General features: G+C 42.3%; 1 protein-coding gene across 16 annotated transcripts; it reads left to right on the top strand.

Moving 5' to 3' along the window:
• On the top strand, positions 11,761 to 63,578 carry BTC (betacellulin). 16 transcript variants are annotated; one of them, XM_021101440.1, is made up of 8 exons: positions 11,761 to 11,787; positions 18,235 to 18,286; positions 37,870 to 37,968; positions 41,818 to 41,850; positions 47,745 to 47,862; positions 52,996 to 53,142; positions 55,631 to 55,741; positions 58,054 to 59,987. In XM_021101440.1, exons 1-7 carry the CDS (start codon positions 11,776 to 11,778, stop codon positions 55,737 to 55,739), a joined length of 570 nt encoding a protein of 189 aa, XP_020957099.1. In that variant the 5' UTR covers positions 11,761 to 11,775; the 3' UTR covers positions 55,740 to 55,741; positions 58,054 to 59,987. The 16 variants fall into 16 exon arrangements, with proteins under 16 accessions (XP_020957099.1, XP_020957097.1, XP_020957102.1 ...); XM_021101441.1 differs by lacking the exon at positions 11,761 to 11,787 and adding an exon at positions 12,124 to 12,244; XM_021101433.1 differs by lacking the exons at positions 11,761 to 11,787; positions 58,054 to 59,987 and adding exons at positions 14,628 to 15,492; positions 63,302 to 63,578.

The raw sequence follows: 72,089 nt of genomic DNA, 5'->3' as shown, positions 1-72,089 counted from the left end.
TCTAAGGGATTGGCTCACGTGATTATGGAGGCTCAGAGTTTCCACCGTTTGATGTCTGTAGGCTGGAAGCTCCTGCTGGAGACCAAATGTGTGTAGTTCTAAGCCACATGCAGAAGACGGATGTCCCAGCCTGCAAACAGGAACACAGGGAGAGAAACCCCATTCTCCCTTGCCTCCCTTTGCTCTATTTAGGCCTCCAAAGGATTGGACGAGGCCACCCACACTGGGGAGGCCAATCCTCCTTATTTCTTTATAATTATTATTATTATTTTGTTTTAACCGTGCCTGCACCTGTGGCATATGGAAGTTTCAGGCTAGAGTTGAATCAGAGCTGCAGCTGCCAGCCTACACCGCAGCCACAGCAACACCAGATCCAGAACTGAGCTGTATCTGCAACCTACACCGTAGCTTGCAGCAATGCTGGATCCTTAACCCACTGAGCGAGGCATCTGCTGAGCGAGGCCAGGGATCAAACCCGCATCCTCACGTCGGGTTCTTAACCTGATGAGGCACAAAAAGAACTCCAGAAAACATGTGGTCATACCTGTGGCACATGGAAGTTCCTGGGCCAGGGATTGAACCAGAGCCATCGCAGAGACAACACCAAGTAGTTGTGTTCTGAGCCCCAGGGGAAGTCTCAGTCCTTTTTATTCAGTCTATGGATACAAACGTTATTCTCATCCAGAAACACTCTCACTGACACATCCAGAGAGAATGTTTAACCAAATATCTGAGCACCCTGTGACCCAGTCAAGTTGATACATGAAATTAATAATCACAAAAATTAAGGAAGAGATTTATGGAAGAAGGTGGGATGGTTTTGATGGAAAAAGAGAGTCTTGCCTAAAGAAAAGGGATGCAGTATTACTTTTGTCCTGAATGCCTTTTCAGAAATCTTTTTGGCTTCTTGTTGTGCAAATGCTGCCTGGGCAAATTCTTCGCCAGCACTTACCATGGATGCCATGCCCACTCCCTGCCCTCTGCTTCTTCTGTAGCCTTATTTATACCTTTTCTTTATAGCGCCAAGCGTACCATTTTATTAGTATATCTTTACCTGGCTCTCTACTCCTTTAAAACCTGGAGGGTTTGGGGACAGACATTTTGCATGTACAGCATAGCATATGATTCATAGCAAATACTCAGTATACATCATCGAAGAGATGGCCAACAAGTCAGGAACAGAGGTTACAGAGGTGTGTGTGTGTGTGTGTGTGTGTGTGTGTGTGTGTGTGTGTGGTAGAGAGTTAAGGAGTGGATCTTGGGTCACTTGGTCTGTTTTAAATGCTTCAGGGTATGTATCTGGGGTCAAATCAGAGTTGGACCCTTAATCAACCAGTTGGACAAAGGACTTAATCTCTCTGTGCTTCATTTTTGTCTCACCTGTAAAAGAGATAATGCTATTATCTGCCTTCAGAGTGCTGTTTAATTTAATATATGAATGAGTTAAATACATGATTAATACATGAACAGTAACGTGTGGCTGGGACACAGCACACATTCAACAACTTTCAGCACTTGTCAAGATTCTTGTTACTGTTACTATTATTCTACTTATCGTACTTTACAAGAAATGTTGATTTTTTTATCGATGCAGCTTAGAATAGATCTACAAGGAGATCCTGCTGAGTAGCATTGAGAACTATGTCTAGATACTCATATTGCAACAGAACAAAGGGTGGGGGGGGATGTATATATGTAAGGATAACTTGATCCCCATGCTGTACAGCAGGGGAAAAAAAAAAAAAGAAATGTTGATTTAATTTTCTGTTCTCTAATTGCATGGCACGTTCTGAGAGCAGAGACAAGTCTTATTTAGTCTGATGTGCGTGGGGGCTCACAATGCACCTGACCCACAGTGGATGCTTTTCTACTGAGTGACTTAATTGGCTGGATGTGAGAGTGAAGGAGGTGCCTTGGGAAGAGAGGGCAAGAGACTCTGGCCCCTTCAGGCTGCAGACATATTTTGCTGGACAGGCTGAAGTGGAGGAGACAGAGCTGAGTCTGGTATGTTCCGGAGAGAACTTTCAACAGTAACACCATAGGTTTTTTTTTTTTTTTTTTTTAATTCCTTGTCTCTTGGCCTAGAATTTGAAGTTTAACTGACCTTCATGCACAAAACCCTAGTAATGAATTCAACTCATTTTTGAACAGAAGGTGATAAAAGTCATACTGCGCATCAGGAAAGTGGAGGCATTAATGAAGTAATTAACCTCGGTCAGCATGTTATGTGACCCTGGCCCAAGGAACAGAGAACAAAACAAGGAAAAATGCCTGGACCGAGAAGAGGGTTTATGATCAGTGGGAAAAGGGGAGGCTACTTGAAAGCCATGCTTAAGGGGCAGTGATAGAAAAAAACTTTATGAGACTAGTGCTCAGGGACTGTCCCCATAGAGAGGATGTAGGTTGAAATTTGGGCTAATGACAAGCAGGGCTTTGCAAGGGTGATTCTGATTTTTCTTTTTTTTTTTTTTTTTTCAGCTGCACATGGCATATGGAAGTTCCTGAGCCGGGGATTGAATCTGAGCCACAGCTGCTGGCCTATGCCACAGCTGCAGCAGCGCTGGATCCTCTCACCCACTAAGCAGGGCCAGGGACCCAATTGGTGCCTCCATAGAGACAAGCCAGGTTATTAATCCACTGCGCCACAGCAGGAGCTCCTGCAAGGGCAATTTTGATGGAGAAAAAGGTAGCAGTTACTACCTTCCTCCCTCCTCCTTCTCTTTCTTCTCTCATCTTCCTTCCTTCTTCTTTTTCTTTTTTCTTTCTTTCTCTCTTTCTTCCTTCCTTTCTTCTTTCTTTCTTTTCTTTCTTTCTTTCTTTCTTTCTTTCTTTCTTTCTTTCTTTCTTTCTTTCTTTCTTTCTTTCTTTCTTTCTTTTTCTTTCTTTCTTTCTTTCTTTCTTTCTTTCTTTCTTTCTTTCTTTCTTTCTTCTTTCTTTCTTTCTTTTTCTTTCTTTTCTTTCTTTCTTTCTTTTTCCTCTTTGCCTCTTCCTCCTCCCTTCCTCCTCCTCCTCTTTCTTTTCCATTTCTTCATTTCTTTCTTCTTCTCTCTCTTTCTCCTCTATTTGTTCCTGCCTTGATATTTTATCCAGCCTCCATTAACTGGAATTTCCTTGGAGTAACCCTCCTTCCTACAGAGGAAGGAGGAAGGAGGAGGAGGAGGAGGGAGGAGGAGGAAGGATGAGGAGGGAGGAGGAGGAAGGATGAGGAGGGAGGAGGAGGAAGGATGAGGAGGGAGGAGGAGGAGGAGGAGGGGGGAGGAGGAAGGAGGAGGAGGGAGGAGGGAGGAGGAGGAGGGAGGAGGGAGGAGAGGGAGGGAGGAGGAGGAGGAACATTTTCTATGTATCCATTCCTTGATTTCCCACAACAATGCAGTGAAAGAGGGATCATTAGTATTCTCTCCTTTACATGGGAAGGAACTGAAGCAGAGAAATAATACTGGGGTTGGGAAAATCAGAAGCTTATTCCAGGCACGAGATGGTCAAGGTCTGAGTTAATGCAGTAGCACTGGAAATGAGGCAGGAAGTCAGGCTGTGAGGGGGGCAGAGAAGAGGATGCTATTTTCCATCTTTAGTTATTTCATGTCCTTCTTGTTGACCAGGGCATTGCATAAGTGACCACGGAGATGGTGCAGGTGGCTCAAATCTCTCTTCTGGGAAGACGTGCTTTTGGAAACATTTTCTCTGTAAAGCTATGTACTGTTTGTAGAGCTGTCATTTTGATTCACAGGGCAGAGTATTTTAGATGATAATAAAGGAGATAGTTGAAAATAACTGCCATGTGACTATATCCTTAAACTGAGAGAGATGGTGGAAATATAAAAATTGAGAGGGTCGAGGGAAGGTTTTTATAATAAATGCTCTAATTTCTTTACCACACCATCTTCTGCTCAGTAAGTTTCTAAAGCATAATTTCGATCTTATCTGGGGGATGACAGGCAATGACAATTTGCAAGTCTGGAAGGACTTGCAATGGGTTTTATTAATGAAGTTGTCAGCACTAGGGTGACAGAAGGATATAGTGTGCTAGACTATGCACTGGATTCAGTTGTAAAAGACTTTGATTTTGGAGTTCCCGTAGTGGCTCATCAGTAATGAACCCAACTAGTATCCATGAGTACTTGGGTTCCATCCGTGGCCTCGCTCAGTGGGCTGGGCATCTGGCATTGCCATGAACTGTGGTGTAGGTGGCAGATGCGCCTTGGATCCTGAGTTGCTGTGTCTATGCCATAGGCCGGCAGCTGCAGCTCTGATTCAACCCCTAGCCTGGGAACTTCCGTATGCTGCAGGTGTGGCCCCAAAAATACCAAAACAAAAAAACCAAAAAAACAAAACAAAAAACCCTTAATTCTAGTTCTATTGTCAAGACTTGCATTATGAAACGTCTTCTTTTTTTTAAAAAAAAATTTATTATAAATGATTTACAATGTTCTAGCAATTTCTGATATACAGCAAAGTGACCTAGTTATGCATTTATATGCATTCTTTTTTTCACATTATCCTCCATCATGTTCCATCACAAGTGATTAGATATAGTTCCCTGCACTATAAAAGACAGCCTGAGGAGTGGAGGCTTCCAAGGCTTTTTAAAAATGGAGAAGCTTCAAATGAAAGGTACACCATGAAAAACTATAATCGAAAATGATGAACATTTGACGGGAGAGAGTTAAGGTTATTTACTCTCTAGGGGATTTTTTTTTTTCTTCTGTTGAATTTACCATTTTGACAGTTTGCCCAAAGAAAGGGATAGAGCAGTTAGAAGTTATTAAGATTTACAAACGTCATTTGTCATCACAGCTGGAAGTCTCAATAGCAGCTTTTCAGTCTAGACTACATTGCAAGTCTCAGCCTTCTTCTTCTTGGAGCATCAACTGTAGTTAAAATTTTTTTTCCTTTAGATTTCTTTGTTCATGGGAATATTTACTCTGTTTAAATGCAGTTTTATGTTCATACGCCCACATTAAACCTCCAGGAATACATTAAAAAGTATAATCTAGATCGCTTAAAGACAGGGATTTGAACTGTGTCAAAATCTAAACTTCCGCAGCTCACAGTTAAATGATTTCATAATTGACCCAATCTTGTATTTCTTGATAGGCTAAGAACGGAGAAATTGTTAAATTTTGTCATTTGTGGGACCAATCAACCATGATTTGTAATAAGTACATTTTACTACTTACTTTTTATTTCTGTGGAAGCCGGTGGGCACATAAACATTATGGACCATATACCAAAAGTACTAGTTTTAAATTAAATTTTAAATTAAGTTGCAATTTGAAGATAGTCTAGGATATGGAGAATTCTTAGCCATTTGTACGTTAATTAGCTTTCAAAATTATTTTTTAAAAGTCTAGTTTCATGGCAGATTTAAGCAGAAATGGTTTCTTAGTGACCAGATGGTCACTGTAAAAGCATTTTACAGTGTATTAGCATTTTATGGCTGCAAAAGGCTGCTGAAAGTCAGCTAGCCTTGGAGTCTCAGAATCTCCACGTTAGGAATGAGATGAAATTATGTGCATTTCCAGTGCCAAGAACTTATTATTTCCTGAGTGAATCTATTTTCTCGTTAGAATTTTAGACATAGCTTCTTTGCATTGAATCCGAATTCATCTGCCACTAACCCTTAGGTCCTTGTAGCGACCCCTGGGACCGAACAGTATGCATATAATTCATTTTCCATGTGACAAGTCTTCAAATAGTTGAAGAAATGTATCACTCAAGCTGCCTTCTTTGCCTCCGTCCTCTCTGCTTAGGGCTAAACCAGCCGGAAAGAGGTGTCATTTGTGAAACAGAGGCCAGAACCCTCACAGGTCTGGTGACGTTTAGCAACCTATCCCTCAGGAGATTCACCATCTTCCCTTGGGGGAACACTAAAAATAGATTTCCTTAGCTGCAGTCTTGGGAACTGATTTCACATAGATTACTAATAGCTCCTCCCCCTCCCTGGTGTCTTGGAATATAACTCGTATCAATCAAAAAGCTTGAGTTCATCAAAGGATTTGGGAATGCTCTTAAAATGTCTACACTCAGCTTGGATTTTTTATTTTTTATTTCTGTGCTATTGTGGCAAGAACACGAGAGCTAGCTACTCTCCCGACAAAATTGTGAGTGTCCATGACATTCCTGTGGACTCTTTAGCGCCTTTTTATCTTGCTTCAATGAAGCCTGATGCTGGTTGATTAGTAACTCCTCTTTTCTCCCTCTGCCCAGCCCCTAAAAACCACCCTTCCACTCTTTGCTTCTACCAACTGGACCATTTTAGAGACCTCATGTAGATAGAATCATGCAATATTGTTCTTTCTGGGACTGGCTTATTTCATTTAGTATGGTGTCCTCAAGAGTCATCCATATTGTTGCATATTTCGGAGCTCACCCTTCAAATGGCTATGAGTGAAAAAAAACAAAAATATTGTTAGTGAGGATGAGGAGAAATTGGAACTCTTGCACACTGGTGATGGGAAGGTCAAATAGTGCAGCTACTATGGGAAATAGTCCAAAGTTTTCTCAGGAAAAAAAAAAAAGAACTAGATGAACAAGCAATCCCACTTCTGGTTATTTACCCAATGGAATTGAAATCAGAATCTTGAAGAGATATTAACACTCCTATGTTCAGTGCCTAACTATTCACAATAGCCAAGCTGTGGAAACAACCTAAATATCCATAGACAAGTGAATGGATAAAGACAATGCGGTATGTACATACAATAAAATACTGTTTAGCTTTAAAAAAAAGAAGGAAAATCTGCAGTCATCTTGGGCTTTGATACCTCTGATGCTCTTTTTTATTTTCTCTCTGGTTCTGCTTGGCAGAAAAAAAATTAAATCACAATAAAATTGAAAAGAAAGTGTGTGCGTGCGTGTGTGATTCATGTTTGTTGCACCATTGGCACAGAGCAACTGGCCATGCCCCCCTTTGATATTTTCATTAAGACTATAATTAGAGGAGTTCCCGTCATGGCTCAGTGGTTAACGAATCCGACTAGGAACCGTGAGGTTGCAGGTCCGATCCCTGGCCTTGCTTAGTGGGTTAAGGATCTGGCGTTGCCGTGAGTTGTGGTGTAGGTTGCAAACTCAGCTCGGATCCTGTGTTGCTGTGGCTTTGGCATTGGCCGGTGGCTGCAGCTCCAATTGGACCCCTAGCCTGGGAACCTCCATATGCCGAGGAAGCAGCCCAAGAAATGGCAAAAAGAGTTTTGTGGTCCCAAGTCATTTGCACACATTTCAGCCCTTTTAGAGGCTATTTTCAGAAGTTTGTAGCAGTCACTCTAGGAGTTTCCATCGTGGCTCAGAGGAAACAAATCTGACTAGGAACCATGAGGTTGCAGGTTCAATCCCTGGCCTCGCCTAGTGGGTTAAGGATCTGGCGTTGCCACGAGCTGTGGTGTAGGTTTGCAGACGCAGCTCAGATCCCACGTTGCTGTGGCTGTGGTGTAGGTGGACCTACAGCTCTGATTGGACCCCTAGCCTGGAACCTCCATATACCACGGGTGTGGCCATAAAAGACAAAAGACAAAACAAAAAAACAAAACAAAACAAAACCAATTGTATATAGTATTCCACTCTGTTATCCAACCCAGAATCGTGTCTACACTGATGGAAAACTATGACCATGTAGGAAGGGGTGAAGCCACTATGGCAGGTGTGTTAGGGAGGTATGACTAGGGCCTGGCCACGTTACAGCATTAAAATTATGCAACTTAGATGCTTGCCTCCTTAGTCTACAACTAAGCCTTGCACAAAAGCCCAGATTTTCTTTAAGAAATAAAAAATATCTTTCTGAAGCATGTATGAATATGGTCAAAAGAAAAGGCCATAATGGAGTTCCCATCATGGCTCAGTTGTTAATGAACCTGACTAGGATCCATGAGGTTTTGGGTTCAATCCCTGGCCTCGATCAGTGGGTTCAGGATCTCGCGCTGCCGCTGCCGTGAGCTGTGGTGTAGGTCGCAGACACAGATTGGATCCTGTGTTGCAGTGGCTGTGGCATAGGCCGGTAGCTGCTGCTCTGATTCAACCTCTAGCCTGGGAACCTCCATCTGCCACAGGAAGTAGCCCTAGAAAAAGGCAAAAAGACAAAAAAAAAAAAAAAAAAGAAAAGAAAAGAAAAGAAAAGAAAAAGTCATAATGGTGAGCTGAAACTGATAGATGTGATATCTCAGATTACGTCTGAGATTTATTAAACTTTTAATAAGCTACCTTTTAAAAAGATAGCAAGTCAAACAGATTGAGGCATACATATAAAAAATGGATCCCCGAAGTACTGAAGAGGAAAGGATGATAAAATAGGTATGAACCCCTTGCCCCAGCTAATAACCCCTTTCCTACAGAAAACTAGATTGCAAAGCAAAATCACCTAATACAGCTTTTGAGCAGTGATTTTTTTCCCACTGGTTTTCCTTGGAGACTAACTCAATAGTTTCAAGAATATTTGAAAACCCTGTACATGTTTTACACTAATAAATGTTGTTGTTGTTGTTGTTGTTGCTTTTTAGGGCCACACCCACAGCATACGGAGGTTCCCAGGCTAGGGGTCTAATAAGAGCTGTAGCCACCGGCCTACAACAGAGCCATAGCAACACGGGATCTAAGCCGTGTCTGCACAGCTCATGGCAATGCTGAATCCTTAACCCACTGAGCGAGGCCAGGGATTGAACCGGAAACCTCATGGTGCCTAGTCAGATTTGTTTCTGCTGTGCCAAGACGGGAAGTCCAATATACTATGATTTTTTAACCATCTACAAAACACAGTATTTATCATTACCATAAAGACATTATCTTCCCCATGCCTATTTCTTCTTATTCACCCGCTCTTAAGGAGTTAGATAATGCTAATGACCATTAGGAAATCTGCCTATACTACTGAATGCCTTAAAGTCATCATTTGGACAATCTATGCTGAGCTTGAAAGGATGCATTCTGGAATTTTCCTTTTGACCCCCTCATGTATGTCTGTTTAGGTGCTGTGCCTCACAAATAACCACAAGCTTATTTTGTCCCACCCAGAGGAGTGGGAGGAGTGTCCCTGTGGGAGGCTGTGCTGTGTGGGAGGAGAAAGGATTGATGTTTAAAGGCCTCCAAAAGAACCCATTTAAGTCTCCTATCAGATTTGGGAGGGCTGGTTCTACCAGCCAAAAGCTGGCACAGGAGAGACACCATGCAAGCAATTCCTGGCTTGAGGATTCTCGAGATACAAGTTCTACCTTGGGACTCTGATATAGATCTGACCCGTTCTTCCTTTAGCAACAGCTCAGTTTATAATCTAAATCATGGAGACCCACCTCAGTTACATGAATGAGGCCCTTGGGAAGGTCATAGTTATTGGTTGCAGAGTTCCCGTCGTGGTGCAGTGGAAATGAATCTGACTGGGAACCAAGAGGTTTCGGGTTTAATCCCAGGCCTCGCTCAGTGGGTTAAGGATCTGGCATGAACGTGAACTGTGGTGTAGGTCGCAGATTCGGCTCGGATATGGTGTTGCTGTGGCTGTGGTGTAGGCCGACAGCTGCAGCTCCGATTAGACCCCTAGCTTGGGAACCTCCATATGCTGTGGGTGCGGCCCGAAAAAGACAAAAACAAACAAAACAAAGTTAGTGGTTGGAACGCGAATTTACCTTCATGGATGAGTGAATGAATTGAGCAAGAGAAGAAAAAGAAGAAGGAGGAGGAAGAGGTAGAAGAAAAGGAGTAAGAGAAGCAAGGAAGGCAGGAAGGAGGAAATAATGGAACAAAAAAGTTGCGTGACCTTGAAGAGACTGAATATTTGGTCCCAAGAAATGTGGAAGGCACATTCTCTGGAGTACCTATTTTTTTCTAGCAGTAAATAAAGCCCTAGGGAAGGTTATTAATGTATCTGGCTTATCGCATGTGTTAAAGTACATAATTTCATACTCTAGTGGCCTGAAAATGTTAATTTACCATTTGAATGGCATGAATGCTGAACACTTATACCAAGGCCTGGCATTTTATTTGGTAAACATTTGGTGTCTTTTCCTTAGGTTTGCTCTATTTTTTATTAATGTCTATGGCGAAAGAAAATAAAATAGTAACATTCTATGGAGGATAGCAAGTCAGTTGTTAGTTAGGGGACCACTCAAAGTGAAAAGAGACCTCAACACAGGGCCCTGATCCAGAGGGAGGGAAAGAGCAGCAGCAAGAAAAGGGAAGGATGGAGATTGAACAATGGCAGGTCCCGATGGTTTCCTGTGCTCTCGCCCTTTTCATCTGGGCTGCAGGAACATCCAGCCCATAAACCTGGATTTCTTTAAACGCTGGAGTCCTGATTTTTTTTTTCCTCGAGATATACTGGTTGCCTGGCCCACTAAAATAAGTTGACTTTTTTCTTTTTTTCCTTTTTAGGGCCACACCTCCTGGGCATATGGAAGTTCCCAGGATAGGGGTTCAATTGGAGCTACAGCTGCCAGTCTACACCACAGCCACAGCAACGTGGGCTCTGAGCCTCTTCCTGGGATCCTTAATCCAGTGAGTGAGACCCGGGATGGAACCCATGTCCTCATGGATCCTAGTCAGGTTCCTCACCCCTGAGCCACCATGGGAAATCCATGGCTTAGTTTTGAAATGACATGTCCCTTGTGGAAGAAAAGTTCATTCATAATTTGTCTAATTTAAACAGTGGAAGAGGTAGGGGCAGCCATCTGCCGGAACTGCATTTCTTATGTACATGAACGCTTATTGGACTTTCGAATTCTATAGAAACACACCTTCTGTACTAAGGAGCATGATTGCACATGTTGATCTACCAAGAGCAACACGATCAGTCTGAACACTGCTGTACCCTTTAGTTCTTCTGGAGGCCAATATATTAATCATGTAAGGTAAAACTGGATGCTGCTTTCCATTGTTGGAAATTACAATAACTCTGGCTCGGGTAGTCAGTGTTGGAAAGTGAGACACGTGGACAAGGAGAAATCTCGACAAGGCTCTTTACTTCTGCAGAAGGGCACGGGCACCCCAAAAAGTGTGCGCGCGCAGAACAAAGGACCCTCCCCTATTTATCCCTAACGCAAGTGTTGTACCTGTCCCCTTCATTGGTCTGGTCAGGGTGCACATTCTTCCCGGTTGGCTAATTTGAAACAAATTGTTACTGGGAAAAGAGGTAAGGAGGAAGGAGGTCGCAGGGTTGATTCAGCGGAAGCTGGAGCCAGAGCAAAATGGAGTAACCAAGATTTCCTTTGATAGAAAAGATGTTATGTTACTTTCCACACTGTCTTTGAAAGCTGTGAGGATGCCTTTGTGTTCCAGAAAAGGCTTGGTGCAGGGCCATCAGATTCCACCTCTGGGTAAAGAGGAGGTGTGATGACATAGAGATGGTACTTGGCAAGTTCCCCGCCCCGGCCCCGCAAAAAACGTTCTCCTTATCCCCATAGATCCCAAAGAGACGGTGAATTAAATAAATAAATGAAAATACAATGGATAAACGAGTAAATGGAGAAAAAAAAAAATCCAAAGACCTTCCTAAAGTAGCTCCGGAAGAGCCCAAACTCCCAGATAGCAAATTGCATCTGGAAAAGAAAGGCTTGTATGTAAATTGTCAAACGCCTGCGGTTAACCGCAGTGAAGGTTGGCTCTGGTTCCTCCAAGACAGGAGCAATCGGCTGAACTCAGGGAAGCTGGAATTCCGAAGCACGCACAGGTCTCTGATTCTCGCCCAGTGGGTTCCAGGAGTTTAGAGCTGGCTTCCCCCAGCGCTGTTGGCACCTCGACCCCTCCACGTGCGCTCTCTCGGTTCCCTCCCCACCTCCGCGACTCCCCAGGGGCACGAAAATGAACCGTCAGGTGCGACCCAGCAGGGGGAGCGGGTGAGCTGGCCCGAGGGCAGCCCGAAAGTGTCCCGGAGTGTGGGTGTGGGTGTGGGGTAACTTGGGTGGGATCAGCGTGGAGGCCACCACGATCAAGTGCTGCGCCTCGTTGGGGGGGTGTGTGCAGAAAGAGCGCGGATAAATAGGAGGGTCCCTCCTCCCGGACATATTCGCGGAGCCTGACGGCCGCCTGCCCCGGGTGTTTGCCCGCCGCCCGGTAGCCTGGGTGCCAGCCTGGGGAGTAGTTTCATTTCCTGCTGGCTCCAGGACTCGTTTCCAGGCACCCCGTCGGGCGCCCGAGGCCCGGGAAGGGGGCGCGGGAGAAGGCGGGAGACTCGTCTGGGGGCTGCCCGGCCCCGCAGCGGCGTTGATGGCCGGGGCCAACCCCGGCAGCGGCGCCAGCTCCCTGCCACTGCTCCTGGCCCTCGCCCTGGGTAAGTGGCAGCGCTGGTTACCGGAGACCCAGGAGGAAAGTCTAGGGTGGAGTCGCAGGGAGGGCGAAACGCTGGCATCTGGACCCGAGGGCGCCTTGAGGCTGGCAGGGACGGGTCTGAGAACTTGGACGAGGCAGCTCAAGGTGAAGGATCTCGCAGTTGGGCACCTGGGGCTGCACCTGTTGCCGCGGCCCTGGTCGCGGGGGTGGGGGGCGGCCCTGGGGTGGAAGGGATCCTGTGGGCAGGCGCAAAGCCCAGGGCCTGGCGCAGGGCACAGGTGCCCTCGGGCCCTGGGTCGCGGTACCCGTGAGCGAGGGGTGGTGGCAGGGAAATCCACCAAAGCGGGAGCCTGGGACAAGAGAGAAGACATCCCATGGGAGGAAGAGGAAAGGGAACTCCTTGGCTTGGGATGCAGCGCAAGGTGGAAAGAGATTTGCCTGGTAGGTGCGCGGCGCGGCGCGTGGGCATGTCAGGCTTGTGCTAGAGATGGGAGGGGACGACCTCAGAGACAGACATGACCACAACCTGGGAAGGAATTGGTACACCATTTCTTGCTGGTGAAGTTGGGAGGAGCGGGAGGAGAAAAAAAAAAAAAAAAAAAAAAGACTCGGCTTGTGAGCCCTGCATCTTCTGTTGTTGCTGGGGAAGCCCAGGAGAGGGAGGTGCCATTATACCCAGGGCATGATTGATGAAACACAGAGATGCTTTACTTGGAATATATTATTTCCTACTTGAAGGAGACATTGCAGAGAGAACCCTTTTCTTCACTTTGACGGTGAAAGTTGGGTTGTTAGGTTAAGGACTATAGGGTGTGGTCACCTGGTTTGAAGGAAGAGTGGCCAGAGGGAGAAGTGGCAGGAGGCCTGGGACCCAGAGGCTCTCCTCACCTCCTTGGGGGTCTACTGGCAGAGAACTTCCCATGCCCATGCTTGGGAAAGTTGATGCAGCTGGAAGCAAGGCTGCCTCCACCCTCCAGCATGGGAAGGGAGCAGGAAGATTATTTAGGTGGGAAAATCCTGCTACTTCAAGGCATGCCCTCTGCATCAGGGCCTTTGGGGGGGGGGGGCAGAGGAAGGGAAACTGTATTTTGTTGTCCTAGCTGGGGTGAGAGGTAGGGAGGCCTGGGCCTGGGACATGACTATAAGAGGAGGAGCATTTCCAAGGCTCAAGGGTCTTAGTGATAAAGATACTACTTTCTGGGCCTGGGAAGGACCAGGCTTTCTCTTATGGAAGAGAAGAGGTGGGATCTAAATGGAAACTTCCATTTGGCTGTGTCCTTGGAATAAGAGAGGTGCCTAGGAGTTCCCGTCGAGACTCGGTGGTTAATGAGTCCAACTAGGAACCGTGAGGTTGCGGGTTCGATCCCTGGCCTTGCTCAGTGGATTAAGGATCCGGCGTTGCCATGAGCTGTGGTGTGGGTTGCAGATGTGGGGGCTCGGATCCCGCATTGCCGTGGCTGTGGCGTAGGCTGGCAGCAGTAGCTCTGATTAGATCCTTAGCCTGGGGACCTCCATATGCTGTGGCAGTAGCCCAAGAAATGGCAAAAAGACAAAAAATAAAAAAAAAAAAAATAGAGAGGTGCCTAAAAAGATGACCTTGGTGGAAATGGATCAGACTTAACCATAGTTAGAGAGAGAATGGACTGACTGGCAAACCCTGCGGAGGAAGAGGTCAGAAACAATTTCATGATGGAGTGACACAAAGCCTGAGCAGGGTAAGAGGCCTGAGAGTTAGGCCTAGACACAGTCCTAATGCTTTTGCCAGCATCACTTGAATGATGCTGGCCTTCTCTTCTTCCATCTCATCTGGACTGTCCAGAAGTCAGTGTGTTCATTGAGAATCTGCTCCAGTCAGCAGGATGCTAGAGCGTATGGGAATGGGAGTGAGAAGAGGCTCGAGAGAGTCCTAAGGCATGATTCCTGCCATAAACTATGTCATGTTGAACTTGGGAATGCAGGGCTAACTGATATGAAACAATAGGAGATCCTGAAACCAGAGAAAGGAGAGCTCAGTGGGGAGGGAGCGGGCAGTGAGGAAGCTGCCTGGAGGACCTGAGCAGGTACAACTGAAGCTTGGTAGGATTTGAAATAGTAGGGAAGAGACAGTGGTGGGAGGGGGAGGGAAAGCCTTTAATGAAGTTGGTGGTAGAAAGAAGATTGCTGGAGTTCCCATCGTGGTGCAGTGGTTAATGAATCTGACTAGGAACCATGAGGTTGTGGGTTCGATCCCTTAAGGATCCAGCATTGCCATGAGCTGTGGTGTGGGTTGCAGATGCGGCTGGGACCCTGTGTTGCTGTGGCTGTGGTATAGGCCGGCAGCTACAGCTCTGACCCCTAACCTGGAAACCTCCATATGCATAGGTGTGGCCCTAAAAAGAAAAAAAAAAATTTGGACACGAGGAGTTCCCTGGTGGCCCAGTGGTTAAAGATCCAGCATTGTCACTGCTGTGACATGGGTTCGATCTCTGGCCCAGGAACTTCCGCATGCCTCAGCCAAGTTGAACCAGTAAACAGTTACACACCATTATGGGTCTGGAACACAGGAGTGATATAGTGAGAATAATGATTTAAGGAGACAAACCTGGCAGTGGAATGCAGTGGGGGTGGGGGGACCAGAAGACAGGATTGTCTCATAGGTATAATCTGGGAATGAGCCAATTCAGGGCTAGATTAGTCTGAGGTGCCTGCAGAAAGGTTATGTTGAAATGACTGTTCCAGGGTGGTGGGCATTTGTCCCTATATTCTATCACACAGTGCTTCATTTTTTTCTCAAAAATGTGTCCAAAGGAAGAAATGAAACAAACAAACAAACAAAACAGAAGGCTAATCCAGTGCTATTATAACTCAGGGCAACCTGAGTGAGCAATGGCCTAGTCAAATGTCTGGCTTTGGGAAATGAACTCAGTCTCTAGACCTCCTAAGAGCTCCACTCCTTGAAAAACACCAAAGGGTGTAATTTGTTGACCTCAGTGTTTCCATGATGTGCTCCTGTTTCTCTCATATGCACTTAACTTTTGAGTCTCCTTCCTAATTGAAGTCACATGTTATTTTATTTACTTCTCCAAAAGAATGTGAGCAACGGCTATGTGATGTACTTGTGTGCGCGTCTCTGTGTGTGTGTGTGTGTGTGTGTGTGTGTGTGTGTGTGTGTGCGCGAGAGCATGCAGCAGTGAAAATGCCTGGAGAGCTGGCCCTGAGTAGATGCAAGATCTGGTTGCAGCTCTGCCAGTCCGTGACCCTGAGATGTGTGTAAGTTACTACTTTCGGGGCATTGTTTTTCTCACTTGCAAAATGAAGGAGCTGCTTCAGATGAGACTAAGGTCCTTCCCAGCTGACCTTCTACCTGATCTTTAACCAATATTTCTACTGGGAATGTAAGATAAAATCTTTTCACAATAATATTTAACTTCCATTTACTTTCTCATGGATTGGTGTTTTCTATAAACTTTATCATAACAGAGAGAACCATGGATGGTTCTTTCTTTGATAAATACAGTGGCAATAACGTTGCTTTTTTTTTAACCTTGAAGAAATTGGATTCTCTTTTAGTTCTGTTTTTAAATTTCTCCCTCTCATCCAATTACTATAAACAAGTTAAAGCTAAAATCATAACCAGTGAAAAAGGGGAATTTTTTTTTCTTTTTTTTTTAAAAAAATGAGTGAGTTTTAAGGTCAAACATGTGTTCACCTTGTTAAAATCTAAACCATTAAGATATGTAAGTTGGTATTAAGTTCTTCTTGAGACTATGAATGCACTCCTGATGGAATATCTAGCTTTCAAGTTGCAAAGCAAGTAGGTGGTGGCAGAGTAAATTCTCAATGTACGAAGGAAATAACCAAAGTCCTGCACAGGGAAGATTTGAGGATTTGACTCTTCAGTTGTGCTTTTTGGCTTAGAAGAGAGTTGGGAGAGTTTTCCTCTTCAAAAATCCCAGGTTTCACAGGCCACACTTGCCTATTAACAACTGTTACAAATCAAATTTTGCTATTGCTCCATTCTCAGTTGTTCTGTGGAAATTCCCAAATAATTCTGGAAGAAAGGCCCCCATCGTGTAGGCAAGCTTTGTTGTGCCCATGGAAGGTGGCCCTGCTGATGCTTGGCTTGCCAAGATCTGTGCTGAAGTCAAAGGTGCCCAGGACAGAGGGTACTCGTGTCTGTCCACACCCCTGGCACTCCCCCCCCCACACACTGAGACTGCTCATTCCCGTACCCTGTGCTTCTTACATCCACAGAGATCCCAGCGGGAAACAGGCTCTTATTTTTCACACCCTCTAATAGTGTTCAGCTCATGTCAGGACACAGGCATCATAGGGGACAGACAGAGAAACAGGTGCCCGAGTCACCCCTCTGATCCATAAACCATGCTTGTCAGCTTCTCCATTAAGGAATTATGTCTTCCCAGATGGGGCCAAATAAGCCAGAATCTGGGTTGCATGCAGTTTAGGCCAAAGCCATCATCCTGATACACTTCCAAAATTGCTGATAAGCCCCTGGATCCACCAAGAATCCGTATTCCAGGTGGTCAAGTGTCTCTGAAAATAAAATGTAAGAGAAAAGCAATCTGGTTCAAATGGTTATGCTTTGTACTGCTGATGACTGCTGGTTTGCCTAGGAATATTTGTATCTTAAAAAAGAAATCTTGGAGGGAGTTCCTGTCGAGGCTCAGTGGAAATGAATCCGACTAGGACCATGAGGTTGTGGGTTCGATCCCTGGCCTCGCTCAGTGGATTAAGGATCCAGTGTTGCTGTGAGCTGTGGAGTAGGTCACAGATGCAGCTCCGATCTGGCGTTGCTGTGGCTGTGGTGTAGGCCGGCAGCAACAGCTCTGATTAGACCCCTAGCCTGGAAACCTCCATATGCCGTGGGTGCAGCCCTAAAAGCAAAGGACAAAAGACAAAAAACAAAACAAAACAAAACAAAAAATAAATAAAAAAGAAATCTTGGAGTTCTCGTTGTGGTTCAGCAGGTTAAAAACCTGATAGTGTCCATGAGGATGCGAGTTTGATCCCTGGCCTTGCTCAGTGGGTTAAGGATCCAGCATTGCTGTGGCTGTGGTGTTGGCCTCAGCCTCACTTGCAGTTCCAATTCGACCCCTGGCCTGGGAACTTCCATATGTCTGCAGGTGTGGCCAGAAAAAAAAAAAAAAAAGAAAAAAGAAAAGAAATCTTGATAGCTCAAATGAATCTGTAATTGCTAGATTTTAAATAAATCATTTTTAAAAAATGGTTGGAGAGATATGAGATATTTAATCTTGATTCGCATCAGTTAGGTAATAACCTGCTTCGATTATCAAGAAGATCAAGTTAAACAGCCAAGAAATACTATTATTCATTTTTTACATTTTTTGAGGCTATGTGATACATTATTTACTTGATCTGTAGACCAGAATCAGTGCTTCCAAAACAGTGCCAAAAACTGTAATACTGTTTGTGTTCAACTTTCTTATTTCAAAATGCCTCTGTTGGTTGTATAGCAAGATGAGTTATTAATATAGCATTTCCCTCTTTGCTAAATAGTGAATTTATTCATTCATTTACCCTTATCTTTGGGGTGTATAAAGAGTGCCTGGCACACTGTGGGAGTTGAAAACATATTAGTTAATTGAATGAATGAATGCATGCAAGTGGCAGATGCAATAAAGAAAGCAGTTCTGGGAGTTCCTGTCATGGCACAGAGGAAAGGAATCGGATGAGGAACCATGAGGTTGCGAGTTTGATCCCTGGCCTCACTCAGTGTGTTAAGGATCTGATGTTGCCATGAGCTGTGGTGTAGGTCACAGATACAGCTTGGATCTGGCGTTGCTGTGGCTGTGGCCAGCGGCAACAGCTCCGATTAGGCCCCTAGCCTGGGAACCTCCATATGTCTTGGGTGGGGCCCTAAAAAGAAAAAAAAAAAAAAAGAAAGAAAGCAGTTCTCTTTTTTGTTGGCCAAACATGCCCACAACTCCGAGATGATGTAGAAGACATGTTTCTTCATCTCTTCTTACTTAGGACATGCTTCCCGAAGTGCTAAGAGATCCTTTCACAGAAAGACTTTTGTTTGGTAAGTGGTAAGTTTACTTCTGTTTTTTAGCATTGGTACTGCTACCTGTCACATGTTTGGTTCAAGGGCAGATCTCATCAGTCAAAATAGAGGCTTTTAAAATAAGTGTTTAGGAGTTCCCGTTGTGGCACAGTGGTTAACAAATCCAACTAGGAACCATGAGGTTGCCGGTTCGATCCCTGCCCTTGCTCAGTGGGTTAACGATCCGGCGTTGCCGTGAACTGTGGTGTAGGTTGCAGACTCGGCTCGGATCCCGAGTTGCTGTGGCTCTGGCGTAGGCTGGTGGCTACAGCTCTGATTAGACCCCTAGCCTGGGAACCTCCATATGCCGTGGCAGCGGCCCAAGAAATGGCAACAAAGACAAAAAAAAAAGTGTTTAAGGAGGGGCGGAAAAGCATGAGACTCAAGGTGGTTTCTAGACGTTCATTTAAAAAAACACCCTTTGAATTCTGTGAGGTGTAAGGGGATTTGCTCTCGTTTGATTAGAACTGTTTCTAACACACATGTGTTTTACTAGTTGGGAGTCACCATCAGCTGGGAGTTGTTATACTCATGGCTTTCTCTTCAGTATTAAATATATTAGGAGTTCCCCTCGTGGTGAGGTAGTTAATGAAGCTGAGTATGAATCATGAGGTTGCGGGTTCGATCCCTAGCCTTGCTCAGTGGGTTAAGGATCCGGTGTTGCCGTGAGCTGTAGTGTAGGTCGCAGACATGGCTTGGATCCTGAGCTGCTGTGGCTCTGGCGTAGACCAGCAGCAACTGCTCCAATTAGACCCTAGCCTGGGAACCTCCATATGCCTCGGAAAGCGGCCCTAGAAACAAGGCAAAAAGACAAATAAATAAAGACATTAAAACGCTTTGGTGGCCCCTGTAGAAGTTGAGATCGATTTGCTGGGGAGGCTAAATGCAGTCTGACTTGTTGGTGTTGGGGAATTCTCTAACTAATCTAACGTTATGCCTAAATATTTCATAGCCATCAATTGTCTGGATTCTTTGATATTTGGTTTTAAGCATTGTAAGCCATGCTACTTTGGATGGGCCAGGCAGGTCCAAATTAGGAGAAGGTTTACCTCTGCCTCTAGTGCGGAAAGCCCAGTAATAAGAACAGAAAATTGTCATTGGAGCTGAATGAGGCCATTTCAGGAGACCCAGATATGACTTGCTCACGACCACCTTCCTGTTGAGTTTCTGATGCTTGAGGGGTCCAGTCTCGCAGGGTGACTGACAGGAGATGTTGCTAGGTACTCACATAGCTGCTTAACCTTTGGGATGGGATCCCAATGTGGTAACTCTTTATATTTTGGAGACCTTTGCCATTGAAAAACCGTTTTCATACTAGTACCTCATTTGACCTTCACACCAAATATAACATCAGACAGTTATGTGCTGGGCACCCTTCTAAGAGTGTAATAACCTGTTTCATCCACATAACACTATCCACTACACACACAAGCTAGACCTAATGATTGTTCCCCTAGATAGAGAAGGATATGACGCACAAGGCATTAAGTAACTTGTCTAGGGTTCTGGGTTTATGGGCCTGGACAATGAAGATGAAGTGACAGTGCCTGGATCTTCGTAAATATTTGCTGCTGAGTGAGGTGGATAGTAGGGCAGGATACTAAAGTACAGTGCAAAAACACATCCCTGTATTTAAGAGGAACCCAGTTCTGCTGGCTTATTTAAAAGCATGTAAATTCATTCTAGCATGTAAATTCATTCTCCTACCATCTTTGATTTCCCTGCTTCCTCCCCATGCATCTGTGGCATCCTTGGCTCAGCCTGTGCCTCAGATTCTTGGACTCTTGTTTCTTTAGTCCAGCCAGGAAACCTGCCTACTCATACCCCAGGCCCAGGCCATCCCAGCTGGTAGGGAACAGTTGGCATCAGGCAGACCAGGTGTTTTACTTTGGTCGTGCCAAGAATCACTTTGGCCATCCTCATCTGACCCTATCCTTAAGTAAACTCGAACCTGCGAGGTGACTCTTGTACTTTCCTGCACTGCTTGCAGCACTGTGACACTTAGGGAACATTCCTCAGGGCAGATGAAAAGGGTAACCTTGCTTTAGACTCCCCCTGACTGGAGCCATAGGCTTATTACTGAGAATGGGTAAAAAGAGCATATTGTGAGTCAGTGAGATGTTGTGGTCAAGAGTGTAGACTCTGAGCCAGACCATCCAGGCAGGGCTGTCCTGGTGCTGTGATTTTACCCCAGCTCCTTCCTCTTGCACAAATCTCTGAAATCCTCTTGGCCTTCATTTCTTCATCTGTGAAAGTAATAAAGCCAACTATGATGTGGACTAAATGAGTTGCTGCATAAAGCACTTAAACTGTGCCTGGAACATAGTAAATTCTGGATTAACCTGAGCGATTATAATCAATAATTGGAAAGCACAGAAAAATTCATTTATTTTAAAAAAATGGGGATATTTTAATTCTGGGTACTTCCTGAATGTAGTCAGTATCCACCAACTGATGGAGAAACTTTCTCTTGCCCTTATTTCTCAAATTCCTGCTTCCACTAGTTATGAAATAGGCAAGAGATAAAAATTCTCAAAAGAGTTCTATTTTGGTTGCTTTTGATAGAAAGGAGCAAATAGAAGACATGACACTGCCAAAGCAAAATGCTTATCTGCTTTCTAAAAAAAAAGTCTCTATAGATTCTTCTTTAACTGCTAATTTTGATCCTAGTTTTATGCAATGAAAAGCCTTATAGCACTTCCTGTCATTGGCACCAAACCCCAGCATCTTAACATGAATCAGATTAAAAGTTGGCCTTCACTAGCAGAGAAAAATATTTGCAAGATAGTTTGAATACCTTTAGCCTCATCAAAATGGGGTGGTCTTATATATTGGGATTGTATAAATAATCACCTTAACCAAAAAAATATTGTCATTTTTGGAAGAATGAAGGATTTGCAATGTCAAAATTCATTTATAAATGTTAGAAAAATAAACAAGTTATTTTTAGAAAAGTTTTCCTACAAAATATTTTTTTCAGATTTTAAAGAGCAGACAGCCATGCATAAATATGAATTTGTTCCATATTAGCTGTCTTGTAGCATTGAGAAAGTTACTTACTCTCTGTGCTGCATTTGTTCATCTATAGAATGAAAATAATGATAACAGTGCCTGTCATCTAGGGATACAGTTTTTTTTTTTTTTTTTTTGGTCATTTTGCCTTTTCTTGAACCGCTCTCATGGCATATGGAGGTTCCCAGGCTAGGGGTCTAATCGGAGCTGTAGCCGCCGGCCTACACCACAGCCACAGCAATGCTGGGTCAGAGCCACTGTCTGCAACCTACACCACAGCTCATGGCAACGCCGGATCCTTAACCTACTGAGCGAGGCCAGGGATCAAACCCGCAGCCTCATGGTTCCTAGTCGGACTCGCCAACCACTGCACCATGGCGAGAACTCCAAGGATTGTTTTGAGGGTAAAATGAGACAATGCGGGAAAAGATTTTAACAGAGTAAGTGGCCAGAAAATGTTCAATATGTCATTAATACCCTCAACTTTTTGAATATGTAAATAATTTTTCAGTTATTTCATAGATATTGTCTAAAAAGGAGAAATAGAATCATTGTGGTCATTAAGTCAATTGACGTGTGTTTGTACTTAGATCAAAGGAAACTCCTGTAAGATTCATCACTGGAGGTCAACAAGGGAAAACACGGCACGGATTTTTGTCTGATTTGTTCATGGCTATATTCCCAGTGCCTCGAACATTGCTGTACATAGTAGATGATCAATATATATTTGTTTAGCGAATAAATCTGAGTGCACACAGCGCAGGAGTCCTCCTAGACCAGTTGCGTCTCATAGCCCATCACAACGATCTTGATGTCAGCTTTGCAGGTTCAGCATATGTGCATACACACACTTTCCTAGCTGTCATCATTAGAAATGGCTTAATTGTTCCTGTTTCCTAACCACTCTGTATTCCATCTCTAATGTCTTTGGATTTAGTAACAAGGATTTATTTTAGACGGTTTCTCACTGAGATGCGGCTGTACCTTATATTCCTGAGTAGGTTACCGGATAGAACGAGACTTGCTGCTGAAATTTGGGTACTAGCTACCATCAGCAAAACATGATCTTATCCAAAAGCAAGAAAAGAATTTATCCAAAACCACCATGGCATAGCGTTGGGTGGTTTGTTGAAAAGTACAGTCTTTATTTCTAAAACATGAAATAATGAGGAAGACATAGCTAAAACTTTTTACTGTGTAAGTGTGTCTAATGCTATTATAAAGTTTGTCTTGTACTGTGTTTAGCATTAAGGAGAATTGTCAAAGACACTGTCTCTGCAAAAAGAGGGTACTATATTGAGTATAAATGCTCATCAGAAATGAAACATTGTATAGTAGTTCAATACATCACAAAGTTTAAATTACATAGTATAGATTAAACATCTCAGAGAAGGAGAATTTATTATTGACTGGAGTGACTGGGAAAAAATATCACCAAGGAAATAGGGAATTGAGTCAGTTTTTCTATGACGGCGGTGGAGCAAAAGTGGGAGAAAAATTAGTAATAATTTTTTTTGGTGCTGCTGAGAATGAGCAGACACAAATGCCTAGAACAAAGAGTTAACTTCGTGTGGTAATGACTGGATCAGGACTTGTTTTTCAGAATAAGGACATTAGCCAGGATCCTGAATTACTTAATTGATTAATTAATCACCAAGGAATGTCCTGGTTGTCATGCCTTCTAGACCTTGGCTCTCTGGCCTGAAATGATTCTCTCAAGAAAGCAACTCTATTCCCAGCCACCAACACCGATACCTCACAGCTGGTGTTACCTACTGCACCCCCAGGATCCTGAATTCTTAATGCAGTGCTATCTTTGCAGCATTTCCTAGGAAGTAAAGCCAGAATGTTTTGTAATGTACATAAGTTTATGCTTTTAATTACTTGTTAAGACTTAATTTTAATATATTGTATGGTCTCCTACCTGGGAGCTTGTTTGAATACTGTGGAAATGTCCAGGAAAAAAAAAAAAAAAAAAAGCCCACAAGGAAAGACTTGAAAATCTGTCACAGACCAGAGGAGACTAAGAATTTTGACACAGAAAAAGGACATTAATGGAAAACCGATGAAGTGAGATTAAAGTCTTGAGTTTAGTCAACAGTGGTGTGCCAGGTCTGGTTCTTAGTTTTGACAAATGTCCCACAGTAATGCAAGGTGGTAACAGGACAGGAAACGGACGTGGGGGAGGGGCGTACAGGAATGCTCTGAACTTTGCAACTTTTCTGTACATCTGAAATGATTATGAAATAAAAATTTTATTAAAAAAGGGCTCTGTAGGAAATTTTAAGGGCCCGCCAGTTTGGACAATCATCTGGTTAGAAAATAGGGCTGAAAATGGAAATGAATCATTTAGCTGATTATACTTGCAGGATCTAGCACAGTGCCGAGCCCACAATAAATCCTCAGTAAATATTTGTTCCAATACTCAGTCTGCGCTATGTTGTGAAATCAAATGGCATTATTAAAAAAAAAAAAGACCCAGGCAAAATCATAGAAAGTAGAATGGTGGGTACCAGGGATGGGAGGAGGGGGCAGAGAACAGAGAGCTGTTATTTGGTGGGTAGAGAGTTTCAGTTTTGCCAGATGAAAAGAATTCTGGAGATGAGGGGGTTAAGGTTGTACAACCATATACATGTACTTAATGTCACAGAACTGTACTTTTTAAAGTGGTTAAGATAGCCAATTTTATGTTATATGGACTTTATCACACTAAAAATGATGGAGCAAAAGAGAACGGGAAGTAGAGTGCTGATGGCACTCATGCGTGGTGTGGGAGTCAGAAAAATAATGCATGGGGCTGAGTGAAAGGGGAGGGATAAGTCAGGGAGCCAAGGGAGGGCTGAGTTTTAGATGGAAGATTTGGAAAGGCCAACTGTATCAAATACTGTGGAGGTGGGGGAATCTGAGGCTTACGAGGAGCTCACTGGTGAGTGAGCTCTGAGGAAATCTTTGGTGCTGGGAAGACAAGGGACAAGAGAGTGATGGAGAAGCCAAAGACACACACACACACACACCACTTACACAGAACTGAAAGGGTAGAGGTTGGGGTGGTGGGTAGCAAAGAGAAACTTTTGGTTATGAGCGACAATTTAAAATAGTTGAAAAATTGGGAGTTCCCATCGTGGTGCAGTGGTTAACGAATCCGACTAGGAACCATGAGGTTGCGGGTTCAATCCCTGGCCTTGCTCAGTGGGTTAAGGATCTGGCATTGCCGTGAGCTGTGGTGTGGGTTGCAGACGCGACTCGGATCCCGCGTTGCTGTGACTCTGGTGTAGGCCGGTGGCTACAGCTCTGATTAGACCCCTAGCCTGGGAACCTCCATATGCCGTGAGTGCAGCTCAAGAAAAGGCAAAAAGACAAAAAAATAAAAATAAAAAATAAAAAAATAAAATAAAATAAAATAGTTGAAAAATTGACTCAGTGAAGGTTTCCTCTGTGTAGTTCAGCATACACAACTTGGATTAATGAACTGAGATTCCTGGAAGACAGCTCTCACCTAAACTTGGGAAATTTTCTTTCAAGGAGCGCTCTGAAAAAATGGAATCAGCCTCCTTGGGATGTGGTGAGATTCCCAAGCTTGGCGGTGTCTGTGCTCTAGATGGCATCTGTGGGAAGCTGTGTAAGGTGGTTACTAGTGAGGTAGGAACTGGACCACAAGGCCACCGAGGGTTCTTATATGTCGATGAATGATAGATGTTACTATGATGTTGCTTCACTTTGGGAATACTTTGGAGGTTGGTAGATGGCGTTTCAAACTAAGAAACTATAAACTGACTTCTCTGAGAAGAGAAGAGACAGGATAGTTGGAGTCCCTGGAGCCAATGGTAAAGAATTTTGACAAAGAAAATCACTTGAGGAGCTTCCTTTGTGGCTCAACAGAAATGAATCCAACTAGTATCCATCCCTGGCCTCGCTCAGTGGGTTAAGGATCTTGCTTTGCCATGAGCTGTATTGTAGGCTGGCAGCTGCAGCTCTGATTTGACCCCTAGCCTGGGAACTTCCATATGCTGCAGCTGCAGCCCTAAAAAGAGAGAAAATCACTTGAGTCCCACCCCTCCCCCTGCTTCACACTGTATTCAGTGACCACGTCTTTTCATGGATAGAAATATCAATGTCAATGTCATCATCAGTGAGATCAACATCAATGTCATGTAGCTGTCATGAACCCCTCATATGATGTGATGAGAGCATATCTTGGGATATAGTACCAATCCCATGCCCCAAGCTCAGCTTTTGCCTTAAACACTCTGCACTGTTTGTATTTTACCATCCATCAGGGTAGTAATTATCACTGCAATCCTATTGTGATGGGAAAAAATCCTGGCATAACTATAATTGATAATAATATTGACAAAAATTTCAAATGGTACTATTTCAGGAGACACATTTCTAACATTGCCATCCTATGATAGGAAACTTCTGTGAGATGATTCTCTACTTGTTTTTAGGTAAATGATGATTATCCTGTAATAGTGGGTAAGAAGAACAAAGTGTAATTTAGACGCTGGATGAAAGTATACATTTTCCATTTGCCTTCGCAGAAGCATAGCAAAAGAAATGAGCCCCGCTCTCTCTCATTGACTTCTACCCAACACCATTCACCACTATTAAATACTTCTCGAGTGGTTTTCTAGATTAGTCAGATTCCTTATTCAGGATGTGGTAAACAGACATTGCCAAGTTTCAGCTGGAAAGATGTGGTGTGACTCTCTCTTAATAAGTCTTATTTTCATAGGTCACACAAGAAAATCAATTGACTTATTTCACAGTCACACTATACGCATCAAGAAGGCCCTTGTTCCTTAATACTTCTTTGTGTAATCCTTCACTCCAGGCTGCCATCTTTGCTCATTATCTCCCCAAACACAGTAAGCTCGCTTCTATGCCTTCAGTCCGGTTTGGTTTCCAACTTCTTTTGTGAAAAATTTCCCTATGATTTCTTCTGCCTAACACATTGCCCTTATAATACACTCTCTAATACTTACTGATTGATTGGTTGGTATTTTCGGTCTCTGCAATTTTTTTTTTTTTTTTAAGGGCTGCACACACAGCATGTGGAAGTTCCCAGGCTAGAGATCAAATAGGAGCTATAGCTGAGCCACATAGGGAACTCCTCTGCCAATGGTTTGATCAAGAAAATAATAACAGGTTAATGTTACGTTGGATTGACATACTCTAATTTATTTTAAGGGCCTAAATTCTGAGCCTTTTTCAGGTTGGGTGAGCATCTTCTCCAAAACCCTATATTCTTTTCTTTACAATTATTAAAGTTTGGTGACTGTTTTCTCATGGGTCAGAGGCTGTGTTATCACTGGATCCAGAGGCTGACTTCACTGTTGTTCCTCACTTGGCACCCAGATAATCCTCCCTGATAACAAATTGTTCTTTTTCCTTGGTTTTCCTTGCCTCCTGTCTTGGAGCTATTATGGAAATTCAGGGAGCTCAGTTTTTCATTCAAAGTGTTACAGTGTCTGACTGGTCTAGCCTTATCAAAAAGGAATGGGAATCAAAAAGTCAAGTTTTGACAATTGATGGTTTCCAAGAAACTAGCTGCAGGTTACTATAAGGTTCCCATTCGATTTAGTTATTGTTGTCACAGATTTCATAATGGTCATGGCAAAAAAAAAAAAAAAAAAAAAAAAAAAGGTTGATTTACTGCCAAAGGCATGATCGTGATGTTGCTGACAGCTTTCAGATATATGAGTTAGTTTATGTATGACAGGCTGTTAAATTACTTCCCTCTCTGGGCTTTAAAAATATAAAAGTGTGGAGTTCTTTTATGAGTTAAAAAAAAAAAAGTGTTATCCATCATTCTAAGCCCTTCTTAAACACCAAGATATTGTTTCTACCATTTGAAATAGAATTTTGTGTTGAAGGAGGAAGGAGTTTATATTTGACTTTCCTGATTTTGCTAGACATACACTCTTTATGAAGATTTTCTCATTTATTTTTCTGACCTTGTCTTGGCCTCCCCTCCTAGTCCTGAAAATTGTGAAGCCTACCTTTCTGTTTTATAGAATAAAACATTCTATACCTGGCAGTTCAGGTGGTGTGATTGGGGAGAACTTAGAAAAACCCTTCCTTGGCCTGCAACGGGGCTCCTGCTGAGATGTCCTGATGCCCCAAATCCTCACTGTACTGGGACACAAAACCATGCATTTCTCAGGGGCCCCCCAACCACTTCCTTTGTCCATTGCTCAGCCCTCCACTCACAGCAGGTTGCCTCTTTTTGGAATGCAAGGCCTTGTCCCAGGTTGGCATTCCAGCCTCTCCCTCACCAAGGGGCCAGAGATGGGGAAGGAGGGGGCAGCACTCAGTGGGGTAAATTTTGTTCAATGGGAAATGGGTGATGGAAGTGACTGGGACCGATAAATGCCTCCTTCATTCTTCTGTGGACCAATTCAAGATGCAACTCCTTTTTGAACACTTGACATAGCCTATGTAGGAGTGAACTTGCTACTCATTTCTAATCTTTGTGGCTCACTCCACGGCTGCACCCAACAGGAAGGGTATATATGTTGCTTTGCTTTGCCTCCTTCTCTATTTTCTTTTCTATATTTCTCATTCTCATACCCCAGAGTTTGTACTTCTCAATAAAGGGATAACCTGTTTATCTGTATCTCAGGCTCTGCTTTCCAGAAGACCCAGGTTGAGGCGCTTGATTCTAGAGTATTTCTTTTGAGTTAAGCAATTTCTCTTCTTGGAGGTCTGCTTTAAAAGCACATACATTTAAAAGGGAAATATACAAGAAATCACTTTCTATTTGGGGAAATGTTAAAGCAGTGGGAGGATACTGATTTATAGGAGCAGAAAAGGCAACAATGAAAAAGGAGATAGCAAAGGAGTTAACAAGAAAAGATAAAGGAGAATATCGACTTCGAACAATCTATTTCACAGTTTTTGTCTCAGCCACCCACAAGCTCCAGGTTAAACAGCATTTCCACCCCTTAATATTTTTTTCAGGTCCACTTTAGACATGTCCTCTTTTTGGATTTAGAAAATACTTTATGTGTAGAGTATGCATACGTGGGATTCTGTTTCTCTTTTTTCAATAAAGATACAATAGGAACATTCACAGGTACTTAGAGCTTTTCCTCTTCATGTTGATATAAATTTAAAAACCTCATTAACCTTTATTTTTCAGAATTAGAAATTAGATTTATAATCCATTTTTCTAGTATCATCTAAGACCTGACTTTATCTGTGAGATTTGTATCACTGAATCACTTAACTAACCAACCGAGTCAGTCACTCCCATCTGACATAAACACCATGCTCAGTCACTGGCAGAACTGGACTGAAAATGTTAAGAATCAGACATGCAGAAGATGACATATTTCTGTGAATTGGTTGAGGTGCATTCATGTCAAATCTCTTTTAAAAAGTACTAGGAAAGAACAGCATGTAAAAGACCAACATACAGCTTTTCCTCACTGAATATATATGTGTGAGTGTACTCTAGTAGAAGTATAATATGTATATGCATGTATATTTGTTTTCCGTAGTTTGTTTTATAAGCATATTTTATGCGCAAGTCCAATCACACCATAAATGTAAAATTTTGTCAATACCCATTTATGAGTGTGAGAACCTGTATTTTACCAGAGTAATTAGAATTCTTTTGTTTTGTTTTTTTGTCTTTTATGGGGCAGCACCCATGGCATCTGGAGGTTCCCAGGTTAGGGGTCCAATAGGAGCTGCAGCCTCCAGCCTACACCAGAGTCACAGCCAACACAGGATCCGAGCCGTGTCTGCGACCTACATCATAGCTCACGGCAATGCCGGATACTTAACCCACTGAGCAAGGCCAGGGATCGAACCCGCAACCTCATGGTTCCTAGTCGGCTTCGTTAACCACTGAGCCGCGACGGGAACTCCTGGAATTCTTTTTTCACTTCTGGTCTGTTATAGGTGCTATATGTTGAGTGCCTAACTTGTGCCAAACATGACTGGGATTGATAATTCATAATTTACTTTTTTCACTTTCTCTAAGCAAATAGCTAAATCATTACCACGCCCCTATGTATTAGGGGCTTCAGTGTAAAGATGAGGACTCTGAAGTTCAATGCTGAGCAACATAATCATATCATAAAGCTGGTAATTAAAAGGTACATTCAGGATTCAAATACAGCCTCGTTTGACTCCAAACCTATCCTTTTTCTATTAATCCATACTGCTTCCCTCTGTATAAATGACATTTCAGAGCTCTGACTATGAACTGCTCTTCTAATGTCTGCTTATATTCATAAACTGATACATTCTTTTTTGATTTACAGTTGGATAGTCTAATTGGAGATGGAGTGTGGTTTGAATCCTAAAATAAAATTTATATGATATCTTAAGAAATTGTTGGATTTCGTAGACACAAGTAGAAGTTTTGATGTCTCAGAAGATACCCTTAGTCATCAGAATATACATGTATGGACATTTTGCGATAATGTTATATTTATTTTAAAAATGCAAAATGTACTTGGCTCTAAAAATGGAAAATGCAGCTCAGAGATGAGGCAGATACAACGTATATGACTGTTAAGGTTGCTCACATTTGATCTTTTTAAGTAGTTGACCCAGCTGGTGCATGACTTACCTCAGCCTTAGCAGTCAGTCACTTTGCAACAGCGGGTCATGCGCCTCGTCAAGCTGTGTCTCTTTGAAAGCTTGCATTGTTCCCAATGACTTCATTCCCCATGCTGGCTGACGGGGGATAATACTTTTAATACATTCTGTAATTTTTAATGTGAGAATCTCAAAGCACATAAAAGTCAATGGAGCTTTGAACCACTAAAGTAGAATGGGGTCTATTTTCCTTTTTGTCTGTAATTTTATGAGTGAAGTTGATATTTAAAAACCAGTCCCAGAAATAGGAACTCAGTTTCCAGCCACTTGGCAAATGCCGCTAGTCTAGCATTGTTTTGTTTATTTCATCTTTATTGCTTGAATGTATCTAAGAACTCTGCAGGTTATGTGCAACAGGAGGCGCGGATGATGGGTTGAATGAAAGAACAAGAAAACAAGACCATGAGATATTTGGATGACAGGTAAAATTTAACATAAAAACATTTAAAAGGGACAAGTGCAAAATCATTTTGTAGGTGAAAACTAAAATGAAAGGAAACAGAACAAAACCAAAAAGAACGGAACAGCCATCAGTACACTGCTTTCCAGTAGTATAAGGGATTTAGGAACTTCATTTTACTCTAAGCAGAATAAAACTGGAATAGCTAAAAAAAGGGCTGATAGACGATGGGGCTGCCTCACCAGAAATATGGTGCCCACAATGGGGGCCTGGGAGCCCTACGCTATTCTGTCTTTGCCAAACCACACTGTGAGACGGCATTTTATTTTAACCTTGTATTTCAGGGAAGTTGTCAAGGCTAATTAGAGGTCTCGATGATGTCAGGTAAAATATGGTTGAAGGGACCAGAATGTTTAGGCTGAGGCAGAGAAGTCTGTTCAGGAAGACTTCATCTCTGGCTTCCAAGATATGATGATTTGTCACGAGGAAGAGAGATTAGACTTATTCTAGGCGATTCCAATGAGCAGGATAAAATTACAGGTAGGCGAAAAGCAATTCAACACAAAGGATCTATAGAGCTTTAGAAATAGGTGCTCAATTTCTTTTTTTTGAATGAGCGAATGACTGTGATTGAAAGAATCGCCGGATGAGTAGCCGTCTCATGGAAATGGGATGCCTTAGGAGAGAGTGAAGTCTGTGCTGAGATTTTAAAGATGGGCTTGATGAACACTCCCAGGGGATGTTTTTAGGAGGAATTGTGAGTTAGCTGGTAGGAGATTTGAATGTCTCGAAGATTTTAATAATTTTGAAATTTAATATAAATTGTGACTCTTTTGAATGAAAAGCATGTTTTCCATGGGGAAGTACCATTATTTTCTTTCATTTTTTCTAAAATACAAGTCACAGGTTCTCTGATCAAGATAATTTTAATAATTGTATGTTCCTTTAAAAATTCTTTAATTATATTAAGTCACTTGATTTTCGTGGGATAGGCAGGGAACCTATAAAATCCTGATTTCTCTTGAGGAAAAGGGTCAGGACAGGATGGTAATTAACTCAAGGTCACATGGTGAATTAATGACTGATAATGGGATCCCCAAGATAATGGTACTTTCCCTAAAAGATTTTTTAAGAAGTCAAAATTTGAGCCTTTGAAGCTATGGAATTGATTTCGTTTAAAGAAATATACTAAAAATGGAAGTTATATTTTGGATAAAAAAATATTTAAAAATTTTGGAGAGAATTGCAACGGTTCTCAACCAGGGTAATTTCTCCCCCAAGGAAACATTCGGCAATGGCTGGAGACAGGTTTTTGTTTGTGACAGCTCAGGGTTGTGTGAAGCAAGGGAGCTGGGATGCTACTGGCATTTCATGGGTAAAAAACAGAGCTACTGTTAGTCATCACACAAGGCACAGCATCCTACAATAAAGAATTATCCAGTCCCAAATTGAATAGGGTGAAAGTTGAGAAGCCAATTAATTAGATGTTTCCCACGCATTTTAACCAGAACTTGAATTTCCTTAAGCAAAGAGGTAAGGTGTATTGCATATAAAATATCTTTAAACTTTTATTTTCCAAAGACTTTCCATTCACTCAAAATAAATGATATTTGTCACTATGATTGCAGGAGAGGCTGTGCTTTTTGGGCTAAACTTTCCAACCTCTTCTGCCTCTGCTGTTAATCCATCCTTTGCTTCTCTCCTGTGCCTTTGCCATCTTCCTGTCCTTTATCTTTCATAATAAAAACAAAACAACCCTCTTTTTTTCTGTACATATTGACTAATTTTACCCCTCCCATTCTCAAGTCAATGGTTTTAGAGAGTAATCTACAAATATGTGCACACCTTTCATGCCATTAGCACTTCTCTAGCAAGATATTGCTAGTGCTTTTTGGTTGTCAAATCCAACACATATGTTTCGGTTCTTTAATTCTCCATCAGTTTTTATACAGTTGAGCAAATTCTTCTAGAAAAACTCCCTTCTTAGTTCTAGGGCTCTTTCTTCTTGGCCCCTCTGTATTGCTAAACAGTTTGCTGGTCATGCTATTTCTTGTCAAGTTTAGACTTTACCTACTGAATTTCTCTTCTAATTCCAGTATAGTTACTATAGGGGTGACACTCAAAACACTTAAGAACTAGCACAGCACAGATAATGATTAATCACAACCAGTTTCCCCACATGGTCTATGTTGGCTAATTACTAATTTTGATTTTTGTCAAATTTTGTGAAATTATTTACATTATTCTTACCATATAAATATTGTCTACTGCTGAAACAAATAATGTACTAAGATTGTTAAATTGTTTACAAAAAATAATTACATTATCTTGCTTAATTTTTGTTTTCTAGAAGTTATTAATTGATGTTTTAAAAAATCTCTTATGGGAGTTCCTGTCATGGCACAGTGGAAATGAATCCAACTAGTATCCATGCGGATGTGGGTTCGATCCCTGACCTTGCTCAGAGGATCTGGTGTTGCCATGAGCTGTGGTGTAGGTTACAGACTCAGCTTGGATCCAGAGTTGCCATGGTTGTGGTGTAGGCCAGCAGCTGTAGCTCCAATTTGACCCCTAGGCTGGCAACTTCCATAATGCTGTGGGTGTGGCCCTAAAAAGACAAAATAAATAAATAATGAAAAAATAAAAAAATCATTTATGGGAGTTCCTGGCATAGCTCAGTGGGTTATGAACCCGACTAGTATCCATGAGGATGTGGGTTCAATCCCTGGCCTCACTCAGTGGGTTAAGGATCTGATGTTGCCATGAGCCATGGTGTATTAGGTTGCAGACATGGCTCAGATCCCATGTTGCTATTGCTGTGGCTGTGGTGTAGACCAACAGCTGCAGCTTAGATCTGACCCCCTAGCCTGGGAACCTCCATATGTTACAGGTACTGCCCTAAAAAGCAAATAAATAAATAAAAAATAATTTATTCCTTATGAAAAACTGACCATACTCCTCACCTTCTCTGTGAGTCTTTGCCGCTAGGAGGAGTCGATTCTCCACCGTCTTTTATTCCCATGCTACCTCTGTTGTTCTTATCACACTGTACCTTATAGATTTGTGTGTCTTCCTTGTCAGACTGTGAGCTCCTTGAGGTTAATGATGATATCTGTTATCTGCGACCCTTCGTGTCTTCCACTAGTGCCAAACATAGCATGTTTAATAAATATCTGGTGAATTATGGATGGGACAGCAGTGTCCTTTCTCTTCAAAGCAGCCTTCACTACTGAGCAGATGGTTTTGTAAGCAATTCTCTGATTTCTAGTGGCTCCATATTGATTACAGACTCAAGAGGCCTCAGTTAAAATGAATGAGAGCAGCAAGCCTGATGGGGTCTGTGCCATTTAAAGGGGTCGCATGCTTCTAGGCTCCAGCCGGTTGTTGTCTTCAAGGTTTCAGATCTGTGTGGCCAGATCTTCTGCTTTGTTAATAGAAGCAGGGAAATCCAGGTTTGTTATGAGTGGTCATCCTTCAACTTTTACAAATGACACAGACCAAGAAAATGGTTCTTTAGGTTCATTTTGGTTCATGGCCACCAACTGCTGACCTGAAGATGGTTTGTTGGGAGTAGGAGAGGGAGGGTGCCCTGTCCCAGAGCTTGAGCTTGGCGTCTGGTTGACCTGAGTGTGTCTCTATCACAAGGGTCCTCCCCAGGGGCTCGCCCCAGTGGAATTCCTTTGCCAGCTCATGCCAGTGATGACACAGAGTGAACCTTAGCAGAAGAGAGCCTGGGCACAGCCTGCCAGAATGTACAGAGGCCCAGGCAGAGAGTCAGTGGAATCAGGACTCCCTCTGTAAGGTGAAAGTAAAGAATTGGGAGTTCCCGCATGACTTAGTGCTAATAAACCTGACTGGTATCCGTGAGAACACAGGTTCTATTCCTGGCCCCCACTCAATAGGTTAAGGATCAGGTGTTGGTGTCACTGTGATGTAGGCTGGCAGCTGCAGCTCTCATTTAATCCCTAGCCCGGGAACTTCCATATGCTGCAGGGGAGGCCCTAAAATAAAAGACAAACAAACAAAAGAATGACGTGTGAAATTTTAAATGATGATGGAAAGGGGTGCAAGAAGACTCAAAGTTGTACACTGTGTGCCAAGCCACGTGGCCCTCTGTGTGCCTTTTCTTACGTTACTTTAATTTAGTTTTTACAATAACCTTGAGAAGGAAATACTGTCATTCCTAGTTTGCAGGTGTTGAATCTCTCCGAGATTTTTTTTTTTAATTTCCATCATTAGATTAGATTAACTCCAGAATTAAGGCCTTCTGACTCTGCCCATGAAGAAAGTCCATGGGTGTTCCCTTCGTGGCTCAGTGGCTAATAAACTTGACTAGTATCCATAAGGATGCAGGTTCGATCCCTGGCCTCACTCAGTGGGTTAAGGATCTGGCGTTGCTGTGAGCTGTGGTGTAGGTTGCAGATGCAGCTAGGGTCTGGTGTCGCTGTGGCTGTGGTGTAGGCTGGCAGCTGTAGCTCTGATTCTACCCCTAGCCTGGGAAATTTCATATGCTGCAAGGGCAGCCCTAAAAAGCCAAAAGAAAAAAAAGTTCATGTATGGAATTTTTTAAATGATTGAAAACTGTTTTATAATAACAAAGAGAAATATTTCCTCTAGAAATACTTCCACTAGAAATTGATATTGAGATCTTCGAACCTGACATTTGTTCTGTTTGTTTGTTTGTAGATTGATCTATACATAGTTGGTCATTCTTTCAGCATTTGTTGAATATCCATTGTGTTCTGTGATACAGACCAGGATTACAAAGCTGAGGAATACACGAGTCCTGTGCTTGAGAGATCTTAAAAGATTGCTTCTGGTTTTTTTATCTTTCTCCCTCATCGGAGTTATAGTTCTCTATCGGAGCTGTAGGTGCCGGCCTACACCACAGCCACAGCAATGCCACAGCAATGCCAACTCTGAGCCGCATCTGCAACCTACACCAGAGCTCATGGCAACCGAGGCCAGGGATCGAACCTGCAACCTCATGGATCCTAGTCAGGTTTGTTAACCACTGAACCACGAGGGGAACTCCTCAGGGATGTTTGTTGAACTGAATTGTCCTGGAGGACACGGGTAGCTTAGGAACCTCCGCCAGCTGTATAAAGGACAGTGCAACCTCGCCAGCTGTATAAAGGACAGTGCAACCAGTGGGCAAGTTACTCCGTTTGTACCTGTCACATAATAATGAGTAATTTAACGGAGCATTGATTATATGTCAGCGCTGTATTAAGTGCTTTGCCTACTTACCTGGATGAATCCTCACAACGATGTCAGAAGAAGAGATAATCATCTCTGTTTTGCCAATGAGGAAACTGAGATGTTATGAACTTGCCCAAGAGGCATTGCTATAAAGTGGCAAAAACAGGTTATGAGGTCTGAACCAGCCAACTCCCAGACCATCTTATCTCTCCTCCTTCCCTTTCCCCTTCCCTCTCCGACTTCTTATTTATTTATTTATTTATTTATTTTGCTTTTTAAGGCTGCACCCGCGGTATATGGAGGTTCCCAGGCGAGGGGTCTAATCGGAGATACAGCTGCCGGCCTACACCGCAGCCAGAGCAGCGCGGGATCCAAGCTGGATCTTGCGACCTACACCGCAGCTCACAGCCACACCGGATCCTTAACCCACTGAGTGAGGCCGGGGATCAAACCTGCAACCTCTTGGTTACTAGTCAGATTCCTTTCCACTGCGCCATGATGGGAACTTCTCCAACATCTTATTTTAGACATTTAAACATGGATATAAAAGTAGAGCGAGAACCACAGGTGGAGCCTTGAAATACCTACTACTTAGCGTCAGCCCTTATCAATATGGGGCTAATTTTGTGTCATCCTTGCCTTTCCCTCACTAGCTCACAGCCCTCTTCCCTCACGGGATGATTTTAGAGCAAATCTCAGGTAAATTAATTTCATCAATAAGTATTTGAATATATATCTCTAATAAATATAGACTCTATTTTTTTAAATGTAAACCACAATATTATTATCATACTTGAAACTATCTATAACAATTCCTTAATTTTATCTAATATCCAGTCCATGTCAGATTTCCGATTACCTCCTAAGTGGTTCGGTTACGTGAGTGTTGGTGTGTTTGAATCAGGACCCATGCAAGGACTGTTGCTGAAACTTGGCCTCTGTCTGCCTTTGCTGAATAGAAACACAGAGACAGAGTTTTGGGCGAAGGAGAAAAAAGATAGCTTTATTGCTTTGGCAGGCAAAGGGGGCCACAGCCGGCTAATGCCTTCAAGATTGTGCCCCCCTTGGGAGATATTAGGAGGCAGTTTTATAGTTTGGGGAGTGGAAAAATAGGTCCATAGATAAGGGTCAGAGGAGAGGCAAGCTTACATTGTCTTTCTTTTTTTTTCCCATTTTTTTTATTACTCAAATGAATCTATCACATCTGTAGTTGTATAATGATCATAACAATCTGATTTCACAGGATTTCCATCCCACAACCCAGGCACATCCCCCCACCCCCCAAACTGTCTCCTCCGGAGACTGTAAGTTTTTCAATGTCTGTGAGTCAGCATCAGTTCTGCAAAGAAGTTCAGTCTGTCCTTTCAAAGCCAGTGTTTAGTGGCCCCAGCACCGGTTCTGATGGTCTTCCTTTCTAAAATGAAGAATGCTTCATCAGGTAGTTAACATCTTCCATTTGTTGGGGGGGGGGGTGTTAGTTCAGCAGAAAGGCTCAAAGATACTGTTTTGTATGTTCCTTGAGGAGGAACCAGGACCCTGCCCCCAAGTTGCACTCTGGTCTCTTGGCTGCTCCTCCCTGGTCTCTGCATCCCCTCCCTTCCCTGATGAACAAATGTTGGAACCTGCCTTTGGAGCTCAGGGAAGGTCATGGAGGCTGAAGCTTCCTCCCTAAAAATAAGAAATGGGGGACACTGAAAGGCTTGTGTGCCCAGGAGCCCTGCAGGGCTCTGCTCGGTGAGGTTCCAGGACTACACTTTGAAGTCTAAGTTTTCCTAACCTCACCACAATGTTCTTCTCTTCCCCTTGCCTTTCTGTGAGGCCTGTCCTTGGAGACAGTTCCCTAGCTGGAGGAACTTGAGATTGTAAAATAATTCCTGTGAATTGAATATCTAGTTTTCCTCTCCCCAGAAGGAAACACACTTAGTAGTTAATATCTGAAAAACCCTGGGTCTGTGTGGAATGGACAAAATACATTGCCATACGGGTTCATGATGGCTCTTTCCTGGAAAGTCATTCATGTATTCATCGGTGGTTGAGAACATCTCTATTCTTCTGCCTGGAGGATAAGCCTCCATCCCAAGCTATGGTCAGCTCTCCTCCTAGGCCCTGGCTGATGTACATAATGCTGGCTTGAAAAGCCTATCCTGAGCCCTGAACTGAAAAAATGATATACGCTGGACTGGGTCCTCCTTCTCCGCTGTTGGAGAATGACTTGGAAATGGGAGCAACGGGCTTGTTAGTTTCATAAGTGGTCATGACTTCAATGGAACCTTTCACATGGAGCACATTTTCCAGTTTTCATGTTTGTTGTGGTTCTGTTTTGAACTTGAAGGTATAGTGATCCTTCACTGCGTTGTGGCACATGGGAATTCAACCAGGAGCCCTGGAAATGACAGCCTTCTCTGTGGAGATGATGAAGAAAACTGCCCAGGTGATGTATAACACGTGCAGTGTTTATATTTTAGCAGCTTCATATTCAGTCTCAGAACGGTGATCTCCCTAAGTTTTAAGTTGTTGATAATATAGTCATTGCAAAACTAGATAGTCTTTTGAGCACATTGATAATGTACCAGATACTGGCTAAGTGCTTTGCATACAGTACTTCTTGTAAGAACGCTATGAGCTGGATAACATTTTTCACTTAATATCAAGGTGAAACTCGAAAGGATACAAAACTTGCCAAAGATCACACAGCTGGTATATGGCGACTCTAGGATTCACCCTCAGGTCTTTTTTTCTATTTTTTCTTTTTAGGGCCACCCCCGTGGCATATGGAGGTTCCCAGGCTAGGGGTCAAATCAGAGCTGCAGCTGCAGGCCTACACAACAGCCACAGCAATACAGGATCTGAACTGCATCTGTGACCTTCACCGTAGCTCACAGCAATGCCAGATCCTTAACCCACTGAGCGAGGCCAGGAATCGAACATGCATTCCCATGGATACTAGTAGGTAGGTTTCGTTACCACTGAGCCACAGCAGAAACTCCCTCTTTCTGATTCTAGAGGTTCCATTCTTTATCATTATACTATTTGGGGCATCTCAGATATGGGCTCCAGCCTCTAGCATGTGATATTTTGGATTATATTCACAGAAAGTTGGCATGTTCTATTCAAATTTTAAAAAAGATTTTATTGTATAAGGGAAGAGGGCAACAATTTTAAAAATACGTTTTACCTTGGAGCTGCCCGAATCAGTGTTCTCAAAGCTGTTAGTCTGAGACAGGGGTCAGCTTTTGTAAAGGTTCAAAGAGTAAGAATTTAGGTTTTGTGAGCCATGAGGTCTTCCTTGCAAGAACTCACCTCTGCCATTGAACTATGAAAGCAGCCATAGACACTACGCAAATGAATGGCTCTAATGTCTTCCAATAAAACTTTATATAACAGGCTGTGGGCCAGATGGCTTTTGAGTCATCGTTTGCTAGCTCTTGGTTTAAGCTTCTGTCTGTCCTTGATAGATCATCCTCTCTGGGTCTTCTACAGGGGTTGTTCTTTTTCTTCTTCTTTTTTTGGGCCATGTCCATGTGGCATGTGGAAGCCTAGGCCAGGGATTGAACCCACGCCACAGCAGTAACCAGAACCACAGCAGGGATGACCATGGATCCTTAACCTGCTGAGCCACCAGGGAACTCCTCTCTCTTATTTTAAAATAAAACACAACACAACACAAGCCAACTCCAAAAGTAGGGCAGAGTGGAGAAGAGCCCTCTGCCTTCTCTGGCCGCTTCTCTGAGCTGGGAGAAAGGTGACTTGGTATAAATGCTCCTTTCCTAGAAGCTTGGGGACATTGTAGCTGAGCCAGGAACATGCTGAGCGAGTCATCCGGATGAGTCATCAGTTCCTGCCCAACCTTCGTCTTTCCTTCCCACTCGAGCAAGTGGTCTGGGGAGTGCCCACAGGCTGTGGGGTCCAGCCCTGTCTTAGGGCTGGCTTGTGGGTCTTGTCACCCATGTAGTGAGAAGGACAAAGCCAACTTTATGTGTCTGCGTGCTTTTCCTCAGTCCAGTTTCCAATGTCTTAAATGATGACAGTTTCATATTTCCTTTGGGAGGTTATTCCGTAATCTGATGATTGACGGTGTTAAAAAATCTGCCTCATCATCTTCTTACACATATTTAAAATGTTTTTTATTGTAGGAATTACACTGAACATAGGATTTCCCCTCTAACGTTTAAGTGTACAATACAATATTCTTAACTGGAGGCATCTGATGTTGCACAGCAGATCTCTAGAAATTATCTTACTGAACTGAAACTTTACAGCCACTGAACAACGACTCCTCATTTCCTCTCCCCCAAGCCCCTGGTAACCACCATTCTACTCGCTGCTTCTGTGCATTTGGCTATTTAGATACCTCCCATAAGTGGAATCCTGTATTATTTGTCCTTCTGTGATTGGCTGATTTCACTTCATCTAATATCCTCCAGGGTTGCTGCAAATATATTGCGGGGATGTTTCTTTTTTAAGACTGAATAATATCCCCTTGTCTTTATATACCACATTTTCTTTATCGAGGCATCTCTTGCTGAATATTTAGGTTGTTTCCACATCTTGGCTCTTGTGAATAATGTTACAATAAATGTGGGGGTGCACACTTTTCTTTGAGAGCCGGATCTCAGTTTTTTTTGGATACATACCCAGATTTAGTGTTGCAGGGTCACATGCTTGTTCTTTATTTAAATTTTTTGAATAAACTCCGTACTGTATCCATAGCAGCTGTAGGTTGCCTTTTTCGTCTGTTTTTTGTTTCTTTTCTGTGCAGCAGATTGTTCCTTTGTTTAAGGTCACAGGTAAGCCCAGTGGCCTGATGTGAATTTGCAAAGACTGGCTCTAGACTGTGTGCTGTTAATTCCCATACTAAGACTCTAGAATCCCATCGGACAATCAGAATGCTGAATATTTGAGGAAAATGCTGCAAAATAGTTGCTTGCAAGTTCAAGTAAGGACGGTAGCTTCTTGAAAGAGGAATTACTGTAAAGCAGGAACAGATTGCTTCTATCGAGTGCCTGTGTGACCTTGAGCAAGTCACTTAAGTTTTCCAAGTCTTAGTTCATAGCTTGTAAAATGAAGAAATGAATTAGATGATCTTTAGAAGTTCTTCCTGTTTCTAGATGACGTGGGGATTTTATTTTCAGATAGCCTCAATCTGCAAGCACTCCACTTTTAGCTTGTCATTTTCTATCTTGAGTGAACCACCAGGACCTATGAGCTACTCACTATGCAGGAGGCCTTTTTGCAGATGCCCAGGATGGGGTAATGAACAGCATGGTCAAGGATGAGGTCAAAGAGGTAATGGGGAGAGGTAGATGCCATTTACTGAGATAAGGAAAGAGCAGATTTGAGGGAGAAAATTCAGTGTTCCCTTTTGGAAATGTTAACTTAAATGCCAGGTAGACATCCAAGTAAATATGTTAGTGAGACAGGTGGCACTGAGGGAAGAGATTTGGGATGGAAAGAAATGTGGGCATTGTTACCATGAAGGTGCTTAAAAGCCGGGAAACACCCAGGAAGGGAGTGGAGAGTGGGAAAGAGACATGAAAGCATGGAGCATCAATGCCTGGCAAAATTTAGAGGTTGGGGAATTGAGGCTGAACCAGCAAGGAGAACAAGCAAAGGAGACATCACAGGCTTTCTTGAAAAACAAAAGAAAATACTTTTTTTTTTCTTGTCCATTCTTCTTTGTCCCCGACCATGAATAATTTTAAATGCACACAAATCCCTCACATTTCAGCATTGGTTCATTTTTCTTCTTTGAAAAGGATGGAAAAAAAAAGGGCAACTCTACATGACAGCCCACTTCTGCAAGCTCAGAATTGGATGACATAGTGCTTCTGGTTAAAGGACATCTGATCAGGCTGGATTGGCCCCTAGGTAACATATCCTCGTCACCCAGGAGGGAAACGAGTACATCTTGAGATCTTAGAGAAACAGACCCATTTATATTTTTATAGGAAATGGCATTGCATGTAAGACAAATGGGAATCCTCAAATATAGTACATTTTCCAATTTTGCATTTTTTTTCAAGGGCATTGTGAATTTATATTCTCCTGTCTCAAGGCAAGAGTTGGCAAGATAAGAAGGAAAATTAACTTAAAAATATATAAATAAAAAGTTTTCTTCTTCCCCTCTTGGCCTAAGAAGTTTGTAAAATGAAGAAACCCCTATTGGCAAGATGCCTAGAATATTCAAACCTCAGGCTCTACTTCAGAGACTAGGAAGAAATTTTCTCCAAACTCTGCTCTGACCACTTAAACTCCATTTTGTCCCCCTCTTTTTTTTTAGGTCAGATACCTGTGTGGAAAGATGAATGTGTAGGTATTTGTTTTTCTTCCTCTCTTTCCTTGTTAACACTTGTGGGACTTCTATCTCAAAAATTTAGTACCCCCTTTTAAAAAACTTTACACGGAGATTTAGCTATGTATCTAACTAAAAGTTTAGAGATACAGGAAGACATAAACATTGTAATGATACCCCCAAAAGCATCACAATAGTAATTCCCTTAGAGTTTATTTCAGAAGAGTTGCTGATATTAATATCATTCACAAAATCATTAAACAGATTTTTTTTTAATGAGCACTATTGGAATAAATAAGGGAAGACTGTATGGAAAATAAACCTAATTATCAATTGTGGAGAGTTGTAATCATTGAGGCATCACAAAGCCTGTTTTGGCTTGAAAATAAGATGAAGGACCCATGCTGTTTAACCAAATCACCCATAGAATTGAGAAAAATTCCATATTCAACTAAGTACTTTGGGTGTCTGATGTATTCTTCACTTTAGTTTAGCCCAAGAGAATCCATCATGTGTTCTATAACTATGCATATGATCCAAGGAAGATGACTACTCCTTGTCTCTGTCCACACCATCAAGCAAAGATGGTCTTACTTCTGATTCCTTTTACTAGCTCTTAGAATCAAATTTTGGCATCACTGACCTATAGTAGCCCCAGCGGTTTCTCATTTACTTTGTTGTAAAATTTTGTCTTTTTTTGGGGGGGGTGTCTTTTAGGGCTCTACCCATGGTACATGGACGTTCCCAGGCTAGGGGTCAAATCAGAGCTTCAGCTGCCGGCCTACACCACAGCCACAGCAATGCCAGATTCCAGACAAGTCTTCGACCTGTACCACAGCTCATGGAAATGCAGGATCCTTAACCCACTGAGCGGGGCCAAGGTTGGAAACTGCGTCCTCATGGATACTAGTTGGATTCGTTACCGCTGAGCCACAGTGGGAACTCTGATTGTAGAATCTTTGGATTAGTATCTTGTGAAGAGTTTATGATACTTCCCATTACCCGTGATGTCCATCCATTTATGAGATGATGTTGTGATCTGATCCACCAGTGCATGTAATTTTCCCCACGCAATGTTGTGGGACAGACTCACTCCCCGAGGAGTGCATCAGTTTTGGGAATGTGGGCTGGGAAAGCGTAAGGTGGGAGGGGAAGAGATCAAGCGAGCCCTGCCACCCCGAGGCATTGTCAAGTCCATGCCTTTCATGTCTTCACAGCCAACCCCACACAGGGGCCTAATCATTCTTTGGTCATAGGATTAACTTTTCCTTTTCGTTCATAAACATCTCTGGAATGGGTGGTTTTTTTGTTCACCCCTGCGCTAAGTCATCAGATCTCACGATAGGCAGAAAACGTTCGATTTCACAGCTGTTCAATTTTCAGATAACGTGACCTTGATGAACATTAGATGAAAGCAACTGGGATTTTAGGTGCATTTTGAAAGGGGGAATGCTGATAAGCCTTCTCATTTCCACGGGAGAGGAAGAGAGGAGCCCATCTGGTTGGGGGGTGGGGGGGGGTGGGGGGGGCGGGGCGACGGAGGTGGGCAGCATGTGTGATTTATTTTTCTTCCAGGTTTTAAAGTTCCATGGAGGAATCACAGGACATTTTCTGCTTGGTGGCATGGAAGGGTTTTTAAATACAAATAATGCTGGGAATATTTAAGGGCAGGCTTATTTGGCAGAGGAGAGAGCTCTGTGAGCCATCAAAACAGGGCCTGGCAGCACTTTCGCTGGTGTGGATTTGTGTTGCTTGGATGAACTGAGAGGCTGATGGAATCACTGTATCCAGCAGCTGCTGGTTAAGGCACTCTTTGGGATCGTGCTCTGCGTGGTGTTTATTAAAAGGCTGGCTATGATTAAAGGGGCATGACGGCCAGAGGAATTAGTAGAGTTCAGGATATAGAGCCAGAGGGCTTCCATGTAAAGTCAGGTGTGCTTTGCAAAAGGAGAAAAGACCTTTCTGGAGCACAGCGGATCCATAAGTAGGTCTTACTGCTTCTCAAATTCATCACTTTGCCCTCCATCCCCTAGCCCTGGGCCTCCACCCTGTATGGCTGCCTTGCTTTGCTCATCCAGCCCACCCAGTGTCTTCCTGCTTTAATCCAGTCTGTATTCTCCTATCTAATACATCAATGAAATGCTCCATAGTTTAGTGTTTACATATGCCATATAACCTTCTTCAGCTCTCTCCTGCCTCGTATTTCAAATGTGAACCCTTCAGCCCACTGACATTTGAGGTCTCTAACTTGCATTCACAGCCATCCTGGGCCACTTCTCAAAAGGTCCATCAAATCTGCCTCCTGCCCCCTGTGTAAGGCTAGAGTATTCCTGACCCTGAGTTTTTTGCATTTGATATTCTCCACAACTCAATTGTTGCCCACTGCCTCCTGAAAAAATTCTACATGTCCCAGAAATTTTTCTTTAATCAGATAAGCTCCCTTAAGGAGTTCCCGCTGAGGTGCCACAGGATGGTGGGCATCTCTGCAGCGCCAGGACGCAGGTTCCATCCCGTGCCGGGCACAGTCAGTCAAAGGATCCAGCGTTGCCACAGCTGCAGCCTAAGTTGCAACTCCTGCTCGGATCTGATCCCTGGCCTGGGAACTTCATATGCTGCAGGTGGCCAAAAACAAAAGATAAGTTCTCTTTGTACTGGGTATGAAGTTTCTCTTAGAATTGCCAAGACTTTCAAGATTCTGGAATCAGTTCATTTACCGAGGACTTTATTGTCTCAGATACTCTGCTAGGAATTAACGTGTCTTTTTTGTTTTTTTTTTGTTTTGTTTTTTTGTTTTGTTTTTTTTTTTTTTTGTCCTTTTGCCTTTTCCAGGGCTGCTCCTGCAGCATATGGAGGTTCCCAGGGTGGGGGTCGAATTGGAGCTGTAGCTGCCAACCTATGCCAGAGCCAGAGCAACTCGGGATCCAAGCCACGTCTGTGGCCTACACCACAGCTCACAGCAATGCTGGATCCTTAACCCACTGAGAAAGGCCAGGGATTGAACCTGCAACCTCATGGTTCCTAGTCAGATTCGTTAACCACTGAGCCACAATGGGAACTCCCTTTTTTTTTTTTTTTTTTTTTAATTTGAGCCTTTCAACAGCCCTTTAAGGTAGTAGATGTTATCATCTTCAATTTTCAGATGACGAAACTGAGGCTCAGACAGCTTAATTAGCTTGCCTGAACCCACAGGGCTAATGAAAGACAGAACTGAAAACGAAACAGTAATTTCCTCCCTCCTAATCCAGAGTTTTTCCCACTGTTTTCAGTGCACCACAACTGTTTACACGGTTACTATGGTTGTTTTTACTGATTGGTGCTTATTATTGACTTTAATTTGTCCTCTTATACCAGTGGAGATTGTTAGATAGAACATATCTTGTTTCTTTGATATTTTCCAGTGCCTACTACTGGACTCTGGAAAGAAGAACTCAACCAATGGAAGCTGACCAATCAATTTATTTGCCAAAATACACAGCTCTTTGCCTTTGAGATATTTTGCAGTTATTTCTGGGAGAAATTTCAGTCAGAGTCCCATTGATTGGCATGCATGGGGGCAGATATCTGGCATATACAAGCAGTACAAGTCACCAACCTAAACCAGGTCAGCCAGTTCCTCGGCAACATTCTGCCACCCTCTGCAACTCTGTGACCTGGCATCACAGGAATTTGCTGTGTACTGATCACCCAGAGTTCTTTGCAATTCCTCTCTGGTGGCCCTGGCCAGTTACATATGTTCCTTTCATAATATTAGTTAAGAAGTATAGTGGTCATTGCTATTAATACAAGGATTACCTAAGGTTCTGGGGGTGCCAGGTGCCATAGCAAACTTAGTGTGAAACGCCCTTCTGAAGTGACCACCGTGATCTCTCTGGGTGCACAGGTTTCTGAGTCCTACACGCTGTTGATCTTACCATGACTATGGAAAGTTCCACCCTGGGCTGGAGCTGGCTAGTTAGCTGTTTTCTCTGGGTGCAGGCACGTGTCTGTTGTGAATTAACAGGTGGAACATCTAGTTAGTATTTCTTTACTGTTTCTCTTGACAATCCTTATTTATTGACACTTTCTACATATAAGTGACGAAGAAGTTACATATTACTTCCTCCCCTCCATGTTGAAAACGTAGGCAATCAAGACTCTAAAATATAAAGGGAGTTCCTATTGTGGCTCAGTGATTAAGGACCCGATGTTGTCTCTGTGAAGATGTGAGTTTGACCTCTGACCTTGCTCAGTGGGTTAAGGATCTGGCCTTGCTGCAAGCTGTGGTAGAGTTCACAGAGACAGCTCAGATCCAATGTTGCCGTGGCTGTGACATAGGTCACAGCTGTAGCTCCAATTCGACCTCTAGCCTAGGAACTTCCACATGCCACAGGTTTGGCTGTAAAAATAATAAATAATAAAAAAAAAGGTACAAGGAAGTCACTATAGGATTGAAATCCTGGCTATGAAGCTTCCAATATTTCCCCCTTCAGGGTAAGAGAAACCCTCCAGGGGTCAGATGAGAGAGAGAATCCCCCATTTCAGACAAGCAGACTTCTAGGTGCCTCAGGCTCAGAATAGGGCACCAGAGCGGAGCAGTCAAAAGCCTGGACTCTGGGTGGGACGCTTGGGTTTGAGTCCCAGTTCTGCCATGTACCTGCTGTGTCATCTGGGGAAGTGACTTAGCCTCTGATTGCTGTGCTTTGCTTATCCATAAATAAGAGTTATAACAGTGCTTCCCTCACAAGGCTATTAGGAATATTCAGTGAGTTAATACAGTCATTTCAGTTGTCCTTCCCTCTGGAGTTCTGCATCCTCGGATTCAACCAATCACTGGATCCCAATCTGGGGATACCGAGGGCCGACTATAAATGCCATATAAAATAAGGGATCTGAGGATTTGGGTATCAGCTGGATACTGAGGGATGACTCTGTATAAATAACCAACACATGGGAACAACCTAAATGTCCATGGACAGATGAATGGATTAAGAAGATGTGGTACAGATACACAATGGAATACTACTCAGCCATAAAAGAATGAAATCATGCCATTTGCAGCAACATGGTTGCAGATAGAGATTCTCATTCTAAGTGAAGTAAGTCAGAAAGAGAAAGACAAATACTGTAGGATATCACTTATATGTGGAATCTAAAACATGGCACAAATGAACCTATCTACAAAACAGAAACAGACTCCCAGACCTAGAGAACAGACTTGTGGTTGCCCAGGGGAAGGAGGAAGGAGTGGAAGGGACTGGGAGTTTGGGGTTAGTAGATACAAACTATTACATTTAGAATGGATAAGCAATGACATCGTGCTGTTTAGCATAAGGAATTATATCCGATGACTTGTGATAGAATATAATGAAAGATAATATGAGAAAAAGAGTATATACACACACATATGTATGTATGACTGGGTCACTTTGCTGTACAGCAAAAACTGACAGAACATTATAAATCAACTATACTTTAATAAAAAAATTAATGTAAAAAATAATGCATATAGACCATCATCTGGCACTCAGTAAGTACTGTGTGCTTAAGGTGGGGGGAAAAAAAGAAAAGGAAAGGAAAAAACCCTTCTCTCTTTTCACTGCCATCAGCCCCATGTCTCTTACAATCTTCATAGAAAGAAGAGCCTTCTTTCTTAACACAACTAAGCTTTCTCCTTTAAACAACACCAGTGTTTCTGAGAGGTAGTTTGGACAGAAATCTTAAATAAAATATGAAACGTTCCCATCACAGTGCCCATCACCTAATCTGTAGAGCTAGTTTCTGGCCACACAAGTGGACATATCCCAGCGTGGAGAAAAGGAGCAATGCAAGATTGGAGTATGTTTTATAGAAAAACTGGTAGCACAGGTGGGAATGATTCTCCCTACAAATGTGCATTGAAGATGAGTTGATTTATTGTATCCTTTCTCATTCTTCAGCTACCACCACACCACCGAAGCGAAGAGGCCACTTCTCTCGGTGCCCCAAGCAATACAAGCATTACTGCATCAAAGGGAGATGTCGCTTCGTGGTGGCCGAGCAGACGCCCTCCTGCGTGTAAGTGGAGCGCACCAGCAATCAGCAAAGGGGTGCAGTCTCCTGCTGGCTTGGGGCTTGACAGGACTGGAAAGTCTGAGCTAAGCCAGCCATCTGCTGGGATGCAGTTCCCCCTGGTCCTGCCCCCCCACCCCCCACCCCTTGTTTAGAGGCCTGGTTCAGCGGCTACTTATGGAGAAACTGACGGCACACTTTCCTGCTGAAATATGAGCGTGGGGAGTCCAGATCCTCTTCCAGGCGCGGCGGTGTCCTCAGCTACTTTGCGTCAGCAGCACTGTTTCTGTCCAGTGTTAAGGATGCTTTTCAGCTCAAATAAACTCCCAGGTGTTTCCAATGGAAACACATTCTCCTGGCATGTGTTAGGAGGTGGTTCATTGTGAATGTCATAGTGAAGGGATGTCTGCCAAATGAAAAGTTACTTTTGCAGGTGTCAATTAAGTGTGTGGAAATCGGTCCTATTTTTAGAGATTCACAAAGCTTATTCAGGACGGCAGGCAACGGGGAGAAAAGTTCTCTTTCCAACACTTAGTAGATGGAATCCAAGTTTAATTTTTACTCAGGCACAAACAATTTTTTTGGCATATCTTAAATATTTATTTTCGTCTGAAGAGCTGTCTCTCTACAGTGCTGTCTGAAATCTTACCTCCTGAGGAGCAAGGTGATTTTTGAGGTCTAAGTTTGACCTAAAGTTCATAGAATGTTTATGCCCTTCTGTATAGTTGCCTCTGTATTCATTTTTTTTTCAAGTGTCTCAGAACAGTGATTCTAAGCCCTGATATAGGGAATATTACAGAGCCACGGACTTCTTTAAAGTTTAATTATAATTAAATTTAATTAAAAATAAATATACATAAATAATACTTTGAAGAGGGTAAGAACAGCTAATGTAAGGAATAAGGAAAATGTACTTGTGCATATGTTGGGAAAGACAGAACTGATTTTTTAATAATTTCACTTAATTGCTTCCTGGCTTGGGAGACTAATGAATTTTTAAAAGATTAATGCCCTTTATCCCATAATTCCTCTAACTGGTGCCAATGTCTGTAGATTTATTGTTCTTTAATATTGCTGCCTTCTAGAATGAAAACCATAGGCTGTAATCTCCCTGCCTAGGATCAGTACACAGGCAGTTTCTCTCAGTCAAAGGTTCAAACTCATCTCCTCCATCGCACCTCTGATCCTGGCTTGACTTGAAAGTCACATCTCTCACAAATTCCCAAATGTCCTTCTGAAATCCTGCCTGCTTTTGGTTTAGTAGACGAGCTCTTCTCTTAGTCTGGAACATTTATTCTTGCTTATGCTTGAAGATAACAGCTCACACATCAGTTCCTCCTGGACCCCTGCATTGACTTGAGTGAGATGTCTTTCCTCTGTGATCTGGTCACACTTCTGTGAAAGCTTTTTTCCCTTGGAGCATCACCGTTGGCTTCTTTGAATGTCCCTTCTGCAGCTGGGAGCTTCTCAAGGGCAGGGCTCAGGGCTTATTCATTGTCATATTCCAGTGCCGGGCACAGTGCTTAGAATTTACTAGATGCTCAAGAAATGTCTGGTGGAGAAATGAACATGTCCCTCTAAGATGGTGCATCTAGTACTGTGCTGAATGTCCAAAGTCAGACCTTAATTTGAACCAGGAACACCTTCTTCGTGGAGGGATGATACAAAAGCAAAGGGAGGATGAAGACCATAGGAATCAGGACACAGATTTGGGAAGCGCAGAGACCTAAGTTAAGATTTTGTTTCCATCCGTTACGAGCAGCATCCAGTTATCTTTCCTGTGTGTTTCATCGTCTATAAAAAAAGATAGTAATATCTTCCTCTCAAGTGTTGAAAAGTAAGCAAAATAATACATCAAGCCAAAATACTTAATCGTGGTACCCAGCACAGGGTAAATGTTCCACAAATTGAACCACAGAGAAGAAGGGGAGATATTCAACCTAGGCTTGACTTTCTCGGTGACTTCTTGTAGCGCAGATTAAGCAAACCTGTCTCACCATTGGTGGTTAAGCTATCTTGGGAAACCAGAAATATCTGCTTTTGCTTGAGATCATAGGAATTTGTGGACTTCTGTCTTTACATAAAAAACAAAATGAAACAAAGCATGTTTCAAACAATTCAAATCCCCTCTTAGTCTTCTGAATATTTTTCTTGGAATGAGGATGCTTTGTTTCCAGATACATAACTTTTATTTATGTGGCACAGTTCATTTAGGCAGTGTTACGTGTGGTTGGGTTCATGAACTTGGGAGCCAGACCTCCTGCATTTGATTCTGAGCCTCACTCACAGTCTCCGTACTTGAGTTTCTCCATCTGTCAAATGGGTTAATAAAACCTGCTCCAAAGGTTGTTATAAGGATCAAGTGAATTCATAGTTAGAGATCTCTTAGACGAGTGTCTGGTGATTATTTCAGAATAGCGATTTCCCAGTCCTGACTTTCAGAGTCTTCAAGTGTCAGAGCATCTTTAAACGTATTTTAATTTTTAAATTATCAGATGTTAGAAATTCATGTAATCATTCACTTAGTGTTTAAAAAATGTCTCCTAGCATTTTTCACCCTCTGCCTCTTTCTTTTCCATTGAAATGCCCCTCAGCTGATACGTTATTAGTTGGGCGAGCAGTGAAATAACATGAAAGCCAGTATAACTGGCTAAGCAAGGGTCTGACCTTCTACATGGCTTCGCTGGGTTATAACTTACAGGAAGGACCACTGACTGAGAAATTCATTTAAAACTTGAGTGAACAACTGAATTTGGAGCTTATAATTAGAAAAACATTCTAAAAGAGCAGCAAGTAATTGCTGTGTGTTTTATGGGGAAATTTATTGTTTAAAAATGCCATATTTCATAAATTTGTGAGAGAAACATTTCAGCTAATTGGAAGAGACTGTATCTGTAGATTTTAATTATAACCTTAAAAAAAAAAAAAAACAGCTCTAAAAAAACCTCCCTTCCACACATGCAATTCAAAGTGATTTTCTCTTGGTTCCAATCCTGTGTGCAAGGGATTTTGATATTTCAAGATATTTCTAAGCTCTCTTCCTGTTTTTTTGACCTTGCAATGAAGATCCTAGCTATCTTGCAGGAAGCAATTTTCGCTCATCCATCCTGGGGTCATTTTGCAATAGATAGTAGCATTTGGTGTTTTCGCTTTTGCTTGCCTTGAACCTCACCTTTCAATTGATGGTTCTGACTGAGCTAGTTTTTTTTTTTTTTTTTTTAAAGTATTCTATTAGCTATAATATTGCCAGTAAGGGTTCTCCTTAATTGAGAAATAAAGCTTTGAGGGAATTAACTGCCTTGGTTCTTACCAAACATAAACTCTAGATCAGCCTGGCAATAGATCCTTTCTGAAAAACAAAGACCAAAAATAAGCTTGCACAGAAATCTTTTCAAAAAGCAGAGTTTCATCTTTATGAGATTTAAATAATTATATATATGGCCAATATCTGTTTGTGTTTTGGATGGATCTGAGGAGGAAAAAAGGGAAACTATTTGTTAGGGCAAAGGTACTGATGTTACGACTGATAAATTTGTTTTTAAAAGTCTTCGGACAAACTTCTTGGAGGGGCAGAGTAGGATGGACTGGGAGTTTGGGGTTAGTAGGTGCAGACTATTGCATTTGGGATGGATAAGCAATGAGATCCTGCTGCATGGCACAGGGAAATATATCCAAGCACTTGTGATGGAACATGATGGAAAATATTATGAGAAAAAGAATGTATATATATGTACAACTGGGCTACTATGCCATACAGCAGAAATTGACATTGTATATCAACAAGAACATTGTAAATCAACTATAACAAAATTAAAAAACAAACAAACAAAACAAAGCTTCTCAGAGTTCCCGTTGTGGCTCAGAGTTAACGAACCTGACCAGTACCCAGGAGGACACAGGTTTGAGCCCTGGTCTCGCTCCGCGGGTTAAGGATTCGGCGTTGCCGTGAGCTGTAGTGTAGGTCACAGACATGGCTCGGGTTTGATGTTGCTGTGGCTTTGGCATGGGCCAGCAGCTGCAGCTCGGATTTGACCCCTAGAGGGAGAACTTCCATATGTCTCGGTGTGACCCTAAAAAGCAGCAAAATAAGACCCAACAAACCCTCACAAGACAACTTATCACGCATCTTGTAAACATCTGACACAATTAAGAGACTACTATAGTCAGTCCCCACATCACTGAGCCACATCACTGGTTGAGTGTTGCTTGGGATAAGTCTCGCTTGGTCAAATGGATCTGTCTCTGTAACTTCAGAGGTGAGGCACCTGCTGAGCTGAGGTGAATCCAATATTGTATTGAGAGGCTTAGGGGTGGTAGAGCCACTAGGAGAGCTGGTTGATTTCCAGTCACTGCACTTTACCAAGGCCATGGAGAAGGGGGGAGAAGCATTTAGAGGAGCATTTAGAAGCATTTAGATGCATTTAGAAGGAACGGTGTACAGATCCAAAAATGTGGCCTTAGAGCATCAGATAAAGGACATGCAGAGGACAAGGCCCATTGTATTTTGAGGGGGTGCAGCTGGGGGCTGGTGAAGGGAAGAGCATTATGACTTCTGCACGTGGTAGAAGCAGACCCCAAGGGTAGACATCAAAAAGAGAGGCCAGGGATGAGGATGAAGAGGGAAGAGAAATTCTGGAGAAGAACATTTTCTGTGTGTTCTACATTTGCTCATATAAAACTGTATACTTTAAACATAGTTTATGAAAATGAAACTTGGGCTCACTGAAACTGTTTGTATGGCCCTCTGATAAAGTGGGAAGTCCTGGGGATTTTTGAATTCCCCGTCCTGGAGGTATTTAAGCCCTTGGAGTGCTGGGTAGGGAATTTTCATCACCCCTTCTTTCACACTCAGAATCTAAAATTTCAGGATAGATTTTAGTAAATTATCATCACCTCTGTCTGTATTAGACACATTGTTAACGATGATCAGTGGATGACAGTTTTTCAGCAAAGCAAAGGAGGAAAGATCTCATGGTTCTACACCTTAAAATTTCTTTAAGGAATTTTAATTTTTTAAAAGGAACTTATTAATTCCAAGTAACGAAAAAGGTGTTTGTTTCTTCAAAGAAGAAATAATAGAGAGTCTTAAAAGTCTTGGGTGTTTTACCTTGTTGCCATCTTCTTGTTTTATTTCTCCAGCTGTGATGAAGGCTACGCCGGGGCCAGATGTGAACGAGTCGATTTGTTCTACCTAAGAGGAGATAGAGGGCAGATCCTGGTTATTTGTTTGATAGCAGTTATGGTCATTTTTATCATTTTGGTGATCGGTGTCTGCACGTGCTGTCAGTAAGTGTTTTAAAATTTTTATTTTTTTTCCAATTTTTATTTTATTTTGATTAGAGTATAGTTGATTTAGAGTATTGTGCCAGTTTCTGCTGTATAGCATAGTGACCCAGTCATACACACACATATATATTCTTTTTCACATACTCTCTTTCATCGTGATCTATCCCAAGAGATTGGATATAGTTCCCTGTGCTGTACGTTAGACCTCATTGCTTATCCATTCTAAATGTAATAGTATTTTTAAATTTAATTTTAAGGAAATCTGGAACATTTTATCTTGGTTACTGTTTCCTTTCCTCTCATCTTTCCTTCCTCTCCTCCTTCGTATCTTTTCACTTTCCTTTTGGCTTTGAGTTAAATCACTTTTCACAGTTTGCCATCATTTATTTTGAAGTATTTATAAAAAAATGCATGACACATTTTTTTATCATTTTGCTTAAGTGTATTATTATCATTTAAGATAAATTTTATGTAAATCTCCTAATTGAAAATAAAAGACATGGGCAAAATGGATGAAGGTGACCCAAATATACAAACCTCTAGTTCTAAGATAAGCAGATCCTAGGAATGTAGTGTGTGTGTGATGACTATAGTTAATAATAGTGTTGTCTGTTTGAAAATTGCTAAGAGAGATCTTGAAAGTCCTCATTACCAGAAAAAAAATTATACCTATTTATAGTGCTGGATGATAACTTATGATCATTTTGCAATATCAACAAATCTCAAGTCATTTTGTTGTGTACCTGAAACGCATACACTGTTATCTGTCAATTATATCTCAATTTAAAAAGTCAATTATTTTGCTCTAAAGTCAGTCATATTTTACAGGCGTTTGTTAATAGGTCAAAGAAGAGTTTTACTCCTAAATTCTACCATGACGTAATAACTTTGAAAGGCAGAAACAGAACATTTTTTTCCTGGTCACATTAAAATAATGAATTTTGTTTATAAAAGATAATTGCACTGTTTTTCCTGTCTTTACTTTTCATTTTATATACAACTTTGGTAATTGAGAACCCCCCCCTTTTTTTTTCTGAGACGGAATGGTTTGGTATACTTCTTTTTTTTTTATAATTTTTTTTTTTTATTTTCCCACTGTACAGCAAGGGGATCAGGTTATCCTTACATGTATACATTACAATTACATTTTTCCCCCACCCTTTCTTCTGTTGCAACATGAGTATCTAGACAAAGTTCTCAATGCTATTCAGCAGGATCTCCTTGTAAATCTATTCTAAGTTGTGTCTGATAAGCCCAAGCTCCCGATACTTCTTAAGCTAGTTTTAGAAATCCATCAGTTTTTGTTTTTGCATTTTTTTTCTGTCTTTTTTTTTTTTTTGCCTTTTCTTGGGCCGCTCCCATGACATATGGAGGTTTCCAGACTAGGGGTCTAATTGGAGCTGTAGCCACCAGCCTACACCATAGCCACAGCAACAACAGATCTGAGCTGTGTCTGCAACCTACACCACAGCTCACAGCAACGCCGGATCCTTAACCCACTGAGCGAGGCCAGGGATCAAACCCACAACCTCATGGTTCCTGGTTGGATTCATTAACCACTGAGCCATGACGGGGAACTCTTGTTTTTGCTTTTTTAAATCAGATTGGAGTCTTTTTCTTAAAGAGCTATCTTCTGGTCTTGAGAAACCTTCCAAACTGTTACACTTATTCTCCCCACTGTGATGCTCATTAGAAGAGGGTGTCACATGAGTCTTTTTTTTTACAACATTCTTTGTAGAAAAGCATTAGCATGGCTTCTAGGAGTCTAAAGTTTTTACTCTGTCTCAGCTCTGCCATTAAACATCTTTGAGACCTTGGACAAATTTCTTAATATCTTGAAACTTTAATTTTATTTTCTGTTAAGGTGAGAGGATTAAACCAAATAACCTGTAGGATTCCTTCTAGCTATAAAATTGAAAGTTATTTTTAACACTTCACCTACTTTATGGCAAAAAGGAGTTTTTATAATGCCAAGTTTGGGGCAGAGCTAGGAAATGCCTGATTTTAGTACATTAATTTTGCTTTATACTTTGGGAAAACTGGATCTCAGTCCAGAGTATCTAACATATTTCTTAGTTAATATATCTAGAAGCTTAATGAACATACCCAGAGGTGCCTCTATTGGTTTTCTTATGCCTGTTTCCCCGTTTTGTATTATTCCTTATTTACACACTAAAGAATGCTTATCCACATATTCTGTAAAAAGACTTGGCCTGAAAAGATTTCCTGTGCTCATTTAGCTGTATCAATAATCAGTTACCATTTTCTTCCTATGTGGGTATAACCGTGCTGTGTCCACACTTCTGCTACTGTAGCTATTATATGAGCCTAGAGAAAGATTAAAAGAGTCTAAAATTTTTCCTTTTTTATAAAGAACCTATACAATTTTAACTGTCTAGAAATAAGATCGTAGGCTTTCTTGAAGATTTATTTGGGGATTGCCTGAACTAATAAACTCACACAAATTTCTAACACTTCATTTTTCAAGTCCTCTTCGGAAACATCGTAAAAGAAGAAAGGTGGAAGAAGAAATGGAAACTTTGGGCAAAGATATAACTCCTATAAATGAAGATATTCAAGAGACTAGTATTGCTTAATGGTAAGTGTGATAAACTTGGTAGAGGGGAAGCTATTCAGGGGATATTTGCCTGATGAAATGGGGCTTAACTGCATCCAGTAAAGGATTGATTGAAATTTGATCAAAAACATCTAAAAATAAATTGACTTTTTTTCATAGAACCTGAAACTAAATAAAAGACTGTTTCATAGCTTTCTTTTGTATGTTGCCACAGACATAGCATATAGGAGAGAGGATGTTTATTTATTTATTTTTTAATTTATTTTTTGAAATGATTTTTATTTTTTACATTATACTTGGAAGGAGCGAGGACTTTTATGTATTTTTTCTGATGTAATGTACAGAGATAAGTCTGCTTTTTAGTTTGGATGTGTTCTGGTCCTAGTTGTGATGGTTATTTTATGCTTTTATAAAATATTATGATATTTGATATATTTTTCATCTAGAGGCACAAGGAAGAAGTATTTTAGTTTTGGTATCTCACATTGAAAGGATATAGCAATAGCCATGTTTTAATGATAACCACATTTATTGAGCATTTAGTACATGCCAATATCCCTTATATGTGGAATCTAAAGTATGGTACAAATGAACCTATCTACAAAACAAAAAGCAAGTCTCAAACATAGAGAACAGATTCGTGGTTGCCAGGGGGGAGGGAGGAAGGAGTGGGATGGACTGGGAATTTGGGGTTGGTAGATGCAAACTATTACATTTAGAATGGGTGAGCGATGAGGTCCTACTGTACAGCACAGGGAACTATATCCAATCTCTTTGGATAGAACATGATGGAAGAGAATATGAGAAAAAGAATGTAGATATAGATGTATGACTGGGTTACTTTGTTGTACAGCAGAAATTGGCACAATACTGTAAATCAACTATATATATATATACACACACACACACACATATGTTTTTTCTTTTTAGGTTCTCACACACAGCATATGGAGGTTCCCAGGCTAGGGGTGCAATTGGAGCTGCAGCTGCCAGGTACACCACAGCTCGTGGGAACACCGGATCTTTAACCCACTGAGTGAGGACAGGGATTGAACCCCATCCTCATGGATACTAGTAGCGTTCTTAACCCACTAAGCCACAATGGGAACTCTCAAAATCAACTATATTTTAATAAAAAAAAATTTTTAATGTTCTATCAGTTGGGATCCCAGCAGGAACCACAAATCTTCTCAGATGATCCAGTAAAGAGATTTCGATGAAGGGGCTGGGAGGGCAGGGCAGAGGGAACCCCTGGGAACATTGAGGCTCCCAAGTCCAGCACTGGCCAGAGGCTGTCCCTCTCCTGTGGTTTGAAGGGCTGGGGAGAGTTACCTTGGCATTGAGAGGCTGGCTGTATCAGGAGGGCCCATCAGGCTGGAGCTGGAGCTGTGGATGGAAATAGCCATGGCCAGCACCTGAACAAGGAAGGAGGCTGGAAATAGAGAAAAATACTCCAAACCTTCTCTCCCCTGCCTTCAGCTCTCCAGAGGTCTCTCACTAGCCAAACTCGATGAGATCCCAGAGGGCACAGGAGCCCTGGTGGTGCAATCTGTAGTCAATCTGGGGTGCACAGAGCCGGGCAGAGGAAGGCTCTAAGGGGCGGACGGAGCGCAGATAGCTCAATCAAGCAGGGGAGTTTTGGAGTTCCTGCTGTGGTGCAATTGGATCAACGGTGTCTTGGAAGCGCTGGGATGCAGGTTCTATCCTCAGCTGGTACAGTAGGTTAAGGATCCTGCATTGCTGCAGCTGTGGCTTAGGTCTGGACTGAAGCTCAGATCTGATCCTTGGCCAGGGAACTCACATGCCGAGGGGTGCCAAAAAACCCGCCAAAACAAACAATAAAACAGGGTAGCTTTGTCTGCAAGACCATCAATCCCAACCAAATTGGTTTAAAAGGAAGGAGTGCTGGGATGGCAGCTTTTACACTTGCTTGTATCAATTCTCACTCAGAGAAATGTTATTTGTCTTTCTGCTCATGATTTGAAGAGTTGGCTGCATCCTTGGCTAATTCTTCTTAGGTCACAGAAGAAGCTAGTAGCAGTCGAGGCCACATGTGTCCTTATTCCCATCCAGCAAGAGACAGCTGTGACTTGCCATAGCTCTCCCAGTTGTACAAAGGATTTCCTTTCCCAGAAACTCCCAGCAGATTAAGAGATGTAGTAAATGATTATTGAGAAAGCATAACATTCTCCTAACTTACTACCAGAATGACACGAATGAATTGCAAACAAAATACTGGTTCTAGATTCTTTTCTTTTCTTTTTTTTTTTTTTTTTGTAATTACCTAGTACATTTCTTTTGAATGGCCTGCTCTTTTATCCTTTTTTCTACAGTCTATGAAGGCGCCTCCAGGCTGGTGCGAGCTACAAAATGCCTTACTCATTTGAAAATGGACAGAATGTGTCTCAGGAAAACAGCCAGCAAAATGAATTTTAAATAATGTATTTACTTTTTTGTTTGTAACATAAATTTGTGTTGTTTACTAGTGTTTTAATAAGAAGAAGAAGTAATTTTATTGTTATATAGTATTTGGGAAAAGCAGCCAGTTTAGAAAGGGACATTTTAGTAAACTTCCACTTAAGTTTTGTCACCAGGACTACCTGTTAAAACAAAAACGGCAAGTCAGAAGGCGTTTACATCTTAGGAATTGAATTAGTAGTACAGCTCTCATTAATCCAACAGTCACTAAGAACTTGAAAAACATTATGTCTTTTAATCCTTTCAAGCACCCGTGATCCTCATTTCTCATGTATGGAAACAGGCCCAAAGAAGTTAAATAATCTAAACCAGATTTACAGTGTCAGGAATTGGTGGAGCTGAAATTAGAACCAAGATGCACCCAAGGTCAAAGTTTGCGCTCTTAACCATCCTTTTTGTGCATTGGCGTCATCGCAACCCAACTCACAACACAGTCCAAGACTTTATATTAGACAGTGTTCAGCCATGACTCTGAGATATTGGCACATCTTTCTGCAGAAACTCAGAATGCAGAGCCCTGGAATATGTGTTACTGTCACCATCATACTGTCTGTAGTCTTGATTTTCCTGATGTTTCTTTGCTCCTTTATAAATTCCCAGTAATACACATACATTCTTATATTACTAAAGCAAATAGATTTGCCCCATAGCTAGGGTAATGAACAGAGATGGAAAGTAGGTGCCTGGCAGTCTTTAAGCCTCGGTATGTGTTTATGCTCACTACAGTGTGGGGAATAAATAGTCCTGGAAGGGCTATTTTTCCCAGGCTGAAAGGTCAGTGACACATGGCAGAGTCTAGGCAGAGACTGGCTGTGACCATATTCTCATGCTTGTTCTTCTAAGAGACAGTACCTGTGATTGCTTTTAGGTGAAGTTTGGTGCAATCATCTTATGACCATAGTCCTCTATGGCTTGGGACCACCTTACCAAATGCACCTTCAACTCCTTATTGCATGTAATAAAGATCCTTTTAAACCAGAAAAGGCAGAAGGCACATCCAGCCAATATTCCACAGAATATGGACTTTCCTGCATTGGCTGGGTGGATCCCTTCCAAAAACTGACGACAGATGTCCTCCAATTGCTGCATGTTGGCTGCTGTGCCTGTCAGCAAAGCAGCTTTTCCAGAATCTTTGTACATTTTCACTTGGCAGTGTAGATGCCACACCCAAAGTGAGGTAGAGAATTCAGAGAAAAGGAGAAGTCGTGTATCACCTTCCACCACACACCATGTTTTAAGGGAAACTGAGGCTGCGCTTAAGTATAACACAGAAATAGCTCAAATATCAATAAGAGCTAAGACAAACAACTGATAATCTTCTAAATCTATTGTTTCTCCTGGTTTAATGACCATCCTTGAAATGGGATTATATCAAATGATTCATGTTGGAGCCCCTTTATTTTGAAAAGCCTCCTTCTGAGTTTATTCATGCCCTCTCATTCTCAGTCTTCTTTGGTACAAAGTGTGCTTGAAACAAATGCTTATTAGACCATTTAAAGTTAAAAAACAAGGCTGTAAATGTTTCTTCTTTCCTGAACTGAGATTGCTTGGCCAATGAAATCTCTCAAGCCAGTTCAAGTTCAGGAATTTTATTCTGATCCAAAAATGTCATTAGCATTTTGTCGCTTGAAATTTGGTAGATCTCTACTACCAAGAAAGAATTGTAGAGATTTTCCTGTCTTTTCAAAGGGTATTTTAAAATTGTTTCACATATGCTAAATGACTTTGTTTATATGAACCGTCAGTATTATCATGTAACAAAATAAATTTATTTTTAAAACAAACCAAATATATGTTTCATGTTTACTTAGGAATTTTCTATTGCTACCATGAATTATTAAGAGAAATAAATTTGAACATTATTGCCTTAAAATACTATATTTTATAGCAACTATCATGAATACATTTGAAATAGCCTATTCTGACTACGTGCTTTCCTTGAAACCAAAGAATCTGGAAGTGTTGCCGACACCTATGAGATGTCTGTCCAGCAGTCTGGCCACATTTTTTAACCCTACCTCCTGCTGTATTTGGTTGGTCTCAGGTGGGCATTTCATAAAGTTGGGCCAACTGGAATCATTGCAAGGAAATGAAGTAAAGTCATCCTTTTTTTGGGTTCTTGGGGTATAAAAATGTGCATTTTGAAGCTATAGGCAGCCATGTTTTGCTCCATGTGGACCAGAAAAGCAAAGGAAGCTGGTGAGAGATGAGAGATAAACAGAGAGGTAACAGGTGAGTTTCCTGTCAGTCTGAGTTCCTGTGCCGTGCATTCTCAAAGTTTAAACTCATTCCATTCTTGTGTTAATATTTCTATAAGCAGCCCCTCATGTGGCTTAAGCTAGTTCTTTTTGGATTTGTGTAACCTGAATCCAGGATCCTGACCAACTCTGGTTCATCATGACATTGTGGGCAACGCTTTCTTTGAGCAGAAATAACATCTTGGTGTTCCCGTTGTGGCTCAGTGGGAAAAACCTGACTAATATCCATGAGGATGTGGGTTCGATCCTTGGCCTCGCTTAGTGGGTTAAGGATCTGGTATTGCTGTGAGCTGTGGTGTAGGTTGCAGATTCGGCTTGGATCTGGTGTTGCTGTGGCTGTGGTGTAGGCTGGCAGCTGCAGCTCTGATTCAACCCCTAGCCTGGGAACTTCCATTTGCCTTGGATGCAGCCCTAAAAAGAGAAAAAAAGAGAAAGAAATGACAGCCTTGCTGAAACAATTCTATTGCATTATGCCTTCAATTGCATTAGAGGAGCCCTTCTTGCAACAATATTCCATTTTCCCCACACAGCCATTCAGGACAATGATGGCAGGGGAGCATGGAGGTGGAGCCAGGAGTTCAGGAAGCATTGACTGGACACCTCCTGTATCCTAAGCACTGAGCCACCCACTGTAACAAATGCTGAGGAGGAATAAGACATGGTCCCTTAGGTGATTTACGATTCAGTGGGACGGACAGCTACCCGCTCATCATTTCCATAAAACTTGGTGCTCTGAGAGAGGCTCGAGGTGTTACGGGATTGAGAGAAGGATGACTTAGCCAGAAGGAAGTGACATTCAAACTGATGGCTGGCTTTGAGAAATAAAGGTCTTTGACCCCAATCCCGGGGAAGGCCAGATATGTACAGCATTTCTTGGAAAACTAGCAGTGGTAGGAACTAGTGGGCATTGCTGCAAGGGAATATGAGAAGAGACAGAATTCAGGCTGCATGCCTTGTTCCAGAATATTCCACATGTGCCATGGAATGTATATGGACATGTGGGCCATGGGATGAGATGTTCCTGTTTCCCATGATGGTGTACTATTAGGTGATGGGCTGAGATAGAGGAGAGGTTTTTCTTTCTTTCCTGAAGTGGCTATTTGGGTTTTTCATACTTTCCATTCTCTAGTATTGCCCATGGTGGGAGCAGGTTCCACAGAGGGTGAGGTAAAGTGTTCTGGGTCAAATAACTTGTTATTTGGATAAAGCCCAGGTTTGTGCAAAATTCTATGAAGGAGCTCCAGGACATAGTTCAATGCTTATGGTTTTAAGACAAATCATTGCCTTAATGAAACCTTCATCTTAGAATATTCTACACGGTCTCTGTTATGAGAATTGAAATGTATTAGGGTGTTGCTGTCATTCCTTCATTCAAAAATATTAAATTCATACCCAGGGTCAAGTATCATAGGTTCCGGGACCTGATCAGTGAACAAAAATCTGTGACCTCATGGTCACTAGCTTATGTTGCAGTGGATATAATCTTTTGCAGCATTGAATTAAAACAAGGCTTATACAAGAAGTTATATCATCTGGAGGATGTTGTCATTAGACTTTGAACCTCTACCACCGTCTCGAAGCATGAAACTCAGAACGAGCATTCACAGAAGAACTCAGTATATGGTTAAATGAGCAGATTTCTTTTAACCCCCAAATAATTTATATATTTTAATAATGACGGTCATGAGCGAAAAACAGTCTCATATTTCTTTGGTGTAAAATCTTGGTTTATACATTTTTCTGTGATGGTCGATGAATATGGGTGCTGTATTTGCCATCTGTTTTTCTTCAAAGAATCCTCTATGCTTCGAGGTGTTTTTCTGCAAAGGAACCTGCTCCCATGTGATCAACTTTGGCAGCCAAGCATTAATGCCAGAACATAATGTGCGAAGAGTCTATTCTTGCCTGTTTGCTAATGTTACTGGATCCTGGGAATCTGTGTCTTATAATAACATCTAGTTGGCACTTTTGTAAACTCATTCGTCCTCGGGACCTGTCAGCTACTGGTGTTTGAAGTAGTCTGAAATTCCATATTAGGAAACTAAATAAACTATATATATATAACTTCAAAAACTGTATCAGCAATTATTTTCAAGAGATTAATTACGTTTCTGCTATTGGAAATATCAAAATGCGGATATCTAGGAAAGTTTAATGAACAATTACAGTTAGTACCTCTTTTATAAGAGAAATGTTAACCAAACATGTTTTTATTTTTATCTTTTATTTTTATTTGTTGCTTTTTAGGGCCACACCCGCAGCACATGGAGGTTCCCAGGCTAGGGGCCTCATCGGAGCCATAGCCACCAGCCTACGCCAGAGACACAGCAATGTGGGATCTGAGCCATGTCTGTGACCTACACCACAGCTCACGGCAATGCCAGATCCTTAACCCACTGAGCAAGGGCAGGGATGGAACCTGCGCCCTCATGGATACCAGTCAGGTTCGCTTCTGCTGAGCCACAACGGGAAATCCCTATTTTACTTTTTATTGAGGTACAGTTGATTTGCAATGTTGTGTTAGTTTCAGGTATATAGCAAAATGAGTCAGTTATATATTCTTTTTCAGATTATTTTTCCTTATAGGTTATTGCAAGATAGTATAGTTCCCTGTGCTGTACAGTAAGTCCAGGTTAATTATCTATTTTATGTATAGTAATGTGTATGTATTAATCCCAAACTCCTAATTTATCCCCCCCCCACTTTCTTCTTTGGTAACCACAAGCAAACATGTTTTTAGAGACTTTTTCCTCCAATTTTTATTATTCTTACTCATGTTTAAGTTACGAAAAAAATGTGCAACAAACAGAGATCCTTCAGTAGGTGTTTTCTTTTTTTCTCCTAGAGCTTATTGCAAAGAAGTCAAAGAAACCGAATTCTTCACAAACACAGCAACTCTTTAATGTTGCTTGCTGGAGCGAATGCAATTATTCTTGCAGGATGTGTGCAGAATAATAAAATGCTGTGGAGCTCTGTGATCTAAGCCAGATGACGATGTGTCCTATGCTGGGTTTTAGTAAGATGTGAGAGAAAACCTTTTCCCAACTTGCTCTGTAAAGCCATTTTTGAAAGACTGAAATGTGTAAACAAATTTTAATAAACCTGTTTCTAGCATAATCTTTTTTTTTTTTAACACCCTAGGAACATTTGTTTACTAAATGATCCAGAACTAGCAACTCTTTTTTTTTTTTTTTTTTGTCTTTTGTCTTTTGTCTTTTTAGGGCTGCACTGGCGGCATATGTTGGTTCCCAGGACAGGGGGTCTAATCAGAGCTATAGTCGCCCGCCTATGCCACAGCAATGCCAGATCCAAGCCACATCTGTGACCTACACCACAGCTCACAGCAACACCAGATCCTTAACCCACTGAGCGAGGCCAGGGATCGAAGCCACAACCTCATGGCTCCTAGTTGGATTTGTTTCCACTGTGCCATGACGGGAAGTCTGAGAACCTCGAGAACTAGCAACTCTGAACTAGATACTCTGGTCTTGGCTTCTGTAACATTCCCATCTCCCTCCTAACTTCAGCTATGGGTCAAATTACCTGAATTCTTTTTTTTTTTTTTTTTTGGTTTTTTTAGGGCTGCACCCAAGGCATATGGAGGTTCCCAGGGGTCAAATCAGAGCTGTAGACTCCAGCCTACGCCACAGCCACAGCAACTCGGGATCTGAGCCGCGTCTGTGACCTACACCACAGCTCACAGCAACGCCAGATCCTTAACCTGCTGAGCAAGAGCAGGGATTGAACCCGAAACCTCATGGTTCCTAGTCAGATTTGTTCACCACTGTGCCACGACGAGAACTCCTCCGATCACTCTTATAGAAAACAAGGAATTCTTTTCCAAACTGAAGTCACTATGCTGATACAGTAAAAGTTCTCAGTATTTTTAAAGATTCATGATCCCCATAGAAAGGAATGTCTTTGTACTCTTGTCTGAACAAACCATGTTTAGGTAAAGAATTCCAACTCAGTGACTGGCCCTAGGCAACTGTTCCATATCTCTGGCTGTATTTTTCCTCTCTCTTCCCTACGTCTTCCTTGAAATTACCTAATGAGAAAAAATAAGGAAGAATTATTGCAGTGCTATTGAAAATAATTACAGGCCTAGTAACTTTTAAGTATGCAAAGTTTGCTATTTAGGGAGGTAGAGTTAGACTTTGCCACTTGTAAACAATGTTATCGAAGGTGCTAAAAATAGTTTGGACCCAGGGCCTGGGAACAACCTCTCATATTGGTTATTTACAGTGTTTGCGCCCAGTAGGAATTATTTTACACATTTACACGATTATGAATCTAAAGCTCAGAGCCTAAGTCTCCTGCCCGATCCCATTGGTAGTAAATCATGGGCATCTGCCTCCTAACGTTAGTATCTCAGAATTTGAAACAAAAGTACAACTGAAATTACCTACCTTCCGAAAGCAAAGAAACAGAAATGGGTTGTTCTAGAGGCTGCTGATTAGCTAAATAAATGCGTACTAAGACTACGTGGTTGACAAAACTTTGAAAGATGTTAAAAAATGAATGAGTATAAGATAAGAGGACTCTGGAGTTCCTGTTGTGGTGCAGTGCAAATGAATCCAACTTGTATCTATGAGGATGTGGGCTTGATCCCTGGCCTCACACAGTGAGTTAAGGATCTGGTGTTGCCCTGAGCTGTGGTGTAGGTCGCAGACTCGACTGGGATCCCAAGTTGCTGTGGCTGTGGTGTAGGAGGCAGCTGTTGCTCTGATTCAACCCCTAGCCTGAGGACTTCCATATGCCTCGAGTGCAACCCTAAAAAGAAAAGAAAAAGGTAAGAGGATTCTGTAACAACCAGCTGATTAGTTCTGTTTTTAACATTTGACTTTTCAGCCAGGTGGAACAGGCTTAGCAACCTGTTCTTAAGTCTGTTAAAATAGCCAAAAAATAAGAGAAAGGACATTGAATAAAACACACATGGATTGAGCAACAGGGCGTGCAGATTGAGCTAAGGGGTGCATGCAGCACTCTTATTGGAGAGCACTTAGCTTAGTGGACCAAACTAATTTTTTGAACCACAAAGGATATGAAGAAGCAAACAGCCTGGAGAGTATTTGGCTCTTCCTGAAGCTTTTACAAGTAGTAAAGTTTATACAAATTGACGTAATTTAAAAATATTTTTCTGATACCCCAAACTCACACCACATTTGCTCAAGGGCCTTGAATTCAGTGGAAATTCATTAATTTAAATGAATTTGTCACCATTTAGACATGGACCAGGCAGATGTTTGCCTTCACAATAATGAAGAAACAGTATATTTTTAAAAATTACGGTGGATCTTATTAGTGTCATAAACCTTTCCAACACTTTGAAAAGCACATTTTAGTAGCAATTTTGTTTTCATGGTTCTGTCATCACCTCATGTGACATCAGTTCATGTTTAAAATTAAACTCGTCATTTTTATAAACTACCTTAGATCCTAATTCAGTTGATTAAATGTTACCAAGAGCTGACAACAGGCTTATACACAAAAGTGTTGTTAAGTGCAGGAGAGTAAAGAGTAGGGCAAGAGATAGCATATTTTTTTTTTCAAGTAGGAGAAAAGACACATACACGCAGAGTTGTAATAAAGAGTTAGGTAAGTTTCGTTCATTCACCCAATGACTATTGAATGTTACTCTATGTGTAGCATTTTGCCAAGAGTCCAGGATAAAAGGATGACCTAGACTTGGTCTATGTGGCCAAGAATCCTATTCTCTCATAGAGAAGATGAGAACTTTACATGGGCAAATAATACCTTACCAGTATGGACTAGGGATTGATGGGATTGGGGAAGACTTCTCAGAGGAGGTGGCATTGATCTAGGCCTGGAAAATGAGTGGGATGTGAGACGACAGACCTCCCAGTGGCTGTGTTAGTGCGGATGAGAGCACAGGAGAGTCCGTGCTTGGTTACAGAGGTGTTTAAAGCAGTCTGGGAAATGGCCAGGCACCATGATCATACAGACAATGATGAACAGGACACGTGTGCATGTAACCAACCAAAGGAAGTAACTCTGCCCAACGGGCCAGCATGTCCTTGGGGACATCTATGGTCCCAGTGGGTGTACGGTACCCATTACCTACCGAGTGAAATACCCCATAAATTGGGGGCACTGTGTAAATTGATACCCAAGAACACAATGAGTCATCAAGAGTGATCTGCCAATTTATCAACAGTGACATATTGGGGCCTGGAGCAAAAGAAACAAGTGAGTCCCTATACACATTTCTCCAAATTTCCTTCTACAATTCTGAACCAAGGAAAAAAAAAAAAGGTAATAAATGCTCTGTAATAAAAAAGCATGCCTGCATGTATGAAAAACATGACTAATATACAAAGGCTCACATCACCCTCTCTGTTCACATGCCCTGGTCAGCCCTCTGAAACTCGTCCTGCTGGGGCCCTGGTGGCCGCAGGCTGGGGAACTGGGGGCAGATGGAGGCAGATTGCTTTCATCTCTACTCCTCGGCCCTGGACCACCCTCTCCAGCTCTTGGGTCATCCCACCCTATCCTTCCGGGATCCATAGTCAGCCGCTTCTGGAGTCTTTGAGCCTGCCAGGGGTCACGCTGCTCTTGGTCCTTGTCCCTTCCTCCCCGACCCTTTTCCCAGCAACAGGGAGGCTTTCCCTTTTTCAACATTTGAAACAGGAAAGTCTATTTCTTTTATTTTTATTAAGCAATAAAATTGAAGGGAATCCAGACACAAAGTCTGGCTTCTGATTTTATCGGTTTGATCCCTCAGTTCTCTAGCAACTTTTTTTTTCAGGGGTCACACATAAGCCGATATCCTTCTGGACCAAAATGGTCAGAAGTTCAGGATCACAAAAGCCCACCTACTCCCAGGAAGGAAGAGAAACATACTTGTGTAATCTCCAGCATCACACCATCTGCTAGGAGTTAACAACGCAATTTTATTTCCCAGTGGGTCACCCAGGAACTGCTCAGTAAATCAGCCTTCCCCTTAGGTGAGGCCGAGGGTACTAAGTACAGTGTAATGTGGCAGGGATTTTAAATTATTTATTATTGAGATATAACTGACATAGAACCGTGCATTCATTTTCAGTATACAGCATGATGATATGACAGGTCTGTATATGGAGAAATGATTACAGCAAAAATTTTCGTTAACATCTATCATCTTATACAGGTACAAATATTTTTTTTCTTCTTGTGAGTAGAACTTTTAAGATCTACTCTCTTAGCAACTTTCAAAAATACAGTGGATAGGAGCTCCCTTTGTGGTTCAGTGGTTAAAGAATCAGACTAGGATCCATGAGGATTCGGGTTCCATCTCTGGCCTTGTTCAGTGGGTTAAGGATCCAGCTTGATGTATAATAGCTAACTCTGTAGTATGGGTTAAGCACTGTGCTTGGTTCTAGAAAAACAATGAAAAATAAAGCAGTTAATAAGATCCTGTCCTTGGAGCTCCCATTGTGGTGCAGCAAGAGAAATCTATATCCCTTAGTGAGTTTTTTTTCTCGATTTCTTTTCTTTTTTTTTTTTTATTGTTTTTTTTGCCATTTCTAGGGCTGCTCTCATAGCAGATGGAGACTCCTAGGCCAGGGGTCGAATCGGAGCTGTAGCCACCGGCCTACGCCACAGCCACAGCAACACAGGATCCGAGCCACGTCTGTGACCTATACCACAGCTCACAGCAATGCCGGATCCTTAACCCACTGAGCAAGGCCAGGGATGGAACCTGCAGCCTCATGGTTCCTATTTGGATTCATTAACCACTGAGCCATGACGGAAACTTCCCATATTTCTTGACTTCTTGAAAATGAATACCTTGGCATTATTTTGCTGGGCAAGAATTTCTGCCTCCTACTCTCACCCCTTTAGTTACATCACGAAGCACTTTCTCTTTAATCCAGAGCACCTTAGGAAAGGCAAGGGGAGGTCTTGAGTTCCCTCAACTACAGGGCTTTAGATGAGGTCCACATCTCAGAAGGCAAGAAGAGCTGGCTCTTGTCCATTTGTGACGGAGCTATTGGATGGATGGGAGGTCAGTATGTGAGAAGATTGAAGGAAGGATTGCCCTTGAAGAGAACAGCCACAACAAATCAGATCCATGGGTTTGTAAATGTGCTGCACGTGGGGAGAAGGCACATGGAACACGTTGCCAATACGAGAAAGATGCCAGTCAAATGTGAATTCAGACAAACAACAAATGACATTTTCCTATAAGTATGTTCCAAACACTGCTGTTTAACTGGGTGTCCCGTATTTTTATTTTCTAAATCTGACCACGCCAGTATGAAAAGGGAAACTGGAGGTGTTGCGAGGAATATATTGAAGATGAGACTGTCAGCTAGGAGCAGGACACCATCACAGTGGACTTGATATGTCCTGCTAAGAATTCTTGGATGCAGGCGTTCCTGTCGTGGCGCAATGGCTAACGAAGCTGACTAGGAACCGTGAGGTTGTGGGTTCGATCCCTGGCCTTGCTCAGTGGGTTAAGGATTCGGCGTTGCCGTGAGCTGGGGTGTAGGTCACAGATGTGGCTCAGATCCCGCATTGCTGTGGCTGTGGCGTAGGCCGGTGGCTACAGCTCTGATTCGACCCCTAGCCTGGGAATCTCCATATGCCGAGGGAGCAGCCCTAGAAAAGGCAAACAGACAAAAAAAACAACAACAACAACAACAAAAAACAAACAAACAAAAAAAACGAAAAAAAGAAAGAATTCTTGGATGCAAATGACAAAAGGTTTTGCGCAGGCAAGTGACATGATAATATATATTATTTAGGAAGATAATTCTGTAGGGATGTGAGCACTAAATTGAAAGCTGAGAGATGCAAGGCAGAAGCAATGACAGGAGCTGGAATTAGGAGGTATAAATATAAAGGCTGTGATATACTTAGGACATCTTGGTGAGGGAATCAACATGATTTTGTGATCTTTTGAATCTGGGGATGTGAAAGAGGAGAGAGAATAGACTGATAGCCCTACACCGACAACGAGGCAGTTCTTAGAGTCGCTGAGATAATGGATTGGAGGAGGCTGGTGCTGGAGGCTTCCTGATGTAGTAAACAGAATGACCTTGGTTTCAAATGGGACTTTGAGAACTCTCAGAACATCTTTGGAGGAGACTCAGGGAACAACTGGGAATGTAAACTGAGAGGTCAAGAGAAAAATAAACCTTGAGCAAGGGAAATTACAGCCTTGATAGAATCATCCAGAGCTCCTGCTCAGTGGTAACAAACCCAGCTAGGATCCATGAGGATTTGGGTTTGATCCCTGGCCTTGCTCTGCAGATGAAGAACTTGGCATTGCCGTGAGCTGGGTGTAAGTTGCAGATGCTGCTTGGCGCTGGTGTTGCTGTGGCTGTGGTGTGGGCTGGCAGCTGCAGCACCAGTTTGACCCCTAGCCCGAGAACTTCCACAGGCCTTGGGTGCGGCCCTAAAAAACAAACAAACAAAAGTTATCCAAGAGTACTGAAGATGGACAGAGAGGTGTAGATGTTGAAATCACAAGGGGAAGCTGGGGGGATTTGCAGCATCTTGGTGTGTGGTAATAATGTTAAATAGAGAAATAAGGGGGAAAACATACATTCACTTGAGATGAGCAAGGGAGGCTGGAATGCAGAATTCCCTGTGCATGACAGCAAGAGCGAGGTGGGATGGGAGTTGACTCTTGGGAGAGAAGGTCGGTTTCCCTGGACATTCACTGGTTTGCAGCTTGTCTATAGAACATCTAAGTTACGCCATCAGGCCAGTGATTGCAATATCTAAAGCAAACACAAGGCTTAAAAAAGGATTTTGCAAAGAGATGGAACCACCACAAATGAAAGGTATTTCATTCTATATAGAGAGCAGAAGACTTAGTCCTCAGAGGTGCTATGAAATCCTTATAAAGAAATGAAAATTTGTGTGTGTGCTGCAGTAAAAAAAAAAATGCAACTCACACTCCAAAATGGTTGGGCAGGAAAAAAATCTAATAAATGAATTCAGTCCATTATGGATTTAATTTTTCTCTCTTGAATGCTCATGTGCTAGTAAGTGGGAAAATGAACTAATGAAACATCCCATCTTGTTTAAACTTAGCCCTACTGTATAATGTAAAAAGACCCTTCCAGAAATTTCCTGAATCCCTTAGAATAAAAGCTGAAGTTTTCCGAGAGTTTCCATCTCTTTCTGTTTCTCTCACTAAAGTGGTGTGCAGGGCATGAGGAAAGGGGCTTAGACTTCATGTGGTCCTTGGATTGTTCTGGCAGGAATCCACTGCCTGTCCTCTGGTCTGACTGCAGTGTGTTCTGCTGACCCTGGATGCTGAATTCTGAGGCAAGTGACCTCATGGTCCTATCTGATGACTCAGACATGATCCCAGGGAGCAGCCACCCTCCTGTGCTTGCTGACTTGACTTCTTGATTCTTAGGCTTCTTCCCCTCATCCTCCTGCTGGCTTCTTTTTTTTTTTTTTTTTTTTTGGTCTTTTTGTCTTTTTGCCTTTTCTAGGGCCGCACCTGAGGCAGATGGAGGTTCCCAGGCTATGGGTCTAACCAGAGCTGTATGTAGCTGCCAGCCTATGCCAGAGCCACAGCAACGCCAGATCCGAGCCATGTCTGTGACCTACACTACAGCTCCTGGCATCGCCAGATCCTTAACCCACTGAGCGAGGCCAGGATCCAACCTGCAATCTCATGGTTCCTGGTCGGATTCGTTAACCACTGAGCCATGATGGGAACCCCCTCCCTGGCTTCTGACCCAATGGTCCATCACAGTCTTCAGAATGTTATCTCCTTCTGCTGCAGCAGGACTCGTGGCTGGGTGACTAGCTCTCAACACAGCACTCAGATCACAAAGAAACCACACAGCTTCCTGATTGGTTAGTGGCTGACTATCTTGGGCAGGGAAGATGAGGGTGGGGGCAGGTTTGTGTCCTCAGGGAGGCAAAAGGAGACAATGGAAATTTAAAAGTCCCCTCCCCCCCATTTATTTTCCTGAGTGGAGGGTCTTTAGGTTTATCAGACTCTCAAAATGATCTGTTGTGCCTGCCATTTGAAGAACCTCCATAGAGACAAAGGTAGGAAAGTCTGGGTAAAGCCTCTAAGGGAGCAACCCATTTCGAAGAAAGAGGGTCCAGCCAGGGAACAGAAAGAAAAGCCAGGGATGGGAAGAGCACAAAGTCATTGAGAGGAAAACCTAGGGAACCAAGGAAGGAAATGAGCAGGAGAAGGTGATCTGTAGGAGCGTATCCCACGAGGAAGAAGCCAAGCAAAAGCCAGGGGTTTTAATTCGATGCTCTAGATGATATAAAAAGTTGCGATTTTTCACCCTTTTGGAGACAGGACCTGTTGGAGATAAGCTCCTAAGAATCAGCTCTTAGCAGATGACTTACAGTATATGAACAATATACACTTGTTACATTGGTTTAACTCACCTAGAGAACCTGGGGGAGGAGCAGGATTCGGGCGTTAGTGGTGATGCTGGCCAGCAGTGGGACAGAATGGTGAAAAGAACTTCAGATTTGGATGCACTGAGCTGTTTTGTAAATGCTTGGCTAAGAAATCGAAGAAGGGACATTTTGGCCAGTCAGGGTGACTGGGTGTGTAAGCTTAGGACAGCCTCTGAACTGGTCAAAATGGAACTTTCTTTCATCAGGATACTATGTGGAAGACTCTATGTAGTAGT

The sequence above is a fragment of the Sus scrofa genome, chromosome 8, assembly GCF_000003025.6.
Source record: "Sus scrofa isolate TJ Tabasco breed Duroc chromosome 8, Sscrofa11.1, whole genome shotgun sequence".
NCBI classification, from domain to species: domain Eukaryota; kingdom Metazoa; phylum Chordata; class Mammalia; order Artiodactyla; family Suidae; genus Sus; species Sus scrofa.
The sequence above is the reverse complement of the archived record's forward strand: the minus strand, read 5'-3'. Positions and strand labels throughout refer to the sequence as shown.

Coding starts and splice junctions, on each gene's coding strand:
- BTC (XM_021101433.1), top strand. CDS start 15,445: ATGCAAGATCTGGTTGCAGCTCTGCCAGTCCGTGACCCTGAGATGTGT. Junction 37,969..41,817: donor TGATGAAGAAAACTGCCCAG/GTGATGTATAAC, acceptor CTTTTTTTTTAG/GTCAGATACCTGTGTGGAAA. Junction 47,863..52,995: donor GAGCAGACGCCCTCCTGCGT/GTAAGTGGAGCG, acceptor TTATTTCTCCAG/CTGTGATGAAGGCTACGCCG.